Source organism: Panicum virgatum, chromosome 5K (assembly GCF_016808335.1).
Source record: "Panicum virgatum strain AP13 chromosome 5K, P.virgatum_v5, whole genome shotgun sequence".
NCBI lineage: Eukaryota > Viridiplantae > Streptophyta > Magnoliopsida > Poales > Poaceae > Panicum > Panicum virgatum.
Window position 1 is genome coordinate 45,067,667 of NC_053140.1, and position 69,402 is coordinate 45,137,068.

The 69,402-nt window shown below is 49.5% G+C and overlaps 6 protein-coding genes, 1 long non-coding RNA gene and 1 other non-coding gene across 14 annotated transcripts; 5 read left to right on the top strand and 3 right to left on the bottom strand.

The window, feature by feature from the left end:
- The first annotated feature begins 2,114 nt into the window (after window positions 1-2,114).
- LOC120707729 lies at window positions 2,115-3,879 on the top strand. Its single transcript, XM_039992725.1, has one exon. It carries the CDS (start codon window positions 2,183-2,185, stop codon window positions 3,731-3,733), a length of 1,551 nt encoding a protein of 516 aa, XP_039848659.1. The 5' UTR covers window positions 2,115-2,182; the 3' UTR covers window positions 3,734-3,879.
- Window positions 3,880-4,324: 445 nt separating this feature from the next.
- On the bottom strand, window positions 4,325-7,016 carry LOC120707730. 3 transcript variants are annotated; one of them, XR_005689076.1, is made up of 5 exons: window positions 6,616-7,016; window positions 6,028-6,475; window positions 5,788-5,899; window positions 4,922-5,031; window positions 4,325-4,586 (listed from the first exon to the last, which is right to left on the bottom strand). It is a non-coding gene; the product is annotated as an uncharacterized LOC120707730 (long non-coding RNA). The 3 variants fall into 3 exon arrangements; XR_005689075.1 differs by having other exon boundaries at window positions 6,028-6,444; window positions 6,616-7,014; XR_005689074.1 differs by having other exon boundaries at window positions 6,028-6,387; window positions 6,616-7,013.
- A 15,772-nt stretch (window positions 7,017-22,788) lies between these two features.
- On the bottom strand, window positions 22,789-24,011 carry LOC120707731 (actin cytoskeleton-regulatory complex protein PAN1-like). Its single transcript, XM_039992726.1, has one exon. The coding sequence runs from the start codon at window positions 23,899-23,901 to the stop codon at window positions 23,158-23,160; it is 744 nt and encodes a 247-aa protein (XP_039848660.1). The 5' UTR covers window positions 23,902-24,011; the 3' UTR covers window positions 22,789-23,157.
- Window positions 24,012-24,899: 888 nt separating this feature from the next.
- On the top strand, window positions 24,900-30,712 carry LOC120707733 (G patch domain-containing protein 8-like). 5 transcript variants are annotated; one of them, XM_039992731.1, is made up of 5 exons: window positions 24,900-25,332; window positions 26,192-26,334; window positions 26,492-26,571; window positions 26,742-27,524; window positions 29,032-30,680. In XM_039992731.1, exons 3-5 carry the CDS (start codon window positions 26,545-26,547, stop codon window positions 30,505-30,507), a joined length of 2,286 nt encoding a protein of 761 aa, XP_039848665.1. In that variant the 5' UTR covers window positions 24,900-25,332; window positions 26,192-26,334; window positions 26,492-26,544; the 3' UTR covers window positions 30,508-30,680. The 5 variants fall into 5 exon arrangements, with proteins under 5 accessions (XP_039848665.1, XP_039848662.1, XP_039848661.1 ...); XM_039992728.1 differs by having other exon boundaries at window positions 24,903-25,332; window positions 26,192-26,571; window positions 29,032-30,705; XM_039992727.1 differs by lacking the exon at window positions 26,492-26,571 and having other exon boundaries at window positions 24,908-25,332; window positions 29,032-30,712.
- Window positions 28,237-28,300, top strand: LOC120710912. Its single transcript, XR_005690081.1, has one exon. It is a non-coding gene; the product is annotated as a small nucleolar RNA snoR101 (small nucleolar RNA).
- A 617-nt stretch (window positions 30,713-31,329) lies between the features above and the next one.
- LOC120707734 (zinc finger BED domain-containing protein RICESLEEPER 2-like) lies at window positions 31,330-36,326 on the top strand. Its single transcript, XM_039992733.1, has 4 exons — window positions 31,330-31,499; window positions 32,319-34,402; window positions 34,489-34,579; window positions 36,036-36,326. Exons 2-3 carry the CDS (start codon window positions 32,377-32,379, stop codon window positions 34,566-34,568), a joined length of 2,106 nt encoding a protein of 701 aa, XP_039848667.1. The 5' UTR covers window positions 31,330-31,499; window positions 32,319-32,376; the 3' UTR covers window positions 34,569-34,579; window positions 36,036-36,326.
- A 615-nt stretch (window positions 36,327-36,941) lies between these two features.
- LOC120710147 (formin-like protein 16) lies at window positions 36,942-44,608 on the bottom strand. The gene is made up of 4 exons (XM_039995810.1): window positions 44,588-44,608; window positions 39,070-39,424; window positions 38,801-38,976; window positions 36,942-37,274 (listed from the first exon to the last, which is right to left on the bottom strand). The coding sequence occupies exons 1-4, from the start codon at window positions 44,606-44,608 to the stop codon at window positions 37,248-37,250; spliced, it is 579 nt and encodes a 192-aa protein (XP_039851744.1). The 3' UTR covers window positions 36,942-37,247.
- Window positions 44,609-67,230: 22,622 nt separating this feature from the next.
- Window positions 67,231-69,104, top strand: LOC120707736 (mitogen-activated protein kinase kinase kinase 18-like). The gene has a single exon (XM_039992735.1). The coding sequence runs from the start codon at window positions 67,495-67,497 to the stop codon at window positions 68,947-68,949; it is 1,455 nt and encodes a 484-aa protein (XP_039848669.1). The 5' UTR covers window positions 67,231-67,494; the 3' UTR covers window positions 68,950-69,104.
- The last annotated feature ends 298 nt before the right edge of the window (window positions 69,105-69,402 follow it).

Genomic DNA, 69,402 nt, shown 5'->3' on the forward strand with positions numbered 1-69,402 from the left:
AACTACAGGGAGTAAATATAGCAGGGTGGTGGGAGGGGGGATTTGCAAAAGTGTGATTACCCAATACAAAAACAAGTTTATATTGTAAAATTACCCAATTTCCCATACCTTTGAATGTTAATCCGATGATCTAGATTGAAGTTTCTATAGTTTGTACGGAGAAATTGATTTTCATCTCATGCGTTTCCTCCTAATTAAGCCACATGACACAACACCACCAAGACAGGAACGAGGAAAGAAGAGCAACGGCCGCCGGTCGGATCGCACATTCGCACGCGCACGCACCGCCCCATTTTTTCACTCTAGAGCTCGTGCATTCCAAGCTCAACCATTAAGCCACGACAGCAAATAATATTGTGACCATCAGATGAAAAGTTAACGGTGAAGATCTATTTATATGTGTCATTCGTGTCGTCGTCCTCTCGGATCATGGTGAAGCTTCCAGATATCGCAAGGCTACACGGTGCTTTCCACTCGGCCCACCTCCCGCCGCCGCGCCGCGCACGCCTCCCCAATTCCCGCTCGCCTTGTCAATTCCACAGGCCCGGGTCCGCGCCTGCACCCGCACCAGGTGCTCCTCATGCAGCTCGTCTCCCCCTACGCCGCCATGGGCCGCCTCGCTGACGCACCCCGCGCCTTCTGCCCATCTCACCGCCGCCAATCTCCACGGCTACGCGGTCCTCGTCTCCGCCCTTGCACAATCATGCCCGGCCTCGCGTTCTCGCTCTTCGGGCGCATGCCGCGGAGACACGGGCCCGGCCCCCACCTCGTATGCACCGTCCTCGCCTCCTACGCCGGCCTCACACCCCTCTGGGGCTACTAGGTCCACGCACGCGCCGCCAAGGCCGTGCCTCCTGGTAACGTGTTCGTCTACACTAGGTTGATCGATGCGTACACCAAAGGCAGGGATATGGCAGCATCCAGGAAGGTGTTCGTCGGAATGCCTTGCCCGTGGCGTCCAGGAACACAGTCTTTTTCTGTCTCGTGCCGATAGTAGCGTGATACAAAAATAACAAGTCCAGATGCCGTTGGGTAAGAAGTCCCTCCAAGAAATACTACGATCTGTCCATTTCAAGTCTGCATTATGAAGATCACAATGACATTAGACTGCACGTGACATCGAGCCCGACAAATGTATCATTCTCGTTTTCACTTCTTTCCCCACTGTTTCATACTGAGGTCAGCAGAATGCGCTTGACACTTATTGTGGACCTTGCGCCAATCTTTCATGCTCGGCAGGGTTAATGGCGAGCAACTCCAACATGTTGATTTTCCCCTTTTCACCATACAGAGAAACCCTCTTTCTCAATTTTAAAATATATATAAGAAATACTCTAACAAATTGATTTTTCCCCTTTTCTATATGGAAAGGGATATACGATGTCTCCTCTTTATATTAGGGATTGGAGAGAAATTATTGGGGATTGAGAAAAAATAAAAGGGAAAAATAGATGGAAAATCAATCTGCTGGAGTAGGTTTTTTCAACATCAATCTCTTATATTGGAAAAAAATGAGCTTATTTATCTACTATTTCTAAGGCAAGCAATATTGTTGACGCCACCAACTTGATGCTCTTCCACACCATGTAACCGAAGGGCTACCGAAGGGCAGTGTTGACGAAGGTTCGGCTAAAAGATTCCAAGGACGAGCAGCTTCGGAGGTCCGACGAAGGCGGAGCACCGAAGGACTGCTGAAGGGTGTAGCTGGCGAAGCCTGATAAAGGTGATTCCAAGATGAAGAAGAGATCGAGATATCGCTGAACGCCTTTCTCACCCGGGCCCAATCCCGCCGCGATCCAAGGCTAAATATAGGGGATTGAGCAACTCCAACAGAAGATTGATCTTCTACTTTCTACTTTTTCTCAATATAGGGGATTGATGTTGAAAAAAACTACTCCAGCAGATTGATTTTTCATCTCATTTTTTTCTCAATTCCTAATAATTTCTTTCCAATCCCCAATAGAAAGGGGAGACATCGTATCTCCCTTTCTATAGAGAAAGGGAGAAAATCAATCTGCTGGAATACTTCTTTTATATATGTTGAAATTAAGAAAAAGAATTTCCCTATACAGTGAGAAAGGGGAAAGGAAAAGATCAATTTATTAGAGTCGTTCTGCCCACTAATTATAATAAAAAACAGTGACAAGTTCAATTCGGTGTTGACCTCTACCAATTGATTCCGATGAGCTTCCCATCAGACATAGATGGAGCAACCGCCATGGCGGGGAACCATCACCACCTGATCGACATCGCGGCGGACGCGAACTTGGGCGCCGCCCTTGGCACCACCTATGGTGGCGCGGCGCCGGTGGGTGGCGGCGGCGGAAACGAGAAGAAGTGGCTGCGCAAGCTGACGTCGGCGACGGTGAACACAGCCGTGCTCCGAGACCTCATCTCGCGGACTCCGATGCTGTGGTATCTCGGCGAGCGCTCGGGGACGATCTTCCGGCCGTGCGCGCGGCGCGAGCCCGTGGAGGCGCTCCACGCGGTGCGCGCCGTGGCCATCGGCCCGTTCCACCGCGGCGACCGTGGCCTCCCCTTCCCGGAGGACGCCAAGCTGCCGTTCATGCGTTACCTGCAGGACCAGTGGGGGCTCGACGTGGACGGGTACATCGCGGCGCTCTGCCGGGAGCGAGACCGCCTCCGCGACGAGTTCTCCGTCGACGGCGACGCTGACGCGGCCACCGCGGAGACCCTGGACGACGAGGACAGGTTCCTGGAGATGCTGCTGCTGGACAGCTGCTTCGTCCTCGTGGTGAGCATGATGCTCAGCAAGACCGGCACCGGGGATGACGCCGACAGCGTGGCGTGGGCGGCGTCCATCAACAGGGATTACTTCATCCTGCACATGGCCGTGGCGCAGCACGCCGACGACATCAAGCTGGACATGCTCGTGCTCGAGAACCAGGTCCCCTTGGCGGCCGTCAGGCTCCTCGCCGCCTCGTGCTCGGGGCTCAGGCTCCGGCACTCCGTCGAGGAGCTCGTGCTGGGATGCTTCGACGACATCTGCCCGAAGCGAACGCGCTGCGCCGGCGACGCCGCGGGTGAGTTCCACCACGTCCTGCATCTCTTCCACTGGTCCCGCGTGCCCAAGGACAAGTACTGCGTCCTCTCCACGCCGCGGAAGCTCCTCAAGATAAAGAAAGAGTCGGAGCGCCTGTTCCCCTGCGCCATGGAGCTCCGACGGTCGGCGGTATGGTTCCGGCAGGCGTCGTCGTCGCGCTGCGGCGACCTGGACATGGGGTTCTGGCGCCACCCGGCGAGCCCGGTGGCCGTGATGAGCGTGCCGTGCTTCCACGTCCACGAGTACAGCGCGGCGGTGCTCCACAACCTCGTGGCCTTCGAGAAGCACTTCTACTGGGCGCACGGCGCGTGCGTGACGGCGCACGTGGCGCGGATGGAGGGCCTGGTCCGGTGCCAGCAGGACGCGGCCATGCTCCGCAAGCGAGGGGTCCTCGCCAGCACGCGGCGCACCGACGGGCTGGTGGCCCTGTTCCGGGAGCTCGGCGAGGAGACCGTCGGGGCGCGGCTCCCCGACGCGTACGGCGAGATGCTCGACGCCGTGGCCCGGCACCGGGCCCGGCGCGTGAGCAGCTGGTGTGGCGGCTTCGTGCTGCACTTCTTCCCGTCGCCGTGGGTGGCCGTCTCGCTCGCCGCCGCCGTGGCGCTCATCTTCGTGCCGTCGATGCTGCAGACGGTCTACACCATGTTCGGTTACTTCAAGAGTAGCTGAGAGCTTCAGATTTCAGAATAGAAATTGGCACCGCTGCCAGTGTATCATTTGCCCAATAGTCATGGAAACCCGTTGAATAATATAATATATTCAGGTCAAGCTTTGATGGGCGAAAGAAATTCTAGACTTCTCTGCCCAAGCTTATATATTTGGAACCGGGATAACACGCGATAGGTCGCGCACAAATCAATTGCGCGACATCCTATCCCACATTAGCACGTGTATGCTCAGCAGGCGGCGAAGTGCACCTGTCCCCAACTCCTGCTGGTGCGTGCTCCATAGGACGTTAAGCGTCACTAGAACATTATGCGCGCCCTATCAGAATCTCAATGTAATGGTTTAGTAATAATTAACCTACCTCTGAATAACAAATCAGGTGGATAGCCGTGGAAGTTTGGATGGAACACAGGCTTAGAAACAACAAAGATTTTATTTAGATAAATCCATCTTGCTCAGCAATAAGATTTAAGAATACGCTTGATTGTAGATAGGGTCAACGCCATGTTGCCCATAAGTGTTGATGTCGCTGGCTGTGTGGCCTCCACATAGGGTTCTATCTAACCATATATTATATGTTACGATCAAGATTCATAGTTAATAAACATTTTAACTGATAGCATTGAATACCCATCCAAATAGTATGGTTGTCAAGCAGTTTCATGTCACTAAACAGAAGAAGCACAGCACACATTTTGCAGCCACGAGGTCTCCAAAGGATATTTAGATAATTAACATAACTGCTCTTCAACATCAAATGTCGAGCAGCAGGCGATGACATGGGAGTTTGATGGCTGGCCCCAACTGGTAGAGCTAAAATGAGTCCATCCCCTTCTTGTCCATCCTTGCTTGGACTCTACATTAAAAACAAGCATAACGTAACAGCCCAGTCACCAACAAACTGAGTAGCGAATTAAACTGCCAATAAGGAGCAATGCTGAAATTCACAATGGTGTTCTAATGATCCTTCTTAGGAATATTTTCGAGTTGCTATCTCAGTTATTTTTCACCAAAACAACACAACAGTAAGCTATCTCGCATAATACTTGAGGTAGGCATGTACTGTCTTCTCTTGTTTGTTTAGTGGAATCCTTCCTAGATTGTTGTTTAAGAGTATGCTGTAAAGTTATGATTTGTGAAGTGACACACATGCCAAAGATAGAAACCAAATAATATCTTTCATAAACATACCATTGGCTGCCTTGAAGCAAACAGTTCACAGTTTCACTCTAACCGTGTGTCTGAATGCTTAGATTGCACTCTAAATTTATATTCCAGTAGCTTAAAGTTTCAGCCTAAACCTGCATAGAAAGACTCTTAACGAAACTGAAAACAATCATCATAGGAGTATCACACATCAGAGCCACACATCCTAGTATACAAAGTGAAACAAGTACTGGTTTACAAAATTACAAGAAGGCTGTCTCCTATTGCTTATCAAGTTCTTGGGTGTGGAGTGACAGCTTATAAGTTCACCTTCATCATGAGGCCATGCCTACAACAAAATACTTTGTGCTAGCTTACTTGATTAAAATAAAACTGCATTGAAGCAAATCAGAAGAACAATGGGTTTGACATGGGAATCAAAAGATAGAACCTAAATTATTGTTTATATAATACCATCATTTACTGTGTCATAGCAGACTTGCAAAGAGAAACACACCTACAATATTTTCTTCTCAATGCAGACAGTGAGACAAATGTCTAATGAGCTTCCAAAACCAAATGCATATAACATGATCCTCTGCACCTGCTGCTCATAGATGAATTATGAATAACTTTTGGTGGAATTGTGTGTTAGCTCATTATTCGAGTTGATTATATATGAAAATTTTTCACTGTCACAAATCTATAAGTGAGGCAAAAGGCCAGCATCAAATTTCAGACTACAGAAAACAAAGTCAAAGTCCAAATTTGCTCAAGTTTCAAAACTTATTGAAGAAATTTCTTCTAATCAATATCCACATTTCGAGGAACCCTCACTATATTATAAAAGGAAAAGTTTGGCAAGTAATGCAATGAGGACATATAATAAAGTAAAGGGGTACAGAACTTACCTTCTGAAGATAATGGTATGTACAATAATGACTTGGTCCAACAAATTATTGTCCATCGAAGCACAAGGTACAGATTCACAATCCTCACCGCCGGCACCAGGAGAAGTAAAATCTAGACCCAATAAAGATGCAGTTCACAAGATCAAAGGTAGGAAGCCTCTAAACAAAAAAAAGCAGCTATTTTTTTGCCGCAAATCATAGGCATAAAGATCAGAAAAGGAAGACAGAAAACATGGGTACCTGTTCATATCTACGACCCTATCCTGATCACAGGTCAAGGGCACCATTGCCGGAGCAGCACCTCTACGAACACAGCAAAAAATTCAGATATCAGGCCATGGCAAAGTATGCACTAAGCTCAAAAGTGGAAGCCAGGGGTGAGAACATGAGAGCTCACTGATCTTACAGATAGGGGGACGAAGATAGGAAACCATAGACCTAGGGTTTGGAACAGGGGTGGGATGAGGAGGTTGTGAACCAGATGGAGCAGATACATAGGGAGGAAGAGGCACTTATCTCACGGCACCGGTAGTGAACATAGGCGAGGGACGAGGCCCGCGTGCTCCCTACCCCATCAGGACGGCATGGCCCTCCCCGGCTCTGTACCGATGAGACATCAGCACAGAGAAGGTGCGGCGCACACGAATACGGAGATCCCTAGAGATCGAGAGCTTTTCCTTTTCATCTTCTAATTTTATTTTCCGATTCCGGGATGGGGATTTCAAATTGAGACAACAGGGGGATAGGCGCAAGCGCAAGCAAGCAACAGAATGCTGCTGTGAGTGTACCGCGGAGAAATGCGGACGACGGAGGAGGAAGAAAGGGTACCTGGCGACGAAGCCGGTCGTAGGAGCGCGATGAGAGCAGGAGCACGGCTATGAAGGAGTACTTGACGGTGGCGGCGAAGATTGTGGCGGAGATGAGCAGAAGCTGCAGCAGCAGCAGGAACCAAGGCGAGCGCGCCGGTCACCACCATGGCCGCGGTGTTGGCCGGCTCTGGGGACGGCGGCTCCCCCCACCCAGATCTCCAACAGCGCCGGGAGGAACGGGCTTTTCCACTCCATGTCCCCCTCCGCCGGGAGCCCGCCGTCCCTGCCGGAGGCCGCGTGGGCTTCCGTTGCTCGAGGAACAGCCTCAGCCGGGAGGCGTGCGCGGGCGAGAAAGGAGGGGCGGCGGCTGGAAGGAGAGAGAAGCTAGGGTTCGGTTTGCGGGGAGCTTTTCGGAAAGGGTTAATTAGATTCATGCCATTATAATTTTCCAAACTCCCTGATCTCCCATTATAATTCACCTATTTCGAACGATGTCATTACAATTCACATCTTCTTTGAGCCATGCCATTTTATACGTATTTGATGCTTCCAGGCCCACCCGCAGATATCCATACTACCGTATAGACCAAAATACCCCTGCTATGATTCTCTCACCCCACTCATAGACCGCCAGCCCCACATGTCATCCCCTTTCTCCGTCCTTTTTTCTCCCCCCCCTCTCCTTTCCTCTGCTCGTTGTCATGCGAGGCCCGCGCCGGCGCCGCCGTGCTGCGCCACGCCCCTGCTCCGCGCCACCGTTCGTCGCCGTCCAGAAGTCCGCTCTTCAGGGCGAACGCGTGCGCCTCACGGCCGAGACGCAGATTCCCGGTGAGGTGGGAGCACGCGAGCACGGCGGTGAGGAGCGCGTCGGCAACGGCTGGGGAGAGGAGGTTGCAGGGGACGAACGGGTCGGAGTAGTAGGCCGGCGGCGGGGCCCGGGATCCGCCGTTGCTTGCGGCGGCGGACGAGGAGGCAGCCCCGACGCGGCGACGGGTAGAAGCGCGGACAGCAATGGCGTGGGACCGGAGCACTCCACCATATCCCCTGCGAGCGAGTAGACGAGCGGCATCCACGCGGGCACGCATCAACCGCGGCACGGGTGCTGCCGCCGCCGGTGTTGGAGCGCTGGCTCCCGTACAGCTGCCCCGTCCCCATCCCTCTCCCGTTCGGCAAGCTCGAGCAGATCGTCCAGCGGTTCGACGGCCCGCTGTTGGAGGAGTGCTTCCTCACCTTCTCTGCCAAATTAATCAAAATCTTCCTCACAAATCAATCAAACTAGCACAGAGAGACAAAATTGGCCAGCGAATCGAGCTCCCTGGCAATCGAATTTCTAGTTTCCCTACTGGATCGATCTCCCAAGCATCTGAATTGGAAGTCCCCTTCATATGTGGCCGGAGGCCGGAGCAGAGTGGCCTGACGGAGCAGAGCAGAGAGGGAAGGAACTGAGGACGAGCACGGCCTGCTCGATGCACAGCTGCTGGCGCCCCTCGCGGCACTTGGCGAGGAGGCCGAGCACCTCGACGGCGCGGGCGGAGCCGACGGCGGCGAAGTCGGCGAGCGCGGGCGCGGCGCTCTCGCGCACGGCACGGCGGCGGTTCTCCGGCAGCTTGCAGAGCTCGTAGAGGGTCGTGGCCGCCTCGCGGCGCTCCCGCGGGCCGCCGCGGCGGAGGAGCCCCACCAGCTCCGGGATGGCCGAGCGGTGCGCGCCGAAGCTGCACTTGTTGACGTCGACGGTGGCGAGGCTGGTGTGCAGCCGCAGCACGCGCAGGCGCCGGACGACCTCGTCCCTCGGGAGAGGCTCCGCCCGGCCGCTCGAGCCGTTCTCCGCCGGCGAGCTCTGTGCTGTGCTGGATTTGGTGAGGGATTTGGCCGCCGGGGCCGTCGCCGCCGCTGCGTACTGTTTCTTGCGGAGTCCCGCGCGCTCAGCCCCGACGGGGAGGAGGGGGACTGGGATCAGGGGCGGAGGCGCGGCACGGCGGCGGCGGCGCGGGCCTCGTAGGCGCTGCGTGCGCGGAGCAGGGGCGGAGGCGTGGAACGGCGGTGCCGGCGTGGAGCAGGGGCCGAGGTGCGGCACGGCATCGCGCGTGCGGAGTAAGGGCGGCGACGTGTTCGGAGGAAGGGGATGACATGGGGCCGGCTGTGTGTGAGTGGAGAGAGAATCGTAGCAGCGGGGGCATTTTGGTCTATACGGTAATATGGGCGCCTGCAAGTGGGTCCGAGGGCATCAAATACGTATAAAATGACATGTCTCAGAGAATATAAGAATTGTAATGGCATCGTTCGAAATAGGTGAATTGTAATGGCGGATCACAAAACTTGCAAAATTATAATGACATGGATCCAATTAACCCTTTCGGAAACGACGAACTGCGGGTTGATTATGGTAAAATTGAAAAACCTTTTTGCAAAAAGGGCAGAGGACACCTGGCAACAAGCAGGACCGTGCGGAGCCGGAAATGCGGACGTGCGAGGAGGACCAACCTGTCTTCAAGAAACCCGATGCGGGCGTGCCGAAGCTCTAGGAGACTACTGTATCATTTTTAGTATAAAATGATTTTCTAAAAAATATTTTATCTCTTTCGTAAAAACTCTATTTTGAATACCAATTGCACCTTTGCACCTTTGTGTTTTGCGCGATGAGACGGTCAAAACTAAATCCCGCTTACATATATATTAAATATATTTTTCACTGGTAGCAAGTTACTACATGTTATACACATAAGTTGCCATAAAAATTATTTCATATACACGAGTTGCCACACATATAAGATAAAAATTATTATAAAAAAAATTATAAATTATTATTAAAGAATAAAGTTGTCACAAAAAGCATAATCTATTGTAAACATAAGTTTTCACAAACAAAATCAGTCATATACATAAGTTGTCACAAACACAAAATGTCGTACACATAAGTAGTAAAAAAGAATAGGTATCAAATTTCTATATAAATTGTCATAAAAATAAAAGTTGTCACATACGTAAAATAAAAGTTGCCAAAAAATAGAGTCTAATATGCACATGAGCCACATATAGTAGATATAAGTTACAACACATGTAAGATAATAGTTATAAAAATATATTTATAAGTTGTTACATAATAAAGTTGTCACAATAGCATAATTTGTTGTGAATATAAGTTATCACAAAAATAGAATTAGTCATATACATAAATTTTTATAAATATAATATGTTACACAGATGAGTAGTAAAAAAGAGTAAGTTATCATACATATAAGTTTATTGTCGGTACCTCTGGACTAAGGTAGCCCCTCTTGCTGCGTCAAGACTCGCGTAGTTATCCGGAACTACGCCCTAAGTAGCTGAGCAGCCAGACCCCTGGGGTCCGGCTCCACCTCACCGGACCAACAGTCCCGGACCCGCTTCCCACTCAGGGACGGGTCCGGTGTCACCACGTGTCCCAGAGGTGTTGCTGTGTCTAGGCAAGAGCCTCGTAGTTATCTGTGACTACGCGCTGACGGCTTGAGCAGCCGGATCCCCGCGGTCCGAAGCCCTTCTCACCCGGTCAGCAGCCCTAGACCCATTCCTTGCTAGGGAAGGGTCCGGTGACGCCGCGTGTCCCGGAGAGGGGAGCGCTCAGCCAAAACAGCCGGGGCCCCGGACCTCCCACGAGGTCCCGGACCCCCATATGCTATCCGGACCGCATAGCGGGGAGGGAACAGACACCCCGTCTGGGGGGTCCGGAGCCGCCACGTGTCCGCAGGCGCAGGCACGCGCGGGGCCATGAAGCTTCCTCGGGAAGACTCGCCCACCTACCACTTTCAATGCGGGAGACGTAAGCGCGCTCTGCCACAGTAGAGCCCGAGGCGACTTTTGCCAGGCTGTATTGTTGATCGCGAGTTACCAAGGCGCACAGTGCAGCTGTTGGCGCCGCCCACGCCACGCGCGTCAGTCTGCTACGCCAGTTAGACATGACAGCTCGGCTTTGCCCATCATAATGCCTGCGCGGTAGACCCAACAGTCTACGACGCAACCTACGTTGCCTCAACGGGCGCCTCGCCGATGGGACAGGTGAAGACCCCCCTCGGTCAGAGAGTCTACAGGGCGATGAAGCGTATCCGGCAAGAGATTCTCCATCACTATAGCACCATCAATATCTTTTTCGTGGTAGACTATACATCCTTGTTGGACCCACCTGTTGTGGTCCAACACCTGTGTACGCGTCCTCCCTGCGCTATAAAAGTGAGACGCCCATTAGAGAAGAACTAAAGTCTAAAAAAAAGACTTAGAGGCAGAGGATAGACTCGTCCACAGACACAAGAGCAATACAACTCTCAGTGGACGTAGGGTATTACACTCCGGTGGCCTGAACCACTCTAAATCCTCTAGTGTTCTTGTGTTCTTGCTTCATAAGGAGATCTGAGTAATCGCTTGCACTTCCCCGAGTAACCACCCTCTGGGATCAGGCGAGTGCACTACGCCACCCGGCTGTGGCCCTCTTCCTAGAGCCACGACATCTGGCACTGTCCGTGGGGAGCGCGCAAGCGTTGGCCAGATCTTCGCTCACCTCCTGGCTTCTGAGGTTGAGCTCATCCTCTGTGTCGCGGGCTTTTGGGGGTACCCACAGCCGGGTGGCGGAACGCACCCGCCTATTTCCCGAGGGGGAGTACTCGGGGAAGTGCTAAGCTATTAGGCCGATCTAGCTTCGGGGCAAGAACGCAAGAACACACGGATTTTAGAGTGGTTCGGGCCGCCGGAGCGTAATACCCTACATCCACTGTGTGGTGTATTGCACTAGGTATGAATGAGTCTATCCTCTGCCCAGCCCGGGCTTCTCCTGGGCCTGAGAACTTTTCTAACGGGCGTCTCCCTTTTATAGAGCAAATGAGGACGCGTACACAGGCGTTGGACCCCGACAGGTGGGCCCAACAAGGATGTATACTATACTGGAAAGATACTAATGGTGCTACAGTGGTTGGGGATTTCTTCTCGGATACGCTTCCTCGTCCTGTAGACTCTCTGACCGAGGGGGGTCTTCATTTGTCCCATCGGCGAGGCGCCCGTTGGGCAATGTAGCTTGCGGCGTAGTCTGTCGAGGCTACCGTGTAGGTGCCTTAATGGGCGAAGCCGAGCCATCGTATCCAACTGGCATAGTAGGCTGACATACGCGGAGTAGGCGGCGCCAGCGACTGCTCTGTGCTCCTTGGTAACACGCAACTAACAGTGCAACCTGGCCAAAGCTGCCTCGGGCTTCCTTATGGCAGTGCGCACTTCCACCTACTGCATTGTATGCGGTAGGTAGGTGAGTCTTCCCGGGGAAGCATCACGGCGCGCTCGCGTGCCGCCACCTGCGGACACGTGGCGGCTCCGGACCCCCCCGGGTGGGGTGTCTGTTTTCTCCATGCTGAGGGGTCCGAATAGTATGTGGGGGTCCGGGGCCCCCAGCCGCTTGGCCCTGAGCGCTTTCTTCTCCGGGACACGTGGCGACACCGGACCTGCCCCGAGCGGGAAGCGGGTTCGGTGCCGTAGGTCTGATGAGATGGAGCCGGATCCCAGGGGTCCGGCTGCTCAGCTCCTTAGGGCGTAGTTACTGATAACTACACGAGTCTTGACATGGCAAGAGGGGGAACCCCAGTCCTAAGGTACCGACACTCTGCAACGACGATGAGAAGATGAAGAGTGGCACGGCGTCACCTACGCCGCATGCCCTGACACCGAGGCAGCAGTGTCCTCGGTGCGGTGGCGCACGGCAGCGGCACCTGCTGTGTGTCGCCACTACGACACCTCAGAGCCGGCACGGTGGCGCGCAGGGGCGACGCCTGCTGCGCGTCACCCTGCGACACCTTAGCGTCAGCTCAAGGATTTCTCTCAAGCAACCACCCGGGGTCCCCTGCGGCGGCACGGCGTCGGCTCAAGGTTTCCTCTCAAGATGGAGCCTGGAGCCGATGGTTGTGACTCGGGAAGGATGTCTGTCGCCTTCTCCCTTGCCTGGCTCAAGCCTCCCTTGGAGCTGCTGCAGACAGGCGTCGACCTCCACCTCAAGGCGCGGGGGCCCTGCTCCAGCACCAAGGTGGAGCCGGCGAACGACCGCCCTTCTCCACACTCCGTGCTCGTCCAAACGAGCACCCGTCCTTCTGCCGCGCCAGGGTGTCAAGCTGGCTTCAGCTCACTATGAGCAGCCATCGGGCTGGCTTCCAACGGCAGCTGGCAACGGCAGGGCCACTCCCATTCAAAGCCAAAGAAGTTGTTCTCATGCTATCTGAGCATGAAACAGTTCTTGTGCTAAGGAGGGCCCTGCAAGCTCCCGAGGTGATGCTAGATGATGCTGTATAGGCACGTCCATGGCGCATTCGCCCCCAACGACTGAGAGGAACCTCCAAGGTGGCAGCTCCACTCCGGCCAGGAACGTGCATGCCTTACGGGGCGACAGCTGTAGGTTACCACTAGATAGGATTGAGTGTGTTTCTCTTTTGTAATGATGTGGTGCCTACGTGTGGTCCAGAGCGGTAAAAGGCTGCCCTTGTAAACCCGACCTCTGGCTTCATCGCACAAACAGGCGACACCAGCAAGTGGTCCAGAGCGGTAGAGGTTCGCCCTCGTAATCCCGACCTCTGATGTACACCACGAACCAAGTAATGAAGGAGATTTGTTTTCTCAGTCTTATGTTTACATTAACTTAATGGCACTTGTCCGTTCGGCTTGACTGTTTCCTTCTTTCGTGCGGAGTCTTTCCGTTGTTGCTAACGATCCACATTGAGTTGCTGGCTTGTGGACAGGCTGTGATACCCCTTCTAGTTGGAAGGCGGCCTGAACTCCTAGGGACCTGCTCCGGGGAAGTGGTGCTTGTATCCTGGGGTGGAGAAGTTCTGCGTAGTCGCTTAGCCTGGTAACGTACCCTAAGCCTACACACTTCACTGCCCTGTTACGAGTCCCCTAGTATCCGAGGCTGCCGTGGCTAGAGGTCCGGACTCCTTTCTAGTATAAGGCGTGGTTTCCTATGCCCTACTACAAGGTCCGGTGACATATCCTGTTGGATCGATGGCAACAGCTCAAGTCCACTCCGGTGGCCCGCTTCGGTGGAGACCGCTCGCCACGGTCGCCCAAGTCCACTCCGGTGGCCCGCTCCGGCGGAGACCGCTTACCACGGTCGCCTGAAGCCGGGTCCGGGGAAGTGGTGCTCGCTCCATGGGCGGTTCAAGGTCCGTGCAGCCGCTTAGCTTGGTTCCGTACTCTAAGCCTGCACCTTCGCCGTCCTGCGGATAGCGCTATAGTACCTGAACCTGGCAACAAGTGCTACGACCTATAGGGGGTCCGGAGCACCCGCTCTCGACATGAGCACGCCAACGCAACCAGGATTGCGTCGGAACACGTCACGATAATGGCCCCACCTGCGGGTTCGTACCTCCCCCGATGTGGGCCCGGGGGCCACTGTCGGTACCTCTGGACTAGGGTACCCCCTCTTGCTGCGTCAAGACTTGCGTAGTTATCTGGAACTACGCCCTAAGTAGCTGAGCAGCCAGACCCCTGGGGTCCGGCTCCACCTCATCGGACCAACGGTCCCGGACCCGATTCCCGCTCAGGGACGGGTCCGGTGTCACCACGTGTCCTAGAGGTGTTGCTGTGTCTAGGCAAGAGCCTCGTAGTTATCCGTGACTATGCGCTGACGACTTGAGCAGCCGGATCCCCGCGGTCCGAAGCCCTTCTCACCTGGTCAGCAGCCCCAGACTCATTCCTTGCTAGGGAAGGGTCCGGTGACGCCGCGTGTCCCGGAGAGGGGAGCACTCAGCCAAAACAGTCGTGGGGCCTCGGACCTCTCACGAGGTCCTGAACCCCCATATGCTATCCGGACCCCACAACGGGGAGGGAACAGACACCCCGCCTGGGGGGGTCCGGAGACGCCACGTGTCCGTAGGCGCAGGCACGCGCGGGGCCATGAAGCTTCCTCGGAAAGACTCGCCCACCTACCGCTTTCAATGCGGGAGACGTAAGCACGCTCTGCCACAGCAGAGCCCGAGGCGACTTTTGCCAGGCTGTATTGTTGATCGCGAGTTACCAAGGCGCACAGTGCAGCTGTTGGCGCCGCCCACGCCACGCGCGTCAGTCTGCTACGCCAGTTACACATGACAGCTCGGCTTTGCCCATCATAACGCCTGCGCGGTAGACCCAACAGTCTACGCCGCAACCTATGCTGCCTCAACGGGCGCCTCGCCGATGGGACAGGTGAAGACCCCCCCTCGGTCAGAGAGTCTACAGGGCGATGAAGCGTATCCGGCAAGAGATTCTCCATCACTATATCACCGTCAATATCTTTTTCGTGGTAGACTATACATCCTTTTTGGACCCACCTGTCGGGGTCCAACGCCTGTGTACGCGTCCTCCCTGCGCTATAAAAGGGAGACGCCCGTTAGAGAAGAACTAAAGTCTAAAAAAAAGACTTGGAGGCAGAGGATAGACTCATCCACAGACACAAGAGCAATACAACTCTGAGTGGACGTAGGGTATTACGCTCCGGCGGCCCGAACCACTCTAAATCCTCGAGTGTTCTTGTGTTCTTGCTTCATGAGGAGATCTGAGTAATCGCTTACACTTCTCCGAGTAACCACCATCTGGGATTAGGCGGATGCACTACGCCACCCGGTTATGGCCCTCTTCCTAGAGCCACAACATTTATATATACAAACTACTATAAAAATAATTTTTTTCACACATGTACAAAGTTGCCACAAAAACATCTATTATACACATGAGTTGCCCAACATATAAGCTATAAGATACGAGTTACTACAAATAAAATTGATGATGCACTCATACACATGAGTTGATACAAAACAATAGTTGTTATATACATAAGGTGTTACTACAGTAATATGATATACACATAATGTACTACACAAAAGAGAAGTTATCACATAAGTTGCAACTAGTGTAAAATATTGTTAAAATATATGCAAGTGAGGTCTAGTTTTGTTTGTCTCGTTGTGTTGGATATATTGGTGCAATCGATACTCGAAACGGAGCTAATATGAAGTAGATAAAATATTTTTAGAACAACTTCATACAAAAAAGAGTTCATTTTATTTTTAATGGGTGCATCCAGCAGACCAAAGCGGCACCTCGTTTGGGCCGTAGTTGGGCCGCGGACGGAAAACAGACGCGAGGCGGGTCAGTGTGGTCGCGCGCTCGCACGTCAGTACGACAGGTCGTAGGTTAGCTATTTCCATAGTAAATACAATCATACTTCTGGGATTCGGCCCGAATGGACCGAATTTCACTGAAATTCGTCCAATTCGGCCCGGCCCGAGATAAAACCAAATCGATAAAAAAATTTTGGCCCAATTCAAACTTTTAGTCTATTTTAGGGTCCAACAAGAGCCCACAAACATCCCCCAAGCTGGTAAACTTTCTTGCCATCCCTAGTTTCCCTGCTTTCTTGCGAGCTACCACCAGTAGCGTCGTTCTTTGTTTCTCCCCGCCTACGCTGGCGCTCTGCAGCCACTTCTTACCATCTCTATTGTCTTCTACTGTTTGGGTGAACCTATATAGTGCTATCATGTTCAGTCGGTGTGTGTTTGTATCCTGAGTCACACTACTGGTTGGAATTTTGGTTCTATTTGCTCATGTCATCTATCTGCACTGATCATGGTTGCCACCTTTGTGCTTATCTTTTTGTTTCAATTTGGCTTGTTGTTTACGCTCACTAACGATCAATTCTAGTCATCAATTTGATCGAAAAATCATGAGGGTTTGCATTTCTTGCGCACATTATTTATCAAATAAATTCGTAAACACACTTTACGTCTAGAAAATAGCAAGATGTGTTTTCGAGCTAATTTGCAGGTCGCAAGCACGCTTTGGCCCTGAATAAAATTGCAGATAAAATCAGAGCGCAAGTTCAGGCTCAAAAGAGCCAAGTGTAGCCCAATGATCAAATCAAATCCACTCAAGATAGGCCAAGACACGTTGGACTGAGACAGCCCAACCCCCAGCGGTTGGGGGCGGTTGGAGCCATGGGCAGGCAAGCCGACCACTCTAGTCGGCCGACCAGCCCATGGGCCCCACCGCCTTACTCCTTCGACGTGGCAGCGTCCCACTGATCCTAGGCGTCGGTTCTTGGAGGATCACCTGTTGTTCACCCTATGGCTCTCTGCTATAAATATGAGGGGAGGGGGTGAGGAATGAACACACACCTCTCAAAGCTCTCTTGCTTTAGTCTATAGGTTAGGGGAGTTTAGGAGGAGTCCAGGAGTCATCGAGTCCCTGGAGTTGCACGGGAGTTCTGGTATGAGTTCTTCTCTAGTGCTCTCGTGTAATTCTCGGCCATTTGTAATAGATTTAGACTGTGGTTACTTATATATGCTTGAAGTAAATTGTGAGTTATCGGATTTATATTTCATGATCTGATTATGTTATCATTCGATGTTTGCATTGTATGATCGCCCTGTACTTGCGATGGTTAACATATTAGTTTTAGAATTCTGGCAACTGCTCAAGTATTCGTATGTTTGCTCTAGTGTGATGTCTATCCATCTAGAGTGTGGGGCTCCGCATGGCACACTAGAGTATCGCTTGCTAATGTAGACATGGTGTCCAGACTAGTCAACCTAGAAATCCGAAGAGGAAACACATCACTAGTACGGCGATCCTGAGGAGGCTCGCGGGTCCCGGCGCCACGGCTCCCCCAGAGGCGGCGTACGCGATCGCGTAGGCCCCGGCGAGCACACCGGGGACGAGTGGAGCGCGGGTTCGGGCGTGGGCGCCGGCCCCAAGCATGAGGAGGAACACCAGGGCCTGGCCCTGGTCTTGGTGGAGCAGCAGGGCGCAGTGCGCGCCGCCAGCTCAGCGTACGTGGCGCCGCGCGCAGCCAGCTCGGGGCCGCCCGCCACCGCCACGCTATCCGGCCCCAGCTCGAAAGCCGCCTCGAGCAACGCCTCCGCGTAGCGCCGGCGGGCGACCAAGATCTGGGCCTCCACCTCGGCGTAGAAGGCGGCGTTCCAGCTGATCTCGGTGCGGACGAGGTCGAGGAAGCCCTGCACCGCGTCGACAGCGCCGGCGTCGCCGAGGCGGCCGTTGAAGGCGTCAAACGCCGCCGTGACGATGGGGTTTCGAAGATGGGGTTCTCCATTGGAGTGGCCCTGCGCTCACGACTTGGAAGTTGCCTGCCTGCCTGCCTGCCTGCCTGCCTGCTTGGGCTGTGTTTAGATCCGTAAAATAGTGGTAAAAAAGGTCACATTGGACACTATGGCGCACTGTAGCACTTTTCGTTTGTTTGTGGTAATTGTTGTCTTATCATGACCTAACTAGACTCAAAAGATTCGTCTCGTCGTGTACATCAAAACTATACAATTAGTTTTTTATTTATATGCATTTGATACTCCATACATGAGGTAAAAGATTTGATGTGATAGGTGAATAGTGAAGTTTGGAGAGAGAAATTTTGGAAGTGAACACAGCCTGGGTTTTCTGTGAGTTTTGGGTTGGGATTCTGTGTTTTTTGTTTGTTTGAGGGACTAAATTTTAGTCTACGTCACATCAAAGAAAATCTTAATATTTAGAAGTATTAAATAAAAGTTAATAATAAAACTAACTGCAGAATCCTAGGGATAAACTGCGAGGCGAATCTAATGAAGTATACTAATTCATGATTAGCGGATGGTTACTATAGCATCACTGTAGCAAATTATGGATTAATTAGGCTCATTAGATTTGTCTCGCGAATTAGCCAAATTATGGATTAATTAGGCTTATTAGATTTGTCTCGCGAATTAGCACTCAGCTGTCAAAAAAATTTATAAACAGATTTTATTTAATACTTTAAAATAGTAAAATTTCTTTTGATGTGACAGGGACTTAAAAAAATCCCAGAAATCAAACCGCGCCGAAAAGTTGTACAGTACGAAGGTTGGAGAAGGAATGTGGTTGTGGGGCCAGAAATGTCAGAGAATAAGAATTCTAACAGGCCTTAGCGGAAAGTCGGATTAGCCGGAGTAATTTGACGGTGGTTGAATTACTGTGAATTACAAGGTGATAAGGTCGTACTCGCTGTCACCCAGAGGCCCCTGTTTGATGCAAAACTTTCATAATTTTGACTGGAAAGTAGTATTTGCGAACGGCCAGACTGGGAAAACGATCGGTTGGAGATAAAATACATAATGCCGCAGCCGCAATCGCACATCGTATGAACATTCCGAGACATATTTTTGTAGAAAATGGTTTGATTCATTTCCACAATGCCCAACACGAGCCGAGATCAAGGGACAATGGGAGCATTTGCCCAGATGTGTCACGTACTGATGCTGCTGTACTGTCAACTCTCGCAGCAGCAATCATTCTTTGTATACGTACTTACAAAAAAGTATACTCTGACCACATTCACCTCAAGGTAAAACGAGCTGGACGAAGAATAAGGTTACCCGGTCGGAGAAGGCGATGAAACCAAGTACTCTGTACTGTTCAGAAATGACGATAAGGAGCAGAAATGGATCTAATTTCCGACATATTAACCCTCTAGAAGGCTCACGACATTGACTCAAGTTAGATCTACGAGGCAAAACACACCGGTGGCGTTTCACATCATAAACCCAACTATATATCGCGTTCGCATCATAAACCCAACTAGAAATCGCAAAGATTTACAAATTGCCATAACCTGCGTGGTGTCTCGAGCATCAGATGTGCTGGCAGAGAACAGCAATAGAACCCACACAAACTATGGACCCAACAAGGACAACCATCTCTGCAGCCATCAATCGCAATGTGAAAAACGCTTTTGTCTAATATGTGGCTCACAAAATCAAGGAATAAAACCAATACCTCTTAAACTACAAGCCTATACATTGGCAATGCAACAACAACAAAAACAGTAGCACCAAAAGCCAATATTCCTGAAAGGAAATAGCACCTAATGCCAACATAATCTAATCATTCAAGATATCATTAATAGCTGTCAGCTTGCACTGGCCAAAAGAACATACTCAGCCTCAACCATGATACTTGATCAAAATTCACAGATGGTACCTAAAATTTTCACACAGCATGCTACTTGATCAAAAATAGCAGATCGTAATGATACCCGGAGAGTGTGTAGTTTCCCAACATAAACTATTGGTGGCTGACTTTCGTTTTCAGATGCGTGCCCGTAGGTCTAAACAAGCCAAGATCGCAAGAACGAAGTGGTGGAAACTAAAAGAGGAGATGACCGAGGTATTCAAGGGAAGAGTTATTGTGGAGGGCTCTTGGAATGAAGAGGGCGACGCAAACTACATGTGGGAGAAGATGACGACCTGCATTCGGAAGGTAGCTTCGGAAGTTTTTTGGATGACCAGAGGGGGTGGGTGCAAAACTAAAGACACGTGGTGGTGGAACGAGGACGTCTAGAGGGATATTAAGGAGAAGAAAGAGTGTTATAAGCGTTTGTTTCTTGATAGGAGTGCAGATAATATAGAGAAGTACAAGGTGGCAAAGAAGATCACAAAGCGAGCTGTGAGTGAGGCGAAGGGTCGGGCTTATGAGGATATGTACCAACGACTGAATACAAAAGAAGGAGAGAAGAACATCTATAGGATGACGAGGGTGCGTAAGAGAAAGACGAGGGACTTCAGCCAGGCTAAGTGTATTAAGGACGATATGGATCAGCTCTTGGTGAAGGAGGATGAAATCAGACTTAGATGGCAAGAGTATTTTGACAAACTGTATAATGGGGATAATGAGAATACAACTTTTCAGCTGGACGACTCTTTTGATGACACCAACAGGCACTTTGTGAGGAGGATTCAAGAATTTGAGGTCAAAGAGGCGTTGAAAAGGATAAAAGGAGGTAAGGCGACATGCCCTGATGGTATTCCAGTCGAGGTGTGGAGGTGGCTAGGTGATATAGCTATAGTTTGGCTAACAAAACTTTTCAACCGTATTTTTCGGTCGAACAAGATGCCTGAAGAGTGGAGGAGTATATTGGTGCCGATCTACAAGAACAAAGGGGATATTCAAAGCTGCACCAACTACCGGGGAATTAAGTTGATGAGCCATACTATGAAGCTATGAGAGAGAGTTATTGAGCATCGTTTGAGAGGAATGACGCGGGTCACTATGAACCAGTTTGGTTTCATGCCTGGAAGGTCAACCATAGAAGCAATTTTCTTAATAAGACATGTCATGGAGCGGTATAGAGAGCAGAAGAAGGACCTACACATGGTTTTCATTGACTTGGAGAAGGATTATGACAAGATATCACGGAATGTGATGTGGTGGGCTTTGGATAGGCATAAAATCCCAGCAATGTATGTGGCCCTCATTAAGGACATGTACAATAATGTAATGACTAGGGTCCGAACAAGTGATGGTGATACAGATGACTTTCCGATTAAGATAAGACTACATCAAGGATCAGCTTTGAGCCCGTATCTTTTCGCCTTAGTGATGGATGAGGTCACAAGAGACATACAAGGTGATATTCCTTGGTGTATGCTTTTCGCTGATGATGTCGTGTTAGTTGATGAAAGCCGTGCGGGAGTGAATAGAAAGCTGGAGTTGTGGCTGCAAACGCTAGAGTCCAAAGATTTTAGAATTAGCAGGACTAAAACTGAGTATATGAGGTGTGACTTCGACGCCACTCATGAGGATAGAGATGTTAGTTTGGAAGGCCAAGTAGTGCCCAAGAGGGATACCTTTCGATATTTGGGATCGATGCTACAGAGAGATGGAGATATTGATGAGGATGTTAGTCATAGAATCAAAGCGGGATGGATGAAGTGGCGCCAAGCATCTGGCGTCCTTTGTGACAAGAAGGTACCTCAGAAGTTAAAAGGCAAGTTTTATAGAACGGCGATTAGACCGGCAATGTTGTATGGTGCGGAATGTTGGCCTACAAAAAGACGGCACGTCCAACAATTAAGTGTTGCAGAAATGCACATGTTGCATTGGATTTGTGGGCATACAAGGATGGATCGAGTTCAAATGATGATATACAGGATAGGCTAGGGATAGCACCAATTGAAGAAAAGCTTATCCAACATCGGCTGAGATGGTTTGGACATATCCAACGGAGACCGCCAGAGGCACCAGTGCATAGTGGTATCCTAAAGCACGACGGTAATATGAGAAGAGGCAGGGGACGGCCGAAATTAACATGGGAAGAAACAATTAGAAGAGACTTGAAAGACTAGAGTATACTTAGAGATTTGTCCTTGGATAGGAGTGTTTGGAAAGCCGCGATTCACGTGCCAGAACCATAAATAATGGACTTTGTTGGGTTTCAACTCTAACCTACCCCAACTTGCTTGGGATTAAAAGGCTTTGTTGATGTTGTAACTAAAGGGTGATGAATTCACCAACTCAGCCTCAACCATGAAGCAAAAAGCAGCATAAATGCTTGTACATACTAGAACAGTAACTAATTGCATCACAAGGAGAATTTTGACATCATATCAACAATTATATTAAAAAGGGACAAAATCTCCAAACAATGAAGCAATTCAACACAAAAGCATATTCATCTTCAAACCACAGACAAATTGATAAACAGAGCTGAAGCAGTAACAAAATCGAGAATATGACCATTTCCTTGGTCACATGTCATACGACTGATCCTAAAGAATTTAGTGTCACCACCAAAAACACAAAGAATGATGCTAGGGAAGGAACGAAACGTAATCAGACATCGGATCCCTATGTTTCTGTGGGTTATTACTAAGCAAAGTATTCATAGGAGTCATACCAATCCCAATACAGCACTAGAAGCAGCAGCATCACCAGAAAAAACCTACAAGCCCTACAAGCTTCACAATCAAACAAGGCCGTTTACTAGTAGTTTATTAAGGGAAAAAGAACATACTGATTAGCATAATCAATTGCATCATTTCTTTTGCCAAAGATTTAGTTCTCCAAATCGACGAAGATAATGAGCCCACTTGAAACCATATAAAAAAACACCACGAGTAAACAGTGAAACAGTATTTGCTCCAGCTTGAATTGGCCAAAAGGAATACAAGAAAAATACAATGCTTCTGAATAAGGGGAACACAGCTACCTATCCACCAACCAATGGCAATTCCACTAAAAACTGAAACAGAGTCTAAGGAGAGGAAGTACAAATGATAAAGAAAACATAGAACTATTAGAAATTACGACCAGAAACCACTAGCGCAATAATTCGCCCTCCAACAAGCCTCAAGAAGCATGTCAGTAGCAATCAGAGCAACACATGTCAATTGCTGAGGTAATTTCATGATTTCACCGATAATCAGAAGGGAGAGCATTACAAAGCCATCAAGTAATTGAAATTAAGCACACCCATCTGCAGAGCACACCATTTTGATCAAAACAGAGACAAGCGACCGTGACATAGCAGTAACGAGAAGATAACCAACCATACAGTGTCCCTCAGTTGCACCAACATTTTATATGTCACCACCAAAGGCACGTAGAATGATACTAGAGGAAAAACAGCGGTGAAACATAACCAGCCTCCAGATCCCTATGTTTTTGTAGGCTAAAAAGCAACTACTCATAGTCACATCACTCCCAGTTCAGTTCTAGCAGCATCGCCACGAAAACTTCCTGCGCAGTGCGCAACAGAGCAAAACTTCCTGCGCAACCGAGCACCAGATTACCTCTTGAGGCGGAGAAAGATCAGTACGAAGGCAGCCGTGCTGGCGGCGCCAACAGCCGCGGCCACCGCCATTGCCTGCCACACGCCCTCCACTTCCTGCGGGGCCTCAGCGGGAGCAGCCTCCCTCTCCTTCACTGTGGTGGTGGTGGCGGCGGCGGACGCCTGCAGGGCCTTGATCTCCTCCTCGAGCTTGAGCTTCTCCTGGCGGAAGGCCTCCAGCTGCCTGGCGATCTCCTCGTGCCTGCGCTTGTCCACCTCGCGCTCACCCTTCTCGATCTTCAGGGCGGCCTGGAGGCGCTCGACCTCGGCGCGGAGCGAGGCGGCCTCCTTCTCGGCAGAGGCGGCCGCGAACTCGGCGATGGTGACCTCCTCCCGGGCCTGCATGAAGACCCCCTCGATGCGGTGCGCCTCCTCGGCGCTGGCCTCGTTCTCCCTGCGGGCCTCGGCGAGCTTCCCCTCGAGGTCGAGCTTGGCGGCGCGGAGGTCCTCGATCTCGGCGTGGGCGGCGACGGCGGCGTAGGACCTGGCGGTGACGTGGGTGCCGGCGGCCCCCTCCTCCTCCTCCTCCTCCTCCTTCGCGACGCCGCCGTTGGGCGCGGGGTTCTCGGCGGCGACGGCGGCGTAGGACTTGGCGGGGTGGGTGACGGGGGCCTGATCCTCCTCCGCGACGCCGCCGTTGGGCGCCGTCTTCTCGGCGGCGGCGGCGGCGGGGGAGGCGAGGGTTTCGTCGCCGTTCTCCATTGGCAAGTGGTGTGGGCTTTGGGCTCGCGACTTCTCTGCGATTGATGGGGAGGCGGCGGGGGTGCGGGTTGCAAAGGTTATGGAAAAGGAGAGAAAGGCGAGGCTTCTTTCTCCTCTCCTCCCCCTGCTAGGGGGCTGAGAAATATCTGGAATGGTGGTTTCGCCTCGCGTCAATGACAGGTGGGGTAGGCATCGCAGATCGCGCGGCGGCCACACCTGTCAGCTACGGTTATCGTACGATGGGAGCGCGCGGGCGACGGCGACGGTGGTGAGCTCGCTTGGTGGGTCCGGGTGTCAGTCTGAGGGCTGGCTCTTTTTTTTTTGAAATATTTGAGGGCTGGCTCTTTCGTAGTGAGGAAGTTGGCGCCTGCGGGTGCCGGCGCATCGTCGGCGTCACCCCGCACCGGATTCCTCTTTCGCGTTTCGGCAGTGCGCTGCATTCACTGCATTTGGCAGCCAGCTCCGACTCGAGTCTAGCAGTATTTTCTTCTCATACCATTCCAACCATCAGCTCCAGCTCCAACCAGTCCAACAATATTTTTCTCTCACATCATTCCAGCTCCAACCTGCCTCAATCTCCATTCCATTCCAGCTCTCACACCATTGTGGCGTGGGCGCGGTTCGCGCCTTCTGGGTCCGCATCGCAAGTGGCAGCGGCTGGCTTCATTTTCCTTTCCCCAACAAATCTGGCTTGTTGGAATTTGGAAATGCACACACATCACGAAGTTGGATGGGGCCGGCACCTGCACACGGCATGGTCGGCACGCACGTTGCTGGGCCACTGCAGGACCTTCCATGGGCCACTTGCCCGATGGAAAAAGAAGGTTTAGTGGAGAGCCCAATTGCTACGCATCGCCTCTGTGTGTGAACTGGGCCGGGCTCCCTTTTCTATCCCCGGAGTCTGGACATGGGCGCGTCTCCTCTATTTTCGGAAAACCGCAGGGGGCCAAATGCAAAAATGATAAAGGCGAAAACTAGGAGGCGGCCAAGCCCAATCTCCGCCGCGTCATTTTTCTAAACGAAACCCTAGAACTGCTCCGCCGAGCTTCCGGTCCCCTTGGTCGCCGCCTGGCGGAAATCCAAGGACGAAGGCAGCTGCTAGTCGCGCCTCATCCATGGATCTGGAGATAGTGGGGCGGCACGCCCTGCTGTTCGACGACGACGCGACGGCCGAGGTCGTCAACTCCGGCGGCTCCCTCGTCCCCTGGGCGGCCGTCGGCGCGGCGGACCTCCTTCTCGACCGCCACGACGTCCGCCACCTCCTAGATCGTGTGCCCCCTCGACCGCGCCGCGCCTACTCCCAGGCCATCCTATCCGTCCCCTCCTCCGACGGCGTCTCGGAGGCCGAGCTCGATCGCGAGCGCTACCTCGACCTCCCGGCCGCCGATGGCGGCGACGAAGACGAGGGTCCCGGAGATGCGGCCCCCTCAGGTATAAAATTTAGCTTCCTTTGGCCTGCCTCTACTCTCTGCTCTTACTGTATTCTGCCCAGTATCTGTAAGTTTCAGCTTCTGCCTTGCCTTCGTTGTGTGTTTGCCATATTTTGCGCTCAAGTATGTATTCCTCTACATTTTCAACTATGGTTCTGCATGCACGCTTAACTGGTGCGCCTTGCAGAAGCCGGAGGTTTTATACTCTTATGTTTGTCATCTTCAGAGAAGCGCTAGAATGAGCTTTTGTTGTTCGAGACCAAAGAGACTGGTTTAGAAGCTACTCTTATGTTGAAATATCAGCGCACAAATATCTAACGAATGTTAAGAACATTCAGGAATCATGACCATGACCTGTGTTCTAAATATTGTTTGCGTGTTTACCATGACCTGTGCTCATGGATCATGACCATGACCATTTCCGACCCATCCGAATGAAGCCTCAAGGAAACTGAAAATAATTCCAAGCAATTTGTTTGAATCCCATTGTTCGGATCGAAGCCCTGCTGAATAAAAGCTCCAACTGTAGAAGCATTTTCTTAGATATTACTCCTGTGACCTACAAGCAAATTAGCAAAAAGAAATTCATAAAGTGTGTAGCTGTGGCTTTTGACAGTGACACCAGCACATGATTAAAATTAGCAGTGTTTATTGTACCCACGTTTTTTTCCTCAGCGCATGTTTGCAAGGTTTGAGGAAGGATGCTTTGATTTTAGTTGCATCTTTAATCAGTTCAAGTAAGAGATTTTCTTCTATTGCTAGTAAGATGAGATTTGGGCCTGCATATTTTCTTCCCCACTCCTGAGTATTTGTTATTTACTATAAAACTATCCTTTAGCTGACACATTTTGCTTATCCAGGAAACAGGACAGATACCAGACAAACTGATTATAGTTCTGTTCCTTTCTTGTATGGGAGTTCTGCTGGTTCGGAAGATCCATATTCTTCTGGCTCATATTATCGGCCATCATTTTATGTGCCAGAAAGCTTGTTGAATAAGCTGGTTAGTATAAGCTTTGATCTTTCACTTTTAACTTCTTTTTTCACACAAATATGATAGAACTTTATTTCTTCAACCCTTCTATTAATCATCTTCAGTTGATCCAGCAATAATTGTCCAAGGTGCATATGTTCTTCTAAGGATTAAATGCCTGTTTCAGATGGTTGGAGCAGAGATGAAGTTCCTACTATTGATGCACATTGTTTCCTTGCAATGTATCTTGACGTAAGGAATAGGCAGGTGGGATTAGAATGATTCAAATGCTATCAATAACAAACTGAATGGGATGGTTGTTCTACGATATACCAGTTTGTTTATACTAATTCATTCTGTTTAGACACGATTTTGTGCTTTTGTGCCATCAAACCAGTACTGAGACAATACTTTTTCACCATGTTCTTAATTTACAGCCTCCCTCTGAGAAAGCGCACCAGATAATTGCACGAACGGCTTTATTTGTCAGTGAGCATGGGGGACAATCGGAGATTGTGTTAAGGGTGAAGCAGGGAAATAATCCAACATTTGGATTCTTGATGCCGGATCATAATCTCCACAGCTACTTCCGCTACCTTGTTGAACAACCTCAACTGCTGAAAGATGGTGTGGATGCTGTTGACATGAGTAAAGGCAAAAAAATTGAGGGTGAGCATGCCTCATCTGAAGGGGCTTTATCATTGCTTGGGACTGCATATGACTCTGGAGATGAGGATGAAGGTACACTTCCCCCTGGTTCAAAAGGCATGGATCCTGGAAATACCAGGACCCCTGATTCTCAGGGCTATGTAACACCTGTATCCACTATACTTGATAACAAAGTTCAGAGTGCCTTGTCAGAAGCAGCTGCTGCTTCAGCTAACAGTAAACCTATCTTGATGAAGAAGAATCCAATGATTACTGGGAACATCATTATCACTGCTCCGCGGGAAGAGGTTAAAGACACATCTGCAGCATCAACTACTGCTGTGTCACAAAACATCAATTCAGTCTTGTATGAAACAAAAGAAATGATCCTTGAACCACCATCTTTCATGAAACGCACCATGGAGAAAATAGTTGAGTTTATTCTAACAAATGGGAAGGAGTTTGAAGCAAAACTCATTGAACAAGACAGAACAACTGGAAGGTTTCCATTTCTTCTATCATCCAATCCATACCACCCTTATTATCTCAAGTTTCTCCAGGAAACCCAAGAGGTAATTTGATGCTTTAAGCTTGAAAGATCTGTATTAATAACCCCCTTCTTGTTGGCATGTTTCAGAAGCCAAAAAAAATTGTGTTTTATTTGTTACTATTTCTTAGCAGCCAAAAGAAAATTAGTTTCATAAAATAGTTCTGCAATGTATGTGCATTGCCTTCACTCTCTTGTATTCTAATTGTCCCTAATAATTCAGGTGACTGGCATTTCTTTGTTGATCAACTATTTAACCATTCTTGGACCTGATTGAGCTTTCTACTCCCTCCATTCCAAATTGTAGGTCATTTCAGCAAATCTAGATACATAGCTTTTTCTATGCACCTAAAACCCCTGGGGAATGCTAGATGTCCGCACAATTGATAAGAATATTGTACTCTCAATGAAATAGCACTATGTTCTCCATTAATCAAGCTTCTTTTCTTGCTTAAATAGGTGGCTTGTTGGTCCAATAATTGGTATAAGCTTAGCTGCTCTATATCCTTATAGTCTTGAGTAGGTGCCTTAGGTAGTCTTGATGTGCCTTTGTATTCAGAACTATCATCTTATTCTGCTATTGTTCTAGTGTTTCTTTTGTCCAGCAACTGGTTTTCAATTCCGGTCTTCGTTGCTTAAGAATTTGAAATCTTCGAGATATGTTTCTGTACTGTTCCAAATTCTGAATGGTTTGTTTTTGCCAAGCGCACCAATTTTTTTCCTGAAGTGCATATGATGTCTTACACTTGATCTCTGAACTTCAGGTAAGTTCATATGTGGAAAATATTAATCACTGATGCACACTTACTCTTTATCCTCTCATTTTCTGTTGGTATTATCACAAACTACCAAATCATTTATCTTAACTACATGATCGTTCACCTTTACTGTGTTGACTGCTGTCTTGTGTTCACTTCAATCAGTTTCTTTGGTTAAGCTTTCTGCATCACTTTGCAATTTGATTTGCTTTTCAAGATTATAATGTCTATTTTTGAATGATTTTTTTACTCACCTTAGATGGTACTCTTGAAAATAACAACCGTGAAGCTTAGCACATGATTTAGTGTAGCTGTGTTGTGAAGAACTACATATGAAATATTTTCAGCTTATTTTGGGGTGGTTCCGTATCTTCATGGACATGATTTGCACAAGCTGTCATGTTTTACTTGAATTGTTTGCCTTGGTTAATTGTTGATCTATCAAATCTCTTGTTTGCTTTGCTTGTCAAGTTTTTGAATTTGTATTTCTTTTAGCTCAGCTTAGAAGAACTCTTGTTAAGAATGTCATGGAAGCCCAGAGCATGATTGGTAATTCATCACTCATTCCCTGGGGAATTCTAGATTGTGTCTTTAGACATAGGCCCCCTTTGGCAACACAAGATTTTACAGGGAATAGTTCAATTCTCACATGGTTGATAAGAACTGTGCTCTAAATGCTGAATTTCACGAGCTTCTTTACTTAGGCAATGTGGCTACAATCCCTTCACAGATTTTAACTGCGGTTTGTTTCTTTATCTTTTGTTGATTTTGCAGTCCAAGTCACGTGGTAGAAGTCCTGATCACAAGGACAGAAGATGTTCTTCTGACTGGAGGGACAGAAGAAGTCCTTCCGAGCGCGATGGCAGAAGAAGCTCTCTTCAGCGCGATGACAGAAGAAGCTCTCGCGAGCGTGATGACAGAAGAAGCTCTCGCGAGCGCCGTGACAGTAGAAGCTCTTGTGATCGCAATGACAGTTACAGCAAGGAAAGAACTAGAAGCAATGAATGGCCAACTACTGGCATGATCTCTGGTTCTTCTGACAGAAGCTCAGCAGGGCCAACAGAGAAGCAGTTGCTTGATCAACAAGGGAAGGGTATATTCCATCCCATAAGTGGGGTCAAGAAGGAACCTCCTCGGAAAGTCACTGCAGATGAAGCTGCTGCTATTGTAATGGCAGCTACTCGTGGACTGGGTGCTGCCAGTGACTCTCTTAACACCATAAAAGGAAAGAAGGAAGACGTTAACATCCGTGGTAGTAATGACCATTCTTCCAGCTTTGGAAGTTTGTCGTCTTTACCAGACCGAGATGCACCGTCGAAACGCATTTCAAATAGTGAGGCAGATACTTCACTTACAAGTAGTGGACAACCTAAAAAGGAAGGTTTCGGAATTATTGATGATGATTGGATTGCAAACACTATTGCGAAAGCTGTTGCTGTTGCAGCCTCCAAAGAAGCAGATTCTTCTGAAGCTTCCATGACAAAGGAGCAGAAGCTGAAAGCTGAGAGGCTTCGGCGTGCAAAGATGTTTGCATCAATTGTTAAGAGTGGAGGAAACAAGATGAATGATTTAGCTGCAGTATCAGGTCCAACAGATGAACCTTCCGAGGCCACACCTGCTGATAGGAATGCCTCTGAACTTGATCCACAACCTGAGGCTAAGGAACGTGAAGGTAGCTCTGCTCCGATTGAACGTGATGGTTCAAATGTGACAAAGCTGGAGAAGGACTCTGATGATGAACAGAACATAGTGCGGAAGTATCGAAAGAAACATCACCAAGAGTCCGACGAGGAGAAAGATGAATCAGAGGAAAGCTACAAGCCCTCGAGGAAGAGGCACCGGTCAGAGCATTCAAGAGCCCATAGTAAGGATGTCCACAAACATAAGCACAAGAGTCACTCCAAGGGCAGGGAATCCAGACACCGTAGGCACCGGCATAGCTCTTCGGAAGATGAGCATGAGCATCGGAGTTCCAAGTCAAGGCATCGGCACAGGGATGAGGATCGCTACTCTGATGATGAAGAGCATAGCAGGTCACGTAGGCACCAGAGGGAACATCGCTCCAGTTCTAAACGGAAGCATGAGGAAGGGCAAGATCCCAGTGAACTAGAAGTGTCCCCGAGCCCATCAGGTGCTAAGTTTGAATCAGCCAAGCCACCCGGTAACACTTCTCAGTCTTCTCCGGGGGTAACTGAAGTGCCGAGTGAGCTGAGGGCAAAGATTAGAGCGATGTTGCTAGAGACGCTGTAATTCTTTGTTATAAGCAATTCACTTGTAACCTTAGATCTCTGTTTCAAATCTCTGTCCTGTAACCTACTTGCTCTATTGTATCTGGTTCAAACGTTCCTCCTTTGCGCTCAGATCCCCATTTTGTCAGATAAAATGCTAAATATGTAAACCTGATTCCGACAGGTTTTTGACAACCTGATTCCCCATTCATTGCTTCTAGTTCTAACCTGATTCCTCCTTTGTTTCCTCTGCATGCGTGGATTTGCTTTTATGACGTTTTTGTGTGAATCAGCGATGTGAATGTGGTGAGCCATGCTTACGGGAAACTTTTTCATGGTGTGGCGACATTTTTTATCAGCTCTGGTGAATCCAATAGACGGACGACATCCAGTTGAATCCGGTCCAAGTCCAACCCCAACCATTCCGTCAACGGGCCTGGATTCCGTTTCCCGCACCTCCGTCTCAGCGGCGGCTCCGTTAGCAACGCTCACCCGCAGCCGCAAGTCCGCAACCCAGCACCAAACCACCGTACCGTACGGGGTCGCATGATCGCATCGCAGCCGTCCTGCGCAGGCCCGGACCCGAAACCCGCTGCTGCAGCCACAGCCTGCTTCGTTGGATGCTCTGTTAGCATACTATGTTTTTTCAAAAAATATTAGCATACTAAAATATAGTGATGCTAAAACGTGGGCATGTTAATTTTTTACCAACATTTTGATAAATTTTTATGTCAATCTTTTTGATAGATTTAGAATAGCATTTAGCTAGATAAATTATATTTTTCTCCTTCAAGCAAATATGTACCAAAATTTGTAGACTAACCTTTGCTAGCATTTTGGAAGCAAACGCAGCACGCTCTCAAACCAACGACCCCCGCAAGCCCGAATGGGTCGCACCTCGCAGGCCTCGCCTCCGGCTCCGATCTGCTAAGGCCCCCCGCCGGATCGGGTTGCGGGTCGCCTCCACCACCGACCCCGATCCACCACCGCTCGCCGCCGACCGCCGCCGCCGAGGTTAGTCTCCCACTCCCCCACCCGGTCTCCTCCTTGCCCTCCTCCTGCCTGCCTGGTTCCCCCTTATCGGATCCGCTTACCCGGGCCATAAACCCTAGCTAAAAGGCGCGGTCTGCGAGCCGTTTCACGCCCGATTCCTGGGGTTTGACTGTTCGAGTGCGGGGGGATTGGACCCTCTGGGCTCCGATTTGGCGGGGGGATGCGAGTCCGCTTGCTTGCTGCAGCTGATTGTGTCGTTAGCTCTGAGGGATTGGGGATCCGCGAGGGATGCGTAAGGTGATGCTCGTATTTTTCTTTCTCTTCCACTAAACTGCACGGCAGCTTGCATTTTTCGCGAAACTTTAATGGTGTCTCTGGTGTCATAGGCGTTCAGTAGTGCTTGTGCAATGTGCTTGCTCAGCATATAGTCTCTGCACAGACGTAGCTGCGTGCGTGCATTCAAGGTAGCTTTGCTGTCTTAGGAGGGAGCTCGACCGGATTTTGGTCTCGTTATGGGTGAAAGGCTGCCAATTGCGTTCCAGTGTATGACAAAAGGTATAGTTGGTTATATGCATTCATTACTTAGTCTTTTCTAGTCTTTCGTTTCTGTTAAAGATAGAAACATCGAGAGTTTTTTTTCCTTTGCTATTGTTATATGATGTGCTTCTCTGGATGTGCTGTAGTGGGTGATCGTATACGCAGTAAAATGCTGGAGCCAACCGATGGTGGACCTGGAAAATTAGTTGAGCCTGGGCACACGTAGAAAATTGGTTGAGCATATGCAAACATGTAGCTTTGTTTCACGGCATTTTCTTTCCTAAGATGAAACACTGCATGCAGGTGGCCTCTACCGTGAGCCCGGGCCGGTGCCTAGGGTGGCCGGGCCCTGGGTCCGCCCATGGAGCCAACACCAATTGAAGTGCAAAATGGTGCCTCAGTCAGCAATGCAGTGGAGCCTGCGCCTGCAGTTCACAATCCACGGACGCGGAAACTGCGCTCTGCAGTTTGGAAGGACTTCACGAGAGAGCGCCGTGCCGATGGCAACTATGTGGCTATCTGTAAGCACTGCAAGAAGCAGCTCACGGCGACAAGCCGATCAGGCACCACGCACCTGCGCAACCACCTCGCCACCTGCACCACCACCTCCACACGACGTGCTGGTAAACGCCGGAAGCTTGTTGTGCGCCGTATTCACCACAGCAAATCCTTCGCTGATGGGCAATCTGGTGAGGGCCATGCCTCAGGCGACGACAATGACAATGAGGGCACGCACTTTGATCAAGAACTCAGCCGCCGAGACCTTGTGCACATGATTGTCCAGCATGGTTACCGCTTTTCGATGGTAGATGATGTGGGCTTCCAAAAGTTTGTCAAGAACCTCCAGCCTCAGTTTAGGATGGTGTCATATGACACGGTGAGGGCTGATAGCATGGAAATATATGAAGGTGAGAAACTTAAGCTACAGGATGTGCTCTCTAAGATCCCCTGCCGGGTTAGCATCTCAGTTGATATGTGGGAGTCAAATACACAGATGGAATACATGTGCTTGACCTGTCACTACATTGACCATGCCAATGATGAGTGGAAAGTTAGGAAAAAAATTCTCAACTTTGTGCCTATGGAGGCACCTTTTACAGTTGATCAGATTGCTAATCTGATTGTAGAGAAGTTGCATAGTTGGGGTATTGACAGAAAACTAGGTGCTGTTGTACTGGACAATTGCAGTGGTGGTGAAATTGTTGCCAGGGAGCTTCTCAGAATTTTGCAGCCCAGGAGTCTTCTGTTAAATGGGGATTTGTTCCAAGTACGCTCTTGTGCGCACATTCTAAATCTCACTATCCAAGAAAGCTGGGAAGAGGCATCAGATATAACTGATAGAGTCCGCAAGATGATTACCTATGTCAAGTTTGAAAGGTTCCAGAAGTTTCAGGATATCTCAAAGCTACTGCATGTGGATCAAAAGCACTTAGTTGTTGATTCTCCTGATAACTTGTCGTCGATTTACTTAATGTTTGAGTCTGCATGCTACTATCATGATGTTCTTGTGCGCCTCGCAGAACAGGAAGGGCACTATGATGTTTTTCTGGCTGCTGCTGACTGGGCTGATGTGAAAGCCCTCACTGAAATACTAGATGTAGTCTATCATGCTATGGAGAAGTTTCCGTTGGAAAACCCAACTGCAAACCTCTATTTTAATGAGATGTGTGAGATCCATGTGCTTTTGAGAACCTGGCGCAATAGTCCATCTCCTGTTGTTGCCAAAGTTGCTGCTCAGATGCTTTCTAAATTTGAGGGCTACTGGGATATCACTAGGCCTGTAATGGCATTTGCATCTATTCTTGATCCTCGTTATAAGATGAAGTCCCTTGAATACTTCTTTCGGCTCATTTATGCTGATGAGCAATTTGCAGCGAAGACAATGATAGATGTCATCCAGAATACCTTTCACAATCTGTATAATGAGTACAAGCACCAGTCATCAGATTCATGGAAGAATCCATCTGTTCTCTGTTACTCTAGAAATAGTCGCTCTTGCATGGGCTCTATGTACAGCAATGGGGATGATTCTAGGACCTTCTCTCGTATCACATTATCTGATGCTCGACGAGGACTTGATCAGTATATACAAGAGACATCATCGGGCCAATCCTTGAAGTCTGACTTGGAGATGTATCTCGAGGAAGCAGTTTATCGTCAAAAAGAAGGAAATCAGGATAATTTTGACATCCTTGGATGGTGGAAGTCCTTTGCAGCCAAGTATCCTGTACTGTCACAAATGGCTCGTGATATTTTAGCTATCCCTGTATCTATCATCCCTTTGGACAATGAAGCCCGTACACTTAATGAGTATCTCAGTACTATGGACCCTTCAACAGTTCAGGGATTGGTGTGTGCGCAAGATTGGTTGCGGGAAGACCCAGAAGGTATCAGTGAGTTTTACCAGATACTATAACTGTTATGAAGATTGATATTTACTTAACAATGATTGATTTCCCATGTGCTTCTGCAGTTGCTGTTTCAGGTGGTCAAGCAAATGATGGAGCACCGCACGGTGACGAACTGATTCTGGTGCCGAGCCAAAATAGTTGAATATATTGGAGGTACTGCACTGCTTTCAGTTATTTCTAATACTACGATTTTATCTTATCCTTTGTTGAAGATGTGCATGCACAAGATATCCTGCTGAGTGAGAGAAAAGTTGACATAAGAGGTCTTTTAGAAAAGTTCAGAGAAGCTGATGGTGTATACTTTATTGGCATTTGTTTGTCTGCATGGAAAAAAACTCAAAAGCACCGAAGCACAAATCTCTTAGGTATTGTTAAGGTGTTCAATAATATAGTAGTTCTAGAATTTGCAGGGTTTGTTTGGTGGTAATTAGCATATGCCCTCAAAAGATGAGAATAGGTACGAATGACCTGGAAATAGTAATATAGTATGCATTGGCAGTCCAACATACACTGACAAGTTTTACTGGTAAATGTATGAATAAAGTTGTATGTTTATAACAGGAGTTATCATGATAAAACTGCTTGTGAGTATGTTATCATATTATGCATAAGCTCATGTGTCATGTTTGGACTGCATGGTCACTTTTGATGAAGGTGGCCTGCAAAACTATTTTATCAGCTGCTGGAAACTGGCAGCACCATTGCAGAAACTGGGACCTCCAGACCATAGTTATTAGAGCGCTCTAGTTATTAAAATTCTTGAAGCCAACTAGTTTGCTATGTCTTTAATTTTGAAGCTAGTTCTTACTTTTAGTATTGTTTTAATGCAACTTTATCTACCCTCCTTGACGGTGCACATGTTCAGCATAAAATTAGGAGAAATCAGGTTGAACAATCAATTATATTTTTGTAGTTCAAGGATAATTATTATGGTGCTGTCAATTAGAATTGTATTATTTTGTACTGTTGGATCCACCTTGTTCTCAGGAGTGGAACTTTCATTGATGCAATGATATGTAAGGGCTCGGTTACTTCTTACTAGGCATTTGAACTAGTTTTTTTGTAGACCTATAAAATTGTTATCAGTTTCATTGTAGGTTGTTTAAGAATGAAAATGTACAGATGCACACCTGACAACACACATGTGCACTATGCATTATGCATATTTTTATCAACCATAGTGTAGGACTATTTGACACCGTGATATTAATGAGCTTTATAAATACTCCCTCCATCATCAACAATAAGGGATTCTAAGTTTGTCTGAAGTCAAACTAGCCTAAGTTTGACCAAATTGGTAATGGAGTATTTACATATACTACCACATTAAAGAAGTAAACAATGAATACATATCATGATTGATCTAATGATGCTCATTTGAAATCGTAAATATTATTGTTCTTTTCTATAACCTTTGTCAAACTTATAAAAATTTGACATGGGATGAACTCAGATGGAAGGACTATGTATTTTAGCTTATCAGTGCAGTGTCAGATACTGTGTCTGGAGCCTTTACATTACCCGAATTGTCCAATGCTTTTCCTGCCCCCTTTTTTTTGTATACTTTGCATCATGAGTTCATCATCCTAACCAGCTGAACATTGTCCAGAGTGGACTATTCTGAAAGAAGGCTTTTGAGAAGACTGAAGGCGGCACGGGAACTAAATAATCTATTGTCCAAGATCCAGCAATACTCTCCTGTAAATTGATCGTTCTAGTTAGATGTTGATCTGTACAATGAACTCCTAGAGTCGCCCTCCAAGGAGACTAACATTATCCAGCCACCTAGTGCCATTGAAAACAGCCTACCATGTATTCATGATGGATTGATGTGTATTGTGCTGCTCAGGTAACCTAAACTATGTGTCAGATTTCGCAAGGCCATTGCATGTGTTCAAAATACTCTCCTTGATGGGGACATACATGCCTTCAAGGCAGGAGGTGCTTGGATGCATGGCACCAAGTTTCTGCTGTCGAATCTATGTGGAACTCGAGGTGGGCTTGCGTTTAACTGTGTATTTCGCATGATCACATCATCCAAGTAAAATGGTAAGCATAGCTGTGAGGAAAGGATGTAGCATGTCCCACATTGAACCTACAACAGCGACAGAGCAGCCCCTGCCTGGAGAGCACCCTCAGGAAATGGAGGCATAGCTGACCGTACAAACTACGAATGGTTCGGATTGTAGCGATTCAGAAAAAATCCGAAGTTTTTTCACCATACACGTTGTCCGGTGATCTCGAATTCCCTACCACACTTTGGCTAGAAAGATTCTTACGATTTGAGGTTTGAACCGACCGAATCTCAGCTCACAGTACAACAGAACCTCTATTCTTCTGGCACGCGCGTGCTTCCCCCAAGAGGCCGGGGAAGACGGGTCGTGCCGGCTGCTGACGCGCACAGTATTCGCCCATCACACGGCGCAAATGCTGCTATCCCGGGCACGGCCACGGCCACCGTCGTCGTCGCCGCCGCCCCCACAGTGCGCCGTGCGGTCACCGCCAAGAATATTAATAGAAGAGCAAAAGAACAAACGCGTTCTGATTCTGAATGGTGCCCATCCTGCAGAAACTTTGGAGGTCCAGAACTGACGGTTCGCCACGGAAAGAATTTTGCCTAAGCTTACAACTAGTAGCTACTAATAAATAAAATAACCTCGGCCTGAGAAAACTGGAAAAAATCATCTGGTATATTATCGATGTTACTCGCAAAAAAAATACTATGTATACGCTGCCGGACCAAGACGCTTCATTCCCAACTTCTTCCAGCCATGCCCTCCTCGGCGAGAAGGCGTCACCATTGGAGATCACCAGGCTGCTCTCAACAGACCATCATGACTTTTGGGGCCTGCAAGAGGGCAAACAGCAGCGTCAAGCAAATACGAGTAGAGTACACCACAAGTTTTCGCCTGTACTATTATATACCAAGATAACTAAACCATACAAAGGCTAATGAACCATCCATGAGGATGCTCTCAGGTTACTCTCACTGGTGATGAACAAACGCATGCATAGGAACAGGGAGATCAGGCAACCGCTTGCACAGTATTGGTTAAGCCATGTGGATAGCCAGTTTTCCTACAGGGATACAAATGTTCATGTCGAACTGTTATGGCAAGTGGGCCGACCTAGGCCCACGATTATTAGGGATCATATTTGATTAGGTTAATTTGGTTTATTAGGAAAGAGATAAGATAGATTGATTGGGTTAGGATATTGCTTAGGGGTCAAGTCAGTCGTCTCTATAAAAGAGACTATGATGTATCTCTTTGAGAACCAAATACTTCCCAGAGCCTCCAACGTGAGGGCGGGTAGCCTCTAATCCTGTTATCTACCATATCACATGCTTATCACATGCTTAGGAACTCTCATAGAAACTCTCATAGAAGCATGTCATAGAAACCAATCACATGCATCTTCTTTTCTTGTGGTTTCTATGAGAGTTCCTAAGCATGTGATATGGTAGATAACAGGATTAGAGGCTACCCGCCCTCACGTTGGAGGCTCTGGGAAGTATTTGGTTCTCAAAGAGATACATGATAGTCTCTTTTATAGAGACGACTGACTTGACCCCTAAGCAATATCCTAACCGAATCAATCTATCTTATCTCTTTCCTAATAAACCAAATTAACCTAATCAAATATGATCCCTAATAATCGTGGGCCTAGGTCGGCCCACTTGCCATAACAGCATGCATACACAGTCCAATACTTCATTGTAGCAGAAAATTGCTCAATCAGTAAAATGATACAATCTTTTTGCACGCATCATCAAAAAAAAAATAGTTACATCTTTGCATTTCTTTGAAGAGCTTAGCTATACCGTGCCCAGCCACTTTATCTCTCTCATAAACCTGAATTTATTTATTCCCAACTATTCCCTTTTCTTCTCTATTTTTTATTTCTATCTATTCCCATTTCTTCTCTAGATCTAGCAACTTCAAGTGACCTCTAATGAACTTTAGGGTTCAGGGTTTGGGGACATGGTGTACCTGGGGCCAGCGGCCCTAGGAGTCCAAGGGCATTAGGGTAGCCAGGGAGGTGAGGCGGCCCCACCTATCGGGGTGGTGAGCCGAAGGTGGACCCTCGGTAGGGCGGTGGAGGCAGCAGGGGTGAGCACCGGCAACAAGTTTGTGTGCGAGTGGTCATGACTGGCAGTGGATTTGGTAGTGGAACTCTGACAATGGGCAAGCATCCGCACCAAACCCGCACCAAACCAGACATGCATGTGCTCATTAATTAACCCACTCCGGTCCACTCGTTCGTTTATAGAAGCCAAACCAGCCCAAACTGTAACTTTCGTCGCCCCGAACCAAACCAAACCAAACAAAAGATCTACAGGCTCAACCCATTAAAACCCATTTCCCAACCCACCAGCCCATCCGTGATCACTCGCGTGAACTCCTGCACTTGCTTCTGCTGCTCGGCCTGCCACTGACCGACGACGCTGAACACCTCGCCCACCACCGACTCGACCCGCTCCGTGAGCGCCTCCGCGAAGGCCTTCCCGAGGAAGAAAGCGTCGAGGACGGCCTTGCTCCCGTTGTCACCTGCGCGACACCACCAGCAAGAGGACACAGTGAAACCCCAGCTCGAGTCGGGCTGCCCTCCTGCTCTGCTCCCCACGTGGACTCAGAGGGTACCTGGCTTGGGCTCGGGGCATGAGCGGCCGCCGCCGCCGCTACTCCGGGCCGCGAATTTGGGGAGCCTTCTGGTGGAGAAGGGGGAGGCGCGGCAGGGGGCTGAGGCCAGGAAGGGGACGCAACAGACGGGGGAGAGGGACGGCGGCGGCCACAGGCGGCGCGGCCCCCCCTGTGGCGGTGGCCCGGGCTCCTGCAGCACCGGTGGCCCGGTCCCCTGCGACGGCGGCGGCGGCCCGGCGCGTCCCCTGCGGCGGTGGCGCCGACGGCGGCTCGGCGCCTTGGAGCAGCGGCGGCGCGGGTGGGATTTGGTCGATGGATTTGCGAGGAAGCAGCAGCCTGGACCGTGGCTTTGGGACTATGGGTTGGAACCGTGGGTAAAGCCCATTAGCAAACCGAAACAAAGCAGCCCAAAACCAAACTAAACTGAACTACTCCAAGCAATAGCTTGAACCGAACCAGCCCACCAGCTTGCTCAGCCTGTTTTCACCCAAATTGAATTGGCACAACCCATTGTCAGGTTTAAGTGGAAGCATCCACAAAAAAGCAGGGCGGCGGCGGCGGCAAGTGTCAATTGGCATTAAGGAAGATGGAGCAGGGAGGGGTTGAGGGCGGCGGCGGAGGGTGGGGTGTGGGTGCGCGGATGGTGAGTGAGAGGATATGGCAAGAGAGAGGGGAGGGGAAAAGAGAGGAAAGGAGTTTATCACAACCATTGATTTCAGATCCAATGGACTAAGATTCATTTCAGATCCAATGGACTCAGATTCGGTGTAAGGGGGAGAAAAAATACCAATGGTATTGGCAGCCCCTCTCTTTTAAACTTAGCAAGGCGCAATGTCACGCCGAGGGTTAAAAAAACCCCTCCGATACTTGCTCCGAACAAATGATCTAAAGATCAGAAAATCATTCTCGTGTCAAGGTAAAAATTGACCATTAAGACTCAAAACTCCATATTAATATTCTCAATGCCATACCAGTAATAGAGTTTTCATCTAGCCATTATATATACTCCCTCTATCTCATGAAGAGTGCAATTCTAGTTTTTTTTTCATAAAAATTAGTGGTGCCACGATGCCCTCATTTATTGGCCACATGCTGTTAGTTTTAGCATGCAAATCAAATCTAACTACTTAATCAGGTGGGTAATTGAGAATCAATTTCTAGGATTGCACTCTGGGATTTTTTCCAAATGCGCTATTGCACTTTTCATGTGATGGCGGGAGTACTTTGACAATCAATTTTTTTATAAAGTTTGGCAGCACAGATGGTAACAGAACAGACGCTGAGAGTGCAGATAGCATTGGTTCCACAATTTCCTGTTGTTAACATCTTACAGACACTAGATAAGGCAAGGCTTTCCAAAGGGTGTGTTTAGATCCCACAAAACCCCCCCAAACATCCAAATTTTCCATCACATCAAAATCACATCGAAACATTAAATATAGCAAATAACTCATGCATAGAGTACTAAATGTAGGTAAATAAAAAAATTAATTGCATAGTTTTAATGTACGTTGAGAGACGAATCTTTTGAGCCTAGTTAGATCATGGTATGACAATATTTACCACAAACAAACGAAAAGTGCTACAGTGTGCTACAGTGCCCGATGTGACTTTTCGCATCCCTTTTCCCTCCATCTAAACACAGCCAAAATTGTTTGTTAGGACGTTCAATAAAAACTAGTAGGAACAAGGAGCAAACATTGATTGCCCTTGAGGAAGTTGGTGGCCCATGGCCTAACGGGAGGCCCATAAATAGGGCGTGCAGATCATGTACATGGAAAAGGTAAAGACAATTGGTTCAAATAAGGACCTAGTGGGTCCACAAAAATCTGTATACTATCTGGTGTGGAATTCAATGCTGTAGTAAATATGACATAGGCAATTAAAGATGCGGCTTAGTTATGGTCCATCTGAACAATTTGTTGCGCCTTAAGATGACTTTCTGACTCTGTAGTGAGAAGCCAAGCTCTGGGTTGTAAACATCAGAAAACAAACTACAGCTATTTCTATTTAGTTTGTTGATGAAGAGATAGTATAAGCATTGCCTTGTATTATTGTTGTTGTTATTATTATTTTGGCCCTGTTTAGATCTTTACAGGTTTTTGTAAAAAAAGCCGTAAACACATTAAAGTGAAACGGAATCTTGTTAATTTGAAGTACTAAATGAAGTCTATTTACAAAACTTTTTGTATGGATGGACTGTAAATCGCGAGACGATTCTAATGAGCCTACTTAATCCATGATTTGCAACAACGATGCTACAGTAACCATCCGCTAATTATTGATTAAACATGAATTAATTAGCATCATTAGATTCGTCTCGCGATTTACAACCCATCTATGCAAAAAGTTTTGCAAATAGACTTCATTTAGTACTTCAAATGCCCTCTTTACATCTTTACACAATTTCGCAAAATGAACTAAACACCCCCTTTATTTAGTTTATTACTAGGTTGTAAAAATCTTGATGCGAAAATTGCAGACACCAACAAATAGCTTGTTATTTTAGTATGAAAACGAAAACTAAAGTTTGCAGTCTAGTAAGAACAAGGTTCAATGATCACTGACAAAAAGGCAATGGGGAAACAGTGGTATTATAATCCTGCTCACCATAAGGCAATGCACATCACAAAGTCACGCTAATTTCATCCCACAAATGCTTGACTAGGCGAATGTTTTTTTTAACAAAGATTAGAATAAAACTTGAGCAGAATTCAGTCCTGACACGTGCAAAACCGTGTAAAGCTTTTAGGAGAAAAATAGTATACCACAAACCAGGCCGAACACTCATGTGAAAACCGGAATCTACGTCCTAAAGGCTGTCTATTTGAAGCCCATGCGGAATAATAACAGAAGGGCTTCTCAGTGGCTGCGCAAAGGCTGCTAATAATCCAGTGCTAAACTGCCCATTCACCCAAAAAATCAAAGAATTCAAGCACCTCACCTGAGCGTCGCAAAAATGTGACCACCAATCTGCATCAGATATTGTTGGATACTGGTAAAGAAATTGATCAATCCAACAGTGAACACAAAATATGTAATAGTACTTGAGCTCTTGAAGTCTCTCGCGGTGTGATCCTCCCTAAAACTTAAAGGTGTCCTTAGCTATTCCCCTGGCAACCCGGATCCATGAATGTCCCCGGCCTACCGCGGAAGAAAAATTAGCTACCCCTCCGCTTGACTACCCACGCCTGCGTTTGTTGTGAAGGAACAGCGTTCATCTATGTGTTTCCAAGAAGCTTCTTCCCTACTTGTTCAACTTGGCCGTGAACAACAAACCCAACAAGCTCAAGAACAGCAAGACAGCATGATGGAAATGCAGTGGCACGGAGACTCGCTCGGGAACCCAATAGAGGCACTAGGTAGCGGGGCTCACCTCCTCCTCCGCGCGCGCGTCGACCCCGTGGTCTCGAGGCGGCCATGGCCGCCGCGGCCTCAGGGGAGCTCCGCGGGCCCCATCCGCGGCCATGTTGTTTGGTCCTCGACGACGGCCTTTCACCGGCTCGGGCGAGCACGGCACGCAGGTGCTGGGGGCGGCGGGGAATGAAGCGAGGAACACAGGGAGCACGCGAGGCGGGCAGCAGGGGGAGGCCCCTTGTGTCTCCCGGACAAGGGAAGCGGGGTTAAAACCAAGCAACTGTGGAGGAGATGGGAGGGAGGCCGCAGCCTACTACTGCCTGTGCTGGGTAGGGCTTGGAAGAGAGAGAGAGAGAGAGAGAGAGAAGGGGCAAAAGGAAAGGAGGGAGCAAATGAGCCAAGGCTGTCAGCTGTCCTCGCTGCTTTTTCTCGAGCCTGCGACGGCTGCACAGTGTGGCTTGCTGCCAACGCCGCAGCAGCGCGCGCCCACTCTCTCTCTCTCTCTAGCAGTAGCATCAGCGTGCGCACGCCGGCATGCGTGTTGCAACCCTCTGCCGACTGGTGTTTTTACCGAAACCAAACGGAAACGGTCACTGAAAATGTGGGGCCCGGCGTGCATGTACTAAAGTCTTGTGTAGCTTGCCAGTTGCTGCCAGTGGCCGAGGGAATGGATGTTCATCGGCTCCGGCTCCTCACTGGACTCGCCCGGCTGTCGCCGTTGAGCCGTGTCTCTTCTCATTTCACAGGCTCAGCTCGATCAGGCCTCCGAGGAAGCCAAGGCACCCCTGCCAATGTCCGCGCGCGCGCCCCCTTCCTTTGCGCCAAGGCCAGCATGAGGCGTCCGGGCAAGAGCAGCGAGGAGCTCGGGCTCGGCGCTCGGTTCCGGCGTCGCCGACGCATGCGTGCGCGCGCGCGGTGGGCACGTCGCCTTTAAAGCGGCTACAGGGACTAGGGGAGCGAGTCTTTTCTTGCTACGCGCCGCTGGCTGGCTGGCTGCCTGCAGGGCGCAGGGTGCCGCCGCGCCTCTCGTGTCTGGACCCTGCCGGGTTGGCCCCTGCCTGCCTGCCTGCCTGCCTGCGCTTGCTTTTATCGTCTGTCTCAGTAAACGGGACCGTCTTGTTTGATTTTAGGAACTAAATTTTAATTTATATCATATCAAAAAAAAATCTTAATATTTAGAAGAATTAAATAAAAAATTAATTATAAAACTAACTGCAAAACTCTAGGCTAAACCGCGAGACGAATCTAATGAGGTATACTAATTCATGATTAACGGATGGTTACTGTAGTATTACTATAACAAATTATGGATAAATTAGACTCATTAGATTCGTCTCACGAATTAGCACTCAGCTGTCAAAAAAATTATAAATAAATTTTATTTAATAATCTAAAATAGTAAAATTTATTTTGACGTGAAAGGGACTAAAAAAACCTCTCGAATCAAACAGCACCTCAGTGCCTCTACTCTGCCGAGGAGAGAGGGCCGGGCCCGAATCCCAAGAGATTGGCAAAGATTTCGGGGGTTGCCTTTCTTTTTGTTTTGAACGCTCTAGGGTTTAGGCCCCTGATAGTGGTAGCACGGTCTAGGCCGTGGCGGCAACTCCGCCGCCCGCGGCACGCTGGAACCGCAGCCGCAAATCCGCCGAAACCCGGCCATGTAAAATTCAAAATTCCAAAACTATCACATCGAGTAAGAATTTTACATGCATAGAGTAGTAAATCTAGACAAAATAAAAAATGAATTGCATAGTTTGCTTGTAAATTACGAGACGAATCTAATGAGCCTAATTAAGCTATAATTAGACACTAAATTGATACAGTAATTGCTACAGTACACGTGCTCTAATAATATATTACTTAGGCTCATTAGATTCCTCTCGAAGTTTACGGACGAGTTCTGTAATTAATTTTATAATTAGTCTATGTTTAGTACTTCAAATATTAAAAAATTATTTTTCAAAAAAAATTAATCTAAACGAGGCCGAGGTCGCGGTGCACGCCGGCGCCGCCTCGCCTAGCCGGCGGCCGCGCGCACGGCCTGTCCGGCGTCGATCCGCGTGCTGCGTGCTCGCGCCACGCCACGCCGCCGGGGGCCCGGCCATGTCGTCCGGCTGCTCGCCCGATCCCCTCCCTTAGCGGTGGCAACGTTGGTTTGTACCTTGTACGCGTCCATGCGCATCACGGCTCCACGGTTGGCGTATCTGGTGCCCGGATGCGTACGCACGGCCAGCGCCCAGACGCAGCAGCCGCGGATTACTAACGGCCAGACAACTACCAAATGCAACCGTCAGCAGCACATGCGCAAAGTCGTCGGCACTTTGCGTTCTTGGATTGACACTTCGTTATTTGATACTGAGAAAGTTACTGATTCCTTCTTTGAAATTTCAAATTTCAAAATTCCCTATTTATCACCAGTTCTAAATTAGACGATGACGTAATTGATTGGATGATAAGCAGGATCCTTCTCCTTGATCATTGAAACAAGGTGAAATACATCTATTGAAATACTAGAATGGATCGAGGGAGAGTTATAACAGGATGGTTAGGCCCAAGAGTAGTTCTATTTTTGAGCTTGGGCCGATTTGGTGCAAATCATGCTGAGGGCAAATAGCGGCCCACATCGTAAGCTGAAACGCTTGCGTCCGGCCCACTTGTTTGAGTTAACCAATACGCATGGACAGCTTCATTTTTTGTCGGAAAAAGTCCTTTTTTTTCCTTCCTGAACTTCGGCCGAGTCCGCTTTTCCTCCCTAAATTTTAAAACCGGCCGACCAGCCTCCTCGAACTCCCGAAACCGGTCGCGCAACCTCCTTGAGCGGGTTTGAGGGTGGTTTTACTATTTTTCTTTTATATTTATTTTAACTAAATCTTTGAAAAATCATAGTAAGTCAAAAAAATCACAAAATATAAAATTCAATTTTGTTGGACTCCACATGAGTAGATATACGCAATGAATATATTATATGATATACTTTAGTACAAATTTTTTGTTGTATCTGTAGATATATACTTTTCTGTAATTAATTTATAGCTATAGTTTCCGTCATCCGATTATTGTGAAATTTTTATGGGAGCTAATCATTATATGATTGAGCTATAGTAAAAATTGTATGATTATTGGATTATGTATGATTGAGTTATAGATTTATCTAGGTTTATCTATAGATTCGTCTAGATTTTTCTATAGATTTATCTAGTTTATGTAGATAAATCTATAGATCATTCAAACGTTATCCAATAATTATGAAAAATTTACTACAGTTCAATCATATAATGATTAGCCCACCATAAAAATTTCACAATAATTGGATGACAAAAATTGTAGCTATAAATTAATTACATAAAAGTATATATCTAAAAATATAGCAAAAAAATTTGTACTAAAGTATACCTTGTAATATATTCAATGCGTATATCTACTCATGTGAAGTCCAAAAAAATCAGATTTCCTATTTTATGATTTTTTGTGATTTACTATGATTTTTCAAAGATTCAGTTAAAATAAACATAAAAGAAAAATAGTAAAACCGTCCTCAAACCCGCTCAAGGAGGTCGTGTGACCGGTTTTGGTAGTCTAAGAAGGCTGGTCGGCCATTTTCAAAGTTCGAGGAGGAAAAACGAACTCGACCCAAAGTTCAGGGAGGTAAAAAGGACTTTTTTTTGTCTGCCTCGAGACCCACTTGGGAAAAAACACACATTGATTAGCACGTAACACAGGTCTTCTGTTTCACTGCTTGTACAATCCAATCGCCTTTTATATGGATTTTTCTTTTCAAATTGACTTTTATAGTATTCCTACGGAAATTACTGCGCTTCATGTGAAATCCATGTGCTTGAAACAAGGAATGATGCTGTAAAATTATTTGTTCCAAACAAGCACCCAGAAAATAAAATTCCAAGGATCCAGCTAGACATGGCATCAACATATTCTTATATTCCAATATTTCTTCTCCCATTCCTCTCGGTCCATAAGGGATAAGAATTTAAGCTTTTGCAAAGAACAACTGAACCAGTGGCAAATATGTATGTGGGCATTATCTATCTAATTATCTTGCAAACCAAACACCCTTGTCTAGCAGAGTTTAGAAAAATCGTAAACTCTATATATATGTGTGTGGTCTTTGGGGGGGGGGGGGGGGGGGGGGGGGGGAGCCTTGTTTAAGGGCAACAAATCATCAGACAATCTGGAAGGAATCATCTAGGTCCAAGCGTCCACACCCATATTCAGAAGAAACAGACTTTTATGCCATAGTGAATGGATGACCTTCTCCAACCACTGATCCGTATTCAGTATTCCTTGTATATCTTCCTGTTAGAAACTTTAGGACCATCTAGCAGTAGATCAGAGGGATTACTCACTGGTTCTTGAGGAACTCGAGTCGCCCGTCACTGGTTCGTTGGTGACGGTCTGCTCTACGGCAGCGACGCGCGGTGCAGAGCGTCACGGTGGCGATGACGAGGTTGCAGAGGTACATCGCGGCAATGTAGAGGCGACCATATAGTCGACAGCAAGCCAGTGGAGGCGACGGCTCGGCACAGTGGTGCTTCCCGTCGCTGATAGCCCACCCTCTCTAGATCGGGTTAGGGTTTATGATGGTAGGAACTGTAGCGGCGGCGAACCTCATGACCTGAGCCTCTAATCCCACCTCCACTTTATAGGGCTGCGCGACGGGGGCCCACTAGCCTCATCTTGGGCTGGGCGTTCCCGATCAGGACGCGAGTCAAGGTTGGCCCAGTCGTTGGACTGTCCCGGTGGAGATCAATACTAACATTCTCCCCCTTGATCTCACCTTTGTACTTTAAAATTTCTCAATTTGAACTTAACTCTTTACTTTCTCTTTAGTCGATTTGCTATTGGTCTCAACTCATTGCAGATCAGTATGTAGGGCGTGCCTCATCATAACGGTTATTAGTTACCGTCAGACTTAACAGCCACAATGCACCTTTCTGTATTGAAACAAGACCTTAACTTTTCTTTGGGCCCTTTAGTAATCCAGAAATCATAGGCCTACCGTAAAACCCATGTCGACTTGGGCGGTAGGCCTTTTGTTAAGCGGATCCGCAAACACTAATTTGATACTTTGGTGCTCCATGATTTCATATGATTCTGGATTTTCTCCTTTGCAACATATAAGCCATTGTCAATGTGTTTGGCAGCACACTTAACATGTTGCCATAGGAGTGAAAACATTCGAATGGTATATTGTTGTTGTCTACCATTATCAATTCCGGGTAATGGTTTTCTTAACCATTTTGCCTGTCCTGTAGCCTCATATAATGCCAAACTTTGGGTACACAACCCATGAATCACAACTATTTTGCTTTGGAGCTTTTCCACAATAAAACTCCAAGTGCGAGTGTTAGCTACTACTGTGGGCTTCACTAAACATCTCGCCAAAACTTAATTCCTTTTACTCACATCCTTTTGAGAGTACATGTTCCTTTCTTACTTAGCATGAGGCTGACAATATTTTGCAAAATTGCAAAACATTCTATAACTCCATTCCAGTTATCTATTGCTGGACTGGACTTCTGCCAAAATGTCCCGGATACTTGGACTATGTCAGGGTAAATTATTTTGAGCACTAATTTTGCTTCCAACAGCTGAAGCACATGGAACCTTTTTCTTTTGATCGATCATATAACGGTTCCTGGAATTCTGAAAATTCCAAAACTATTACCCTTGACAATAGGACAGGCGTAGGCTTACTCGCATGCATATTATATATCTTTAGAACTCTTTTCTTAATATGCTTTCTGCGATAGTCCTGATACCCCTTTTTCTTTTATTCTGGTGAATTTACTTTCCTAGAGCGAATGACTCTTTACCGAGATTATTCTTATCAAAACTAGAGGTCAAAATAACCTTCTTTGAATCTTTTCAGGAAAAGAATTTCCCATCTTTTGAATTTTGCATATTTGCAAATTGTCATTTTGCATTGGCCTTTACTTAAAACCCAACTTTTCTTTGTTCTCATAAAACTTTAGATACTACTATTCTATGATCTAATATCATCAAGTGGTATCGCAATATTCTTTTCTTTTCACAACAAAACCATTTGGTTATGTCATGTATATACTTTCTTGTGCAAATCTCCGTCGAGAGATATTGCTCTAACATCCATCTGATGCAATTTAAAAGCAGTATGCCGTTAATTGCATTATGATTCTAAAAGAATCCTTTTATGAGACCGAATAAAATGTCTCATTATAACTTATTCTTTTCTTTGCACAAATTTTTTTGCCATAAGTCGTGCTTAGCAACTTTTCATGATGCCTCCGGAGTCACGTATCAATCTTGTAGACCCATTATAGCCTACTGTCTTGGCTTCATTAGAAACTTATTCCATGTTCCAAAATAAATTTGGAACTTTTAGGTCTCATTATATCTTCCATTGCTTCTCGCCACGTCGATGAATGAGACAACTCAATTTATGACATTCATACAACGTGAAAACATATGTTGAGACAATTTCAGTGCTTGAATCATAGGAGTGAACATACAGTCCTATTTCTCTTCAAGCCTTAGTTCTTGACATACTTTACTCCCCCAGATCATCCCATCTATTGCAAAGATGGAATATCTTCAAACTTTTGTTTGGATTTGTTCTTTACAAGCCTCGGTTCAGTTTTTACAAGCCTCGTAAGGTGCTTCAAGCACCACCTTTTCTTTTTACGGTTGATTTGAGGCTCAACTATATTTTCTCCCTATTTGGAGCTGAACTCCAAAAATTTCACTTACTTTATTGTTGGGGTATTAATATTATGACCGTTGTACTCTCTTTTCGGTCGGTCATATTCACTTTAATAGATCATCTTTGCTTTTAAAAATGCATCGCATTTAACTTGGGAAATTCTCTCTAAATTTTAATCTTTATTGTCTTTTTAATCTTTCTCCCCCTCGAAATATGGCACAAACTTTGCTGCCATAATTTCGAAACTATTTTTAACACTTGTGAACGAGGAGAATTTCATTACTAGAACTTTATTCATATGACCAAGTCATACAAAATAATGGGAGTACTATTGAAGCGTCCCCTCATAAGAGAAGACTTAAATGTGATACAAAACATCAGTCCCAAGAGGCTGATGCCACATTTATTACATCAGATGGTTCAAAACCTTACAAACCTTGGCGGACACTCGATACAGATGATAATAATAATTAACCAAGCTACGACATAACACCAGACCGCGAACCACATAGGGTCTACTACGGGCTCAGAGTACTGCGACAGCGGAGGCATCTCAACAGGGCCGGTTCCACAGGCAAGGTTGGGTGTAGAACGATAACCCTACTCGGCGTCGTCTGGTACGAAGTCCGGGTCTTCTTCTGTAAAAAGTAAGAGTGGGGTGAGTACAAACGTACTCAGCAAGTCCAACCACACCCACGGAGGGGGGTTATAACAGAATAATATGCATAGGTAAATCAAGGATAAGGTTACGGTTTAATTTGCAGAAAAATGACATTTTATGCAGGGGTTTATTTTACGAAAAACCTTTTAGAAATCAGTTTTGCAGTAACACAGAGATCAGGTCTTAAAACTGCTACCGGACTCCCCGTCCGTCGTAGCACACGGCACAACTGCCGGAACCAACTCCAAAACAACTCACACCAGCCCATCCCAATGAAACACTAGTTATGTGACCACACCGTAACTCGCCCAATACCGTGGGCACGGACTATTCGAATAGATTCTTAACTCTGCAGAGGTGTGCAACTTTACCCACAAGTAGGATACCACAACTCGAACACCGTCGTGTTGGTGTAGATCCCAACATAGCCATTACCCACCATAGCTAAGCCTGACTAGCCATCACGGGATACACCAAGGGGTCATTGACCGTTCACTTAGGTATAACCGGGCATAAGTCACTCGGGGCTTATCCCTTTTCCTTAGTCACCCGTTGCTCTCAGCTCTCCTGATGGCTACCACACCAACTAGTGGGATTTATGCTACGCCGTTGCCCATTCAACGGTCGAGTGGTTTGCACGATAGTGGAGTTAGGTGAGATGACACACCAACTCGGTCCTTAGACACGACAAGATGGATGTCTCCCTTCTCGCTCTGCCACACAGGCACAAGCACACCAATCGGCAAATCACACAGAAATGCCGTCCATCTCGCCCATACTCATCTTTCGAAAATCCACATTTTATCCCTTCCCACACGCACACATTTTCTTTATCAAATAAATCATATTAAGGGTAAAGTCCTAAGCGTTTCTAATATCGATTAACGTCCAAGCAAAATCAGACATTAATCTAGGTGGTCAAGGAATGGTCATCACAAATCAAGGGGTGGCTATCCAACCGTGTTTTCATGCAAGTAAAACATATGCAACTTTATAAAACAGGCCATTGGGTTGTGTTCATAAAAACTAGGACAGAAACATGCATCAAAGGATGGGATTGAACTTGCCGTCTTCAAAGCCTTCGGGGAAGTCCTGTCCTTCGGGCTCGGGGTCGCGGAACGGGTCCTCGTTCACCTGCTCATAGCACTGCTCGTCAACGGGTTCTCCTTCGTTCACTCCGTGGTCTACAGCGCACACAAACAGGCACACAATCAAAACACAGAAAATAAAGATTTGTCGTCGAGCTCGAAACGGGAACACATGAAATATAGAGCATAGATTGTTATTTTTGAATGGTTTCTGAATGGTATGGCCAGAACTGAGTTAGGAGAGGCGGGGTAAAATTTTAGGTTAAGCCGGGGTCATTAAGCACATAAAATGATAGGTCAGGGAAGCGTTTAGGCCCTAAACAGGGGTCCAGGGACCTAATTGTAATTAAGATTAAGTAGGCAGGGGCTTGGTTTATATTTTAGAAGCTTCTTGGGTTAATCTGAAAGAGTCAGGGGCTTAGTTGTAAATAACTTTATATGGTGGGGGTTTATTTTGGGAATATAACAAAAAGGGGGGTTTTAATTGCAAAAGTATCAAGAGGTGGAAGGGCTCTTAAGGAAATATAAGAAAGGGGAGGGGTTAAGGGCAAAAACGCCCTGTCCTCTTCCTCCCCCGCGCTGGAAACAGGGGAGGGGGCCGGCGGCTCGCCGGCGTTGCCGAATCCGGCGGTCAAGGGCTCAAGGCGGCTCTGGGGTAAGGGGAAAAGGGTCAGGAAGGCCTGCAGGTCCGATTCCCGGCCGCGGCTCGGCCCGAGGTGGCCCGAGGTGCCCTAGCCATGGTGGCCGGCGGCAATGGGCAGTGGCGGTGTTTGGCCGGTGGCCCTGGGCCATGATAGCGGATGGGGAAAGGGGAGAGCGGAGCGGGGAGGTGCCGGGTCCGACCCCCGGCCTCACCTTGAGCCGATGCGGCGGCCTAAGCGGCTCGACGGGAGCAGGCGGCGGCGGTTGGGGAAAGTTGCGGCGGCGGCGTTAGAGAAGTAAGGGAGGGCGCTGGTGGTGGCGGCCGGTGCTGTGAGGCGGTGGCGACACCGAGGACCTCTTTAAATAGACGGGGAATGGCGGTGGCGAGGCGGTGGGGAAGCAGCAGGGCAGTGGCGGTGTCAACGGTGGCGCTGTGCTTGGGTCGCCGGCGTCGTATGCGCACAGGGCGATGGCGTGCACGGCGAAGCAGGATGGGACGCTTCGGACCCGCGGCGACCCAGTGCAGGCGATGCTGTGCGCCGTCAACGGCGGCAGTGGGCGAGCGGGGCAGGGCGGCGTGGCTTTGCGTGAGTGTGTACGCCGGGGCGGGGCATGGTGGAGCAGGGCGAGCGGGGCCGACGGCGTGGGCGCGCACACTACTCGAGTTGTTGCGGCGTGGCTCGTGCGTTCGCGTGGTCGCGCGGGCAGAGCGAGGGGCGCGCGCGGCGGGGTGGCGCACGGGCCGGTGGCGAGTCCGTGCGCGTGCGCGCGACGTCGCGGCGGCGCTGGAGCGGCTCGGCGTGGCGGGTCGGGGTGTGCGGGCTGGACAGGCGGAGCACGGCCAGGGGGCGCGCGCGCGGCTGTGGGGCGAGGTCGGGGGCCGGGCGGCGTGCGCGCGGCCGAGCAGAGAGAGAGAGGAGGGGAGGGAGGTCTGTGCGGGCGGCGCTCGGAAACAAGCAGAGCAGAGAGGGAGGGGCTGAGCGCGCAGGGTAGGAGGAAAGAGAGAGAGGGAGAGGGAAAAGAAAAAGAAAAAGAAAAAGAAAATGGGAAAAAGGAAATAAAGAGAGAAGAAGAAAAGAAAAAGGAAGGAAAATGGAGAGAGGGAGGGGCGGGAATCACGCTGACGCGATGCGGCCCCGGCCGGCCACGCGCGGCGGTCGCATGCGACGAGTGCAGGCGGGATTCGCGGCGTGGTCTACGGCTGGTCGGCCACGCGCGCGTCGCGCGCAGAGGAGGATGGGACATCGGGTGGTCGGGACAGAGAAATGGTCTCGGGATTTAGGGTTTATGGTTTTTTTGAAGGATCTCGAGCTCAACGACGGAACACACTTTAGCGCATGATTTATTTTAGTCAATTTTCGGGATGTTACAACTATTTTCTCGTTCTTTTTCAAGAGGTCCTCAGAGTTCTTGATTTGTTGCACTTTCAAGAACTCATCAAGTTTTTCATTATGCTATACTTTTGCAAGTCATGCTTGCAATCTTGGTTCGCACACAACTTTCTTTTTATCCTTCGATTCTTTTCAAGTCACTATAGTAGTGCATGAGAATTACTGGGATAACTTTAAAAGCTCCCCAGACTTCTTTATTTTTATGTGATACTCAAGTAGCACATGATTCATCACAACTTTTCCTGTCATGTAGGATATAAGTGACAAAAACTTTTCTGACATGCGGTATAAAACTTCAAATGCATTTGCAATGCATGTTTAATTCAACGTTGGTCAAATTGAACCTGCGTCAAACTCATTTCAACCATTATCTTTACTGTTGAAGGACAAGATAACACTTTATAGAGATAAAATTTTGGTCACAATGACTAAAACATGCACGTATACTTTCTTTTCTGATTAAATCTTCTCGTTGGTTCCAATTTAATCAAAAAATTTAACGAATGGCAATATTCGCAAAACTTTAGTGAGGGAAACCAAAACCTTTTCGAAAATAGTTGCATCTCTTTTCCATATCAACTAAAAGTCATAATGGAACAAGCACTTTTCTTTCTTAACCTCAAGCTAAGGAACCTCAAAGCTTTATCTGTAGCGTTGATCGGAATCAACTTTTGTCTGTTAATTTCTCTCTACTTGCGAAGAATTGTATGTCTCAATTTAACGTTGGTCAAAATTAAAACATACAACTTTCCTTTACTTTCAAATCTATATCACCGTTGGGCAGAAATAGAACACGTGACAAGAATAAAAATTATAATATTGTCATCATCAACTTTGGTTAGAAAATGACAACATCATAATAAACTTTAAATTTCGTTTCATTTAAGAGCAAACTAAAGCTCAACTTGACACTTACAATGGTAAAATGGTGCCAAAACAGTCTTTCTTTGATTTTCAACAGCAGAAGCTTTTCTTAACCTTAAAATTACAGACTCCTTTTTCCCACAGGGAAAAACTCATCTGAGTTTTATCTTTCTTTATTACAGTGGAGAACTTTTCTTTCTTTCATAATCTTTTCTTTATCTTTTTCAATTCTCTGAATTAACATTGAACTTAAAATCACAATGAAATTATAATATTGTTATCATCAACGTTGGTCAAAAAACAACAATACCATAATTAACTTTAAACCAAATATCTTTTACTCCTCTATTTAAATTTTCCTGTTGGTTCCAATTTAAATAGAGGATGAAACTTTTACTTTGCAGCGGAAACTTAACAAAATTCACTTATTCAGAAGCATTTTTGTACTCTTTTGCTCTCTAAACTATTTATCCCATTGAATCAAAATTGAATAGAGATAAAAGCGTCATACTCGTCTATTCTCTAAAACAATTCTCCCGTTTTTTTCAAATTGAATAGAGATAAACAAACTATCAATGCATTCTTCTGAAAATAAAACTTGAACTTTGTCACTGTGCATAGTCGAACTTTGGCCCAGCATGGAAAAAAAATGACCCGCAGCCTGCTTTACTGTGCAAAATGCCCAAACTTGCATTAGCTCGGCTCGGCCAAGTAGCGCCCCTCCGCGAGCGGCCCGTTTTTCGGCCCAGCTTGGCCCGCGCGCTTGGCTCAGCAAATTCGGCCCATCCTGCCGCACGTCTCCCCCCCGGCCTGATCCCATCCATCCATCTGGATCGGACGGTGGAGTGCATGGATCGACAGGAATTTGAGCCGGCCAGTGCACCTCCTAACCCTAATTATTTTCTCTCCTCCCCTTTCTTATCTGAACCGCACGGCGGCGGCCGCCCATGGCGACCGGACACCTTGCCCGTCGGCGCCGGCGACGGACGCCGCCACTGGATCCAGTCCAGCCGCCCCGGCGCCGTTCATTCTCTTCCTTCTCTGATTTCTTTCCTTCTCTTTCTTTTCCTCTGCGAGCACACCGAAACGGCGGTGGCGGCGGGGTGGCCTAGCCCGCCGCGGCTCGCGGCCGCAGCCCTCCCCTTTGGCTCTACGCGGAGCGCGGTATCAAGGAGAGAAGGCGGCGACGGCAAGGAGTGGTGGCGCCGCTGCGTATCCTCTCGCCGGCGTGTGCGTCCCCATCGAGCGGCTCTGGGACGGCGCCCTGGGCCTCGAGCGCGTGCGTCGAGAGGGTCCTTCCTCTAGCGCAGCGGCTCAGGTCTCCCCCCCCCCCCCCGCGCGGTGGCGACCGTGCACCGGCGCGCGGCGCTGGAGCACCAGTGAGCCGGCGGCTCGCGCCAGTCTCGTTCCCCTAGGGTTAGGGTCTTTGCTCTTTCGATTCGATTCGTAACCACGAAATTTCTTTCTTTCCTTCCTATAATTCTTTCGATCCGAGTTCGGATCCATTCTGTCGTGGGGATTCTAGGGGTACCCACAGCCGGGTGGCGGAACGCACCCGCCTATTCCCAGTGAGGAAGTACTCGGGGAAATACTAGGCGATGGGCTGGATCTACGCTGAGAAAGGGGACTCAAGAACACATGATTTAGAGTGGTTCGGGCCGCCGGAGCGTAATACCCTACGTCCACTAGGAGATGTATTGTTCTTGGCTGTGTGTATGAACCTATCCTCCGCTGGCCTTGGCTCTTGCTCAGCCTGAGGTTTTCTAGCGGCGTCCCCCCCTTTTATAGATCAAGGGGGAGCGGATACATTGGGCGTTGGTGCCCCGACAGGTGGGCCCAACGTGACTGTGGCTACAGTGGTAGCGAATCTTTACTGCTGCTCTCCTGACTCAGGGGGGTCTTTTCTTGTCCCGTCAACTAGGCGCCAGTTGGAGTAGCGTAGCTTGCGGCGTGGCCTGCTGAGGCTATTATGTAGCGTCATAATGGGCGAAGCTGAGCCGTCGTATCCATCTGGCAGACGCAGTATGGGCGGCGCCAGCGGCTCTACTGCCTTGGTAATACGCGATCAATAGTATCCCCTGGTCAATGAAACGCCTCAGCTTCTGTCATATCAATGCAGACGTTCACCTACCGCAATAAATGCAATGGTGGGTGAACGTTGGTGTGGAAACCCAAACGGCCATGTCTTGCAGACACGTGGCGGCCCCGGACCACCCTGACGCGGGGCGTCGATCTCTGCCCTTAGTGAGGGGTCCGGTTACTATACAGGGGGTCCGGGACTCCATGAGGGGTCCGGGACCCCATGAGGGGTCCGGGACCCTGCGGGGGTCCGGTCTCCTTGGGAGGCCCGGAGCCCCGGCTGCTTGCGCACGAGTTCCTGCCTCTTCCGAGACACGTGGTGTCTCCGGACCTTTCCCAACTGTGGAACGGTCCGGGCCGCTGCTAGGAGAACAGGACTCTGGACCGTAGGGGTCCGGCTGTTTGGACGTAGTTAGGGATAACTACAAGATCCTTGCCTGGACACAGCTAGAGGGGGTACCCCAGTCCTGGGGTACCGACAGTGGCCCCCGGGCCCACCTCGGGTGAGGTACGAACCCGCGGGTGGGGCCACCATCGTGATGTGTTCCTACGCAAGTTGATTGCGTTGGTGTGCTCACGGAGAGAGCGGGCATCCCGGACCCCTGAGGCCGGCATGCCTGTTTCCAGGTTCAGGTACTAGAGTGCTCCCCATTGGGCGACGAAGGTGTAGGCTTAGGGTACGGAACCAAGCTAAGCGGCTACACAAACTTCGGATCGCTCAGGGAGTAAGCACCACTTCCCGGACCCGGCTCTTGTCGATCGTGGCGAGCGGCCTTCGCCGGAGCGGGCCACCGGAATGGACTTGGACCGACCGTGGCGAGCGGTCTCCGCCGGAGCGGGCCACCGGAGTGGACTTGGAGCGACCGTGGCGAGCGGTCTCCGCCGGAGCGGGCCACCGGAGTGGACTTGGAGCGACCGTGGCGAGCGGTCTCCGCCGGAGCGGGCCACCGGAGTGGACTTGGAGCGACCGTGGCGAGCGGTCTCCGCCGGAGCGGGCCACCGGAGTGGACTTGGAGCGACCGTGGCGAGCGGTCTCCGCCGGAGCGGGCCACCGGAGTGGACTTGGAGCGACCGTTGCTGACAATCCGATGAAGCATGTTACCGGACCTCATAGTAAGGTGCAAAGAAACCAAGCCTTATACTAGAAGAGAGCCCGGGACCTCTAAAGACAGCAGTCTTGGATACTAGAGTACTTGTAACAGGGTAGTGAAGTACGTAAACTTAGGGTACATTACCAGGCTAAGCCACGCGGAGCTTCTCTACCCCAGGATACAAATACCACTTCCCCAGAGCAGGTCCCTAGGGGTCCGGACTGCCTTCCAGCTAGAAGGGGTGTCTTCTCCTGACCACAAGCCAGCAACTTAGCTTGGATTGTTAGCAACAAAGGTAAACTCCGTTCAAGAGGAAAGAATAGTTAAACCAAGGCGAATAAATGTAATTAGGGTGGAGCCTAGGTAAAACCGAGAAAATAAATCTCCTTTATTATTGTGGTTGTCACGGTATACATCAGAGGTCGGGATTACGAGGCCGGACCTCCACCGCTCCGGACCGTTTTGCCTGTTTGTGTGATAGGGCCAGAAGTCGGGTTTACAAGGTCGGACCTTGACCGCTCTGGACACACACGTAGGCGCCACGTTATTACAAAGGAGGAATTCTGTTAGTCTTTTCTTAGGAGTAACCTACGGCTGCATGCTATACAGCGTGTTCTTCGGAGGTGAAGGCGCCCTGGACGTGCCTGAACCGCATCATCCAGCATCACCTCGGGAGCTTCGGGGGACCCCTCCTTGCCTAAGAGCTGTCACATGCTTACATGACATGAGACAAATTCTTTGGCTTTGAATGGAAGAGGCCCCCTCCCCCTGCCGTCGCCGTTGCCGATGGAAACCAGAGCGCTTGCGCAGCAGATGGACCGGTGCGACGCGTGGAGAAGTGCGGTCGTTCGCCGGCTTGTCCTTGGTGCTAGCGCCAGGGGCCCCCGCGCGAGGAGGCGGGGTCCTGTCTGCAGCAGCACCGAGCAACGCTGAGGTGGATCTCCGGCGCTGGAGACGGCAGGACGACACAGTCCACTTCCTCCGGGATGGCCGTCGGCTCCAGGCTCCATGTTGAGAGGAAGCCTTGAGCCGACACCATACCACCGCAGAGGAGATGTGGCCGTTGCTTGAGAGAAAACCTTGAGTCGACGTAGGGGCAGCAGCGCCCAGCGGCGCCTCCGCTGTGCGCCGCTACGCCGGTCCGAGGTGTCGCAGTGGCGACGCACAGCAGGCGTCGCTGTCGTGCGCCGCCGTACCGAGGGCGTTGCCGTGCCGGTGCCAAGACAGGTGGAGTGAGTGTGGCCCTGCCTTCCTTCATCTTCTTTGTTCGTCGTTGTAGAGGATGAACACGGCCCCAGAAGCCTGAAGATCCAGTCAGCGCCTGTTCTTCCCCACGGACGGCGCCAAAATGTCGTGGGGATTCTAGGGGTACCCACAGCCGGGTGGCGGAACGCACCCGCCTATTCCCAGTGAGGAAGTACTCGGGGAAGTACTAGGCGATGGGCTGGATCTACGCTGAGAAAGGGGACTCAAGAACACACGATTTAGAGTGGTTCGGGCCGCCGGAGCGTAATACCCTACGTCCACTAGGAGATGTATTGTTCTTGGTTGTGTGTATGAACCTATCCTCCGCTGGCCTTGGCTCTTGCTCAGCCTGAGGTTTTCTAGCGGCGTCCCCCCCTTTTATAGATCAAGGGGGAGCGGATACATTGGGCGTTGGTGCCCCGACAGGTGGGCCCAACGTGACTGTGGCTACAGTGGTAGCGAATCTTTACTGCTGCTCTCCTGACTCAGGGGGGTCTTTTCTTGTCCCGTCAACTAGGCGCCCGTTGGAGTAGCGTAGCTTGCGGCGTGGCCTGCTGAGGCTATTATGTAGCGTCATAATGGGCGAAGCTGAGCCGTCGTATCCATCTGGCAGACACAGTATGGGCGGCGCCAGCGGCTCTACTGCCTTGGTAATACGCGATCAATAGTATCCCCTGGTCAATGAAATGCCTCAGCTTCTGTCATATCAATGCAGACGTTCACCTACCGCAATAAATGCAATGGTGGGTGAACGTTGGTGTGGAAACCCAAACGGCCATGTCTTGCAGACACGTGGCGGCCCCGGACCACCCTGACGCGGGGCGTCGATCTCTGCCCTTAGTGAGGGGTCCGGTTACTATACAGGGGGTCCGGGACTCCATGAGGGGTCCGGGACCCTGCGGGGGTCCGGTCTCCTTGGGAGGCCCGGAGCCCCGGCTGCTTGCGCACGAGTTCCTGCCTCTTCCGAGACACGTGGTGTCTCCGGACCTTTCCCAACTGTGGAACGGTCCGGGCCGCTGCTAGGAGAACAGGACTCTGGACCGTAGGGGTCCGGCTGTTTGGACGTAGTTAGGGACAATTACAAGATCCTTGCCTGGACACAGCTAGAGGGGGTACCCCAGTCCTGGGGTACCGACAGTGGCCCCCGGGCCCACCTCGGGTGAGGTACGAACCCGCAGGTGGGGCCACCATCGTGATGTGTTCCTACGCAAATTGATTGCGTTGGTGTGCTCACGGAGAGAGCGGGCATCCCGGACCCCTGAGGCCGGCATGCCTGTTTTCAGGTTCAGGTACTAGAGTGCTCCCCATTGGGCGACGAAGGTGTAGGCTTAGGGTACGGAACCAAGCTAAGCGGCTACACAAACTTCGGATCGCTCAGGGAGTAAGCACCACTTCCCGGACCCGGCTCTTGTCGACCGTGGCGAGCGGCCTCCGCCGGAGCGGGCCACCGGAGTGGACTTGGAGCGACCGTGGCGAGCGGTCTCCGCCGGAGCGGGCCACCGGAGTGGACTTGGAGCGACCGTGGCGAGCGGTCTCCGCCGGAGCGGGCCACCGGAGTGGACTTGGAGCGACCGTGGCGAGCGGTCTCCGCCGGAGCGGGCCACCGGAGTGGACTTGGAGCGACCGTGGCGAGCGGTCTCCGCCGGAGCGGGCCACCGGAGTGGACTTGGAGCGACCGTGGCGAGCGGTCTCCGCCGGAGCGGGCCACCGGAGTGGACTTGGAGCGACCGTTGCTGACAATCCGATGAAGCATGTTACCGGACCTCATAGTAAGGTGCAAAGAAACCAAGCCTTATACTAGAAGAGAGCCCGGGACCTCTAAAGACAGCAGTCTTGGATACTAGAGTACTTGTAACAGGGTAGTGAAGTACGTAAACTTAGGGTACATTACCAGGCTAAGCCACGCGGAGCTTCTCTACCCCAGGATACAAATACCACTTCCCCAGAGCAGGTCCCTAGGGGTCCGGACTGCCTTCCAGCTAGAAGGGGTGTCTTCTCCTGACCACAAGCCAGCAACTTAGCTTGGATTGTTAGCAACAAAGGTAAACTCCGTTCAAGAGGAAAGAATAGTTAAACCAAGGCGAATAAATGTAGGCAACGTATGCTATGGAAACCAGACTACTGTGAAAACTTGTGCAAACCACGGCAAAATAGTCGTCTAAATTCATCAAAAAAATCACACATGCAGATGATATGATGATACACAACCTTGTAAAATATCTTGTCCAAACTCAACTTCGTTTGTAAGATATAAAAATAACAAATTTCAACCCAGAAAGCTGTCAGATGATTTGTTAGAAATTTGTTATTTTCATATCTCACAAACGAAGTCGAGTTTGGACAAGATATTTTATAAGATCGTGTGTCATCATATCATCTGCCTGTGTGATTTTTTTGGTAAATTTAGACGACTTTTTTATCGTGGTTTGCACGAGTTTTCACAAAAGGCTGTTTTCCATAGCATACGTTGCCATAAATGTAATCAGGGTGGAGCCTAGGTAAAACCGAGAAAATAAATCTCCTTTATTATTGTGGTTGTCACGGTATACATCAGAGGTCGGGATTACGAGGCCGGACCTCCACCGCTCCGGACCGTTTTGCCTGTTTGTGTGATAGGGCCAGAGGTCGGGTTTACAAGGTCGGACCTTGACCGCTCTGGACACACACGTAGGCGCCACGTTATTACAAAGGAGGAATTCTCTTAGTCTTTTCTTAGGAGTAACCTACGGCTGCATGCTATACAGCGTGTTCTTCGGAGGTGAAGGCGCCCTGGACGTGCCTGAACCGCATCATCCAGCATCACCTCGGGAGCTTCGGGGGACCCCTCCTTGCCTAAGAGCTGTCACATGCTTACATGACATGAGACAAATTCTTTGGCTTTGAATGGAAGAGGCCCCCTCCCCCTGCCGTCGCCGTTGCCGATGGAAACCAGAGCGCTTGCGCAGCAGATGGACCGGTGCGACGCGTGGAGAAGTGCGGTCGTTTGCCGGCTTGTCCTTGGTGCTAGCGCCAGGGGCCCCCGCGCGAGGAGGCGGGGTCCTGTCTGCAGCAGCACCGAGCAACGCTGAGGTCACGCAGCCTAGCTAGCCTACTCCCTCCGTTTCAAATTATAAGTCATTTCAAAAATCTTGAAGAGTCCAAGTTTTTCAAGTTTGACCAAATTTATATGACAAGATAATAATATTTATGATTCCAATTAAGTATCATTAGATTCTTTGTTAGCTATATTTTCATAGTACACTTATTTAATGTCATAAATTTTTATATTTTTTTCTATAATTTTGGTCAAAATTTGAGATAATTTAACTCTCCAAAATTTTTAGAATAATTTATAATTTGAAACGGAGGGAGTAGCATGTAGTGGGCCACGGGTGAGCCTCTGGCTGCAGGCTTTGGGCGACAATGCCTTGTTGACTCAGGCGGCAATACCTGCCGCGGCCCCAACCAAAAGCAGCTCGCTGCTGAACTGCCGGATCCTCAAGGGTTCAGCGGCCGAGCAGCCTTATCCGGTTGCCCCGGCAGGTAATGGTCTAATGGCTTTCCTGCCAGTTGCGTTTAATTATAGAACGCTATTGGAGCGTGATCTGTGACGGTGTTAGGCCAAGAGATATTTCAATTGCAGCCCGGACAGCACGGTGCCATGGAAAGCCACAGCAATCAGGTTCGTCTCCCCCCCAAGCTGTCAATTCCTGCGGCGAGGTCAGAGAAAAGTTAGCTTGCCGCCGTCGCCCATCGCCGACCGAAACATGTCGATGTCCATTGAGGGAATTGACTTGGATTAATGCGGTTATCCTCTTTCCCTTTGTTCCCTTCAACAATACTATTATTTTAGTCCTCTTAAGGTTGACTCGCGCGACATTAAGTTAAAGCGCAGCCAATCCGCGGCGTCAACGCCTGGTTGACGCTTCAAGAAGTTCAAGTTCATCTTTGAGTCCTCCAGGAATCTGGAGTTTTCAATCGGCAAGTGAAGAGGATATGCGCTTCCTTTTTCCTTTGACATGCCTCGGAGTGAAAGTGTTCGAGATGGCTTTAGCAGGAGCTAAAGCGAAACATATGATTTTTTTTCAGTGCCTGGGGCTAAGGAAGCAAACTACAGTTGTGATTTGTAGTTGATCTTCCGTGTTCCAGGTTCAGAAAGAACCGAAACTCGTTGGCTGACCTGACAAAATCAAAACTGAACTGAAAACTGGCTCAGATTCAGACGAGGAAAGAAAGGCCCCATTTCCATCTGGACTTCGCTATCGCTCCACAGCTCGACTCGCAGCCAATGCAAGGCGATAAGCATCGAGGCGCATGACACGCCAAGTGAAGCACAGAGGAAAAAAAAGGTACAAAGAGAGAACTGCACATCCTGTCCTGTGTGTTATCGAAGTTAATCTACTGTTTGCGCCTTTACAGCTGCAGAAAGCCACTGCGACCTTTTTATTTAGGGATTTATTTATCAGGAGCCGCTGCGACCTGATAGATGGTGGGTGCGACGTCACCCCACGCATATGGACGGGCGTTTTTTTTTCAGGCATGGCACTTGACTCAATCCTTGGTCCTCAACATGCCACGGTTCAGAGCATCTGGTGCGTCCGTCCATCACTGTCCGTGTCCGCTCGAGATCAAATCAAATCATGCCGACCTGCAGGTTGATCATTTCTCAAGACATGCACGGCCTAGCTTTGATCTCACTCCCCGTCTCTCGTGCGCTGTTCGGCAACCACCTCTTTGTCCACGTGCCGTTGACATTTCTCGTTAGTCAACCGGCCCAAAAAAAATCACCACTGCTCTTTTTCTGAAACAGAATGTCCCAAGTATCGAGGAAGATGTGTCAAAACGGTTGACCTGCTCCAATCCCAGGAGTAGGTCTCAACCAAAAGGGAGACGAGCCCGTTCTAACGTTTCCGGCTCACTTCCAACTCTATCTACCACGGAGAGCTTAACAAAATGCCCCGTTGAATTATCGGCAGCCTTGGAGATCCGGATGAACAGGGTTGGTTTACTCGTGGGACGAGACGGTGTAATCATAGTACTCCGCCGCGCCAAATCTGGCTGCGGTCCCGGCTCAAAATCCCCCAGCTGCCGAACCAAATCTGGCGCCTGGCTCACCGCATTGCCACGGGATCGGCATCGCACGTCACCTGCTAGGGAGGTCTTTGTGATCCAGTCGGCGCGCACGCGCCGTTCTGCCACCAAGCCTGCTCGCTCGCGGTCCTCCATTATTTCGAGCAGGAACGGAAACGAGCAAGCGGCCACTGGACCGGCCGCACGGTCTGGCCATTTCGGCCGGCGGGGCGGCCGCAACCGCAGGAAACGCGCGCCCACTGCCGCGCGGATCCCTTTTCCGGCGGGGGCAAGGCAATAACGCCGGCGATTCGCTACCGCACGACCTGTCTGAACCTTGCGAGCGAACGAAACAAGACAACGCGGCGGGGGCCGGAGGACACTTGCACGGGCACGGGCAGGCAGGTCGTTACCAGCTCAGAATCTACTGCGCACCTACTGCTGCTGCTCTCTCGCAGGAGCCGGTCGCTTCAACCAGCAGGCAGCAGAGCCGATCCCCTGGTATCTCGCTTCACCCAGATTTGATCCGTTCAGAGTCTGGCGAAAGTCCGTTTCGTCAGCATGCATGCTGGCGTGTGTTTCGCGAAAACAAAACGGAGAAGAAAGAGTGGGTGTGGGTATAACCGTCGAACGGTAGCGGCAGCGCGAGTCAAGCGCCTACCTACCTGCCTCGCCCGCGGGTGCGTTTGGTGGAGCGAACGCTGCTGCTGACCTGAGTGCGTGACGCCGTGACCCCTAGGCTCTCCTGCGCCATGACTCTGCTGCGCAGAGCTCGGTGCCCGCAGCGTGCCAGCGACGTCGACGCAACGAGCGACCGTGCCCACCGGGGAAAAGCGTCGAGCGCCCAGCCAGCGCGCCGTTCCAGGCGCGCGCGCGCGCTGACCCCGCGGCCCCTGGCACGTTTCGTACCCGCGCGCCGAGGCCGGTCGGGCCTCGGTGTCAACGGAGCAGGAGCAGCAGGTCCCGATCGCCAGCCGCCGTACGGGCGGGGTGCTACGGCCGCTGGACGCAGGGTTTTCAAAATCGGTCGATATTCACGATTATCAGTGTTTTTTACCGTTACCGACACATATTGAAATCGATTTTCAGTTGAGTTTTTAAAAAAATCAGTCCAAAATTTAAAATTTTAAAAAAATTTATAAAAGTGATGGAAAAAATTCTATAAAAACTAGAGCTTCTCCATAGCCTAGAATGGTATCACTCTATAAAAATAGCCTCCATTTAATTAGTCAAAAAATATTTTTATCTAAACTCATTAGGCAACCAAACAGTCCAAACCATCAGCCCCTATTCTTTATTTTTTTATTCCTGCCGACGCTCGTCTATACAAGATTCCATAGAAGTCACGAGATGTGCATCTTCTAGTGGATGTGAGAGAAACTGGAGTACATTTGCATTCATTCACACAAAGTTGCGCAACAGATTGGGCCACAAAAAGTTACATCAACTGGTGTTCGTTAACTACAACCTCCGACTTCGTATCCAGCGTGCAGGAAGCATACCAGATCATAGTGAATTCGATCCTGTTGGCAGAATGATGGATCTATCATTTTATCGACAAAGGAATGCGATTCGAGATTGGATGGAATATGGGAGGTCCAATGCAACACCTGCATTGGATGAGGATTCCGACTACAATGACACTCCCATCCGTAGCGCTTTGTTCACCTCTATGGCTGATGAGAATGAAAATTGGGACCAATGGGCAGATAAGAATATTAGTGACACACATGTTGGTAAGAGAAAGACTAGAGTTGCCCCATCTCAACAGCAAAAAAATAAGTTCAAAAGAAACAATGATCGTGAAGAGGAAGAATTTAGGAGCGACGACACAACACCTGAACCTAGCGGCGATGATGGAGGCCGCGGCTTCGACGGCGACGATGATGATGAGGACGACACTGGAGGGAGTGATAATGGTGATGCTGGAGGGAGTGGTTGGGTTAGAGGGAGTGGTGGTGCTGTAGGGAGTAGTGGTCAGGTGTCACCCCTTCAGTTTACTGGGGAGACAAATTTCACCCATGCCACACAGGATCAAGATCATGGTACACTCACCTCACAACGACAAACGAGAAGCGGTAGACGAGCTAGATCTACTCCAAAGGATGATGATGATAGCAACTCTTGTAGTTCAGCCTTCACCTATCCACTGGAACCCACCTACCCATATCCATATCTAGGGCCACATGAATATGATAGCTTGAGCAATGCCAGTTCAGTTTTCAGCTATCCACCTCAGTACACACCGCATCTGCAACTCCCCCCACCGTATAGGGGAAGGTTGCCACCGCCACCGCAACAACCTATTCATCTTACCTTTTAGTTACCAAGTGCGTATGGATTGCAGGTGTGTATCTGTTTAAGTGTGTTTATTCAATATTTTGTTCACCTCTCATATTCACTCCATATAATAAATGTAGGAACAATATTATGAACACCATGAGGCAGAGGATGAAGAATGAAAATTGCAATGTGTTCAGACTTCATGAATTTGTATGGATATATAGGAAACTTTGCATGGAGTATTATGTATCCGCTTAATTAATGTACTCATATTTGTATGGACTCTCATTTTATTAATTTGTATGGATATGTAGGAAACTTTGTATGGAGTATCATGTATCCGCTTAATTAATGTACTCATATTTGTATGGTTCCAAGTGCAAAATATTAATATCTAGTTTTCTTATTTTTCTCCGAAAAACATGTTTATCAGCACACATCACTGATTTATCGTCGGTTTTTGTCAATAATCACTGATAAATAATTGATAATCGTTTTTTGAATTCGGGCATCCTTATCAATTGGTATTGGCGATTTATCAGCGATTATCAATCGATTATCGTTACCGGTGGTGACTGATAAAAAGTGCTTATCAATCAAAATGTAAACCCTGGCTGGACCTCGCTTTCGCGGGCGTGCCCGACTGTGAGACGGAGAGGCGGCCACGACGCGCGCCCCGCTGCCGTCGGGTCGGCAGGGGCACCCCGGGCGGCGGCGGGCGGTGGACGTCCAGTCTTCTTGACCGGCGACCCCGTACGCCGGCGATTAAATTGGCGGGAGCGAGCGGCTGACCCCAAAGGGTTCGTAAAGTTTAGGCGACCCCGACCGGTGCCGCCGGCTGTGATTAATACCGCTGCTGGTCGCGAGTCGCGACCGACCGGGGGAACTATCTTGGTCCTAGTATGGGGAAAAAAAGAGAAAAGGCTACCATTCCTCGCACACCGTCGAGTCTTACGAGGAGCACGAGCGGGGCCGTTCTTCGGTTACAAGATTAGACTTTCTATAATAATGGTAACAATTTTTCTTGACGCAATTAGGTTTTCTAATCATCGGCACTGGCGCGTGACACTACCACGAGATTCTCCAGATCAGGTGTCTGAAGCACGGGGCCATTAGAAAACGCAGCATGTTTTTGCAGCTACAAAAATCAGGAAACAAAAGATTCCCCCCAGAAAAATGTCTGGAAACAAAAGATGACGCATGTGCTGTCACGGTGACGCGGGGCGGCAGCAGGGGTTGACGCCCGCAGGCCGCAGCGGCAAAGCCAGCCAAGCCAGGCAAGTTGTGGCCTTGTGGGGGAGGGGTCCAGGAGCGGGAGGCGCTGGCCCTCGTTAACCCGCCGCCCGCGCCGCGCCCGCCCGAGCGGAAGAGTTCGCGCCGCACGCTGTCCAATTGCCGCGCGTGGGCGGGACGCACGACCAGGGTTAACCATTTCGTTTTCCGGTCAAATCCCGGTGTTTACCGGAAACGAAATTTCGTTCCGAAATTTCGGTAAATTTCGGCGAATTTCGGTCGAAATTTGTTGAATTTTGAATTTGAAAACGAAATTTTTCGAAAAATACCGAAATTTCGAATCCCGGTAACTAGCGGAAACGGAAAATTTTCCGAAATTTCGGCGAAATTTCGCCGAAATTGTTAACCCTGCGCACGACCCACGCCTTTCGCCTTGCCCATTTCCTAATCCCGCGCCGCCACCCAACTTGAGCCTTTGACGCACACCAAACACCCGGCGATCCCCTTGTCCTCTTAGCTAAGCTAATCGCACCCGCACCCAAATTAACTCCGAGTCGTCTTCTCCTCCTCACGCCCCCATCTGCATATATATACAACGAAACTCTCGCCAGTCACCCACACCTTCTCAATCCCCAGCTCGAGGCCAATCGAAAAGACCACCACCAGCAGCACAACCATCGCAGGAGCAGCAGCCGAGCGAGCAACTAACCAACCAACCACGGGGAAAGGGAATAGAGAAGAAGCCATGGCGGCGATCGCCGTGACGAGCGGCCACTGGAGGAGGCTCCGCACACTGGGCCGCGGCGCGTCAGGCGCCGTGGTGTCCCTCGCGGCGGACGCCGCGTCGGGGGAGCTGTTCGCGGTCAAGTCGGCGGCCGCGGGCGCCGCCGCGGAGGCGCTGAGGCGGGAGCGCGGCGTGCTGGCGGGGCTGCGCTCGCCCCACGTCGTGCGCTGCGCCGGCGCCGCCGAGGGCGCCGACGGCTCCTACCAGCTCCTCCTCGAGTACGCCCCCGGCGGGTCGCTCGCCGACGAGGCGGCCCGGAATGGAGGCGCCCTCGGGGAGCGCGCCGTGCGGGCGTACGCGGCCGACGTCCTGCGCGGGCTGGCCTACCTCCACGGGCGCTCCGTCGTGCACGGGGACGTCAAGGCGCGGAACGTGGTGGTCGGCGCCGACGGCCGCGCCAAGCTCGCCGACTTCGGGTGCGCGCGGGCGCCCGGCGCCGCGCGCCGCGCGATCGGCGGCACGCCGGCGTTCATGGCGCCCGAGGTGGCGCGCGGGGAGGACCAGGGCCCCGCCGCCGACGTCTGGGCGCTCGGGTGCACGGTCGTCGAGATGGCCACCGGCCGCGCGCCGTGGGGCGACGCGGACGACGTCCTCGCCGCCCTCCACCGGATCGGGTACACGTACGCCGTGCCGGAGGTGCCGCGCTGGCTGTCCGCGGAGGCCAAGGACTTCCTGGCCCGCTGCTTCGCGAGGGACGCCGCCGACCGGCCGGCCGCGGCGCAGCTCCTGGAGCACCCGTTCGTGGCATTCGCCGGCTGCGACGACAAGGCCCGGTGGGTGTCCCCCACGAGCACGCTGGACGCCGCGTTCTGGGAGTCGGAGTCCGACGACGAGGCGGACGAGATGCCGGAGGGCGGCGCGGCGGAGAGGATCAAGTCCCTGGCGTGCCCCGCCTCGGGCTTCCCCGACTGGGACTGCGAGGAAGGCTGGATCGACGTGCTCCGCGAGCAGCAGCAGCAGCAGAGCGAGGTCCAGGTGGCGTGCGGCGCGCCAAGCAAGGTGTCGGGCGCCGCGGCGGTGCCAGCTGGAGGCATGGCTGTCGGCGGCGGCGGATTCAGCGATGATGAACTGGTAACAGAGGAGGACGTGCCGTTCGGTGGCGATGCTCCCGCAGCTGATGCTTCAGTTGGGCGCCAGAGCAAACGCTGCCCGGGTTCAGACTGTCATGTAGGAGCACTGCCACTTCAGCTAGTGCTTTGCTGTAACGGAGTTACTGATGATGGAATAAAATTATGGTTTCCCACAAAATCCGATGTGCTGCTTTGCTTAATTCCCCTTGTTCATACTCTGCTCACGCCTAATTTTTCCATTAGTCCGCGAGACAGGCCACGATCGGTTCCACACTCTACACTCGCGCGTGCAAAGGTGGAAATAATTTGCCAGGCCACAGTAGCCCCGGTGTTAAGTTTAGGATAAAATACGTGTCTGTCTCATACCAAGGCATCAAGTTACGGTTTGCCACAAATTTTTGCCGTGCTGCTCTGTTTGGTTTCCTCTATTCACACACACCTCCCGCTCTGCTTCCGGGTAATTTTTTGATTCTGCAAGAACAGAATAGCATCCTGTATTATCTGAGATCATATAGTGACTTTCAATATGTAATGGCTTTTGTTTAAATATGAGACATGTGTTTTATTATCTACTACTTTGAACATGAGACATGCAGTGACTTTCATCAATTTGTAATGACCCTGCGTGACTTTTTGTATTGCGAAAGTAATGGTCTTTATTTGATCACAAGATATTTGTTTTGATAATGCCTGCGGCCCTGCGTGCCTGCGTGAATCAAGAAAATGGCAACTACTCGTCGAGCCCACAAGTTCATAGAACAATTCCGCCTACATTTTCCAGGCGATTAACGGCACAACA

Bases quoted from the DNA above. Each gene is read 5' to 3' on its own strand.
- LOC120707736 (XM_039992735.1), top strand. From the start codon at position 67,495: ATGGCGGCGATCGCCGTGACGAGCGGCCACTGGAGGAGGCTCCGCACA.
- LOC120710147 (XM_039995810.1), bottom strand. From the start codon at position 44,608: ATGCGCATGGACGCGTACAAG. The intron at 39,425-44,587 runs GTACAAACCAAC...TCCAACCCATAG, and splicing joins TGCGCATGGACGCGTACAAG to TCCCAAAGCCACGGTCCAGG. The intron at 38,977-39,069 runs GTACCCTCTGAG...GGTGTCGCGCAG, and splicing joins ATGCCCCGAGCCCAAGCCAG to GTGACAACGGGAGCAAGGCC.
- LOC120707731 (XM_039992726.1), bottom strand. From the start codon at position 23,901: ATGGAGAACGGCGACGAAACCCTCGCCTCCCCCGCCGCCGCCGCCGCC.
- LOC120707729 (XM_039992725.1), top strand. From the start codon at position 2,183: ATGAGCTTCCCATCAGACATAGATGGAGCAACCGCCATGGCGGGGAAC.
- LOC120707734 (XM_039992733.1), top strand. From the start codon at position 32,377: ATGGAGCCAACACCAATTGAAGTGCAAAATGGTGCCTCAGTCAGCAAT. The intron at 34,403-34,488 runs GTATCAGTGAGT...GTGCTTCTGCAG, and splicing joins GTTGCGGGAAGACCCAGAAG to TTGCTGTTTCAGGTGGTCAA.
- LOC120707733 (XM_039992727.1), top strand. From the start codon at position 25,017: ATGGATCTGGAGATAGTGGGGCGGCACGCCCTGCTGTTCGACGACGAC. The intron at 25,333-26,191 runs GTATAAAATTTA...TTGCTTATCCAG, and splicing joins CGGAGATGCGGCCCCCTCAG to GAAACAGGACAGATACCAGA. The intron at 27,525-29,031 runs GTAATTTGATGC...TTGATTTTGCAG, and splicing joins TTCTCCAGGAAACCCAAGAG to TCCAAGTCACGTGGTAGAAG.